Source organism: Lathyrus oleraceus, chromosome 3 (assembly GCF_024323335.1).
Source record: "Lathyrus oleraceus cultivar Zhongwan6 chromosome 3, CAAS_Psat_ZW6_1.0, whole genome shotgun sequence".
In the NCBI taxonomy this organism is placed as follows: Eukaryota; Viridiplantae; Streptophyta; class Magnoliopsida; order Fabales; family Fabaceae; genus Lathyrus; species Lathyrus oleraceus.
The window spans coordinates 328069836-328141924 of NC_066581.1; the positions used below are offsets into that span (position 1 = coordinate 328069836).

Sequence of the window (72089 nt, forward strand, 5' to 3'; positions counted from 1 at the left end):
AGAAATTTATTCGTCCGAGTGTGTCGCCGTGGGGTGCACCAGTGTTGTTGGTTAAGAAGAAAGAAGGTACTATGAGGTTGTGTGTGGACTACAGGCAACTGAATAAAGTGACGATCAAGAATCGGTATCCTTTGCCAAGGATTGATGATTTGATGGATCAGTTGGTTGGTGCGAGTGTGTTCAGTAAAATAGATTTGAGATCGGGGTATCATCAGATACGTGTGAAAACTGAGGATATTCAGAAGACTGCTTTCAGAACAAGGTATGGACATTATGAGTATTCTGTAATGCCTTTTGGTGTGACTAATGCGCCTGGGGTATTTATGGAGTATATGAACAGGATTTTCCATCCGTACCTAGACAAGTTTGTTGTGGTGTTTATTGACGATATTTTGGTGTATTCGAAATCTGAAGAAGAGCATGCTGAACATTTGAGAGTGGTTTTAGGAGTTCTACGAGATAAGAAGTTATTTGCTAAACTGTCCAAGTGTGAATTTTGGTTAGAAGAGGTTAGTTTTATTGGTCATGTGATTTCAAGAGGTGGTGTTGCTGTTGATCCTTCTAAGATAGAAGCGGTATCTAAGTGGGAAGCTCCGAAGTCAGTTTCTGAGATAAGGAGTTTTCTTGGACTTGCAGGTTATTATAGGAAATTCATTGAGGGATTTTCTAAGTTGGCATTTGTTAGGGACCAATTAGTACTATTTTTATACCATTTTATTGGTCCCTTTTACCAAGTTTTGATTTAATTACACACTTTTATCTTCACTAATTTGTATAAATGCAATTAGGTTTAATTTATTTTGTTTTGAATAGTTATTTCACATTTTTTGTTAGTTGTGTAGAATTATGGATAAGCAAGACCTTGGTTTCAACATGGCATTTTGGAGGAAGCTTGCCAAACAAGGAAGCTGGGGAAGCAACAGTTCGCGCCGCGAAGGCTGCGAATCCAGCAAGCTGACCAAGGGTCAAAAGTGCTGTTGTGCAGAAAAAGTAATTGCCATTTTGATGTCTGCCTGCGAAGTTCTTTTCTGCTGCAGATGACAATGTCCAATTAGGGAAATGTCAACCTTTTTGGTAGAGACAAAATAGTTTAACCTAGGTATTGAAACATTATTCCATTCATTCACACATTGTGCTGTAGAGCTTTTGTAATAGAGAAAAACAGAGTTTTTCTTCTAAAACCTTCTGCTTTGTAACAATGGTGATGAGGAGCTAAACTCCCTTTTGTCAAGATTGGAGGTAGTAGCTATTCTCATCTGTTTATGTATTCACTTTGATTTATATATGAGATAAAGATTGTTGATGTATTGAACACTGTTTTTGCTTTAAGTTGAAAACCAGATTTGAGTAGTTGTCGAGAGAGATTACTCGAGTTTAGACATAAAACAGATTTTCAAGTAGTGAATAAGTTGTAGAGATAGATTTATTCATTACTATTCTTTGATATTGAACATTAAAGATTGCTATATTGATAGTTAGGTGGAGAGATCGTCTAAGGATCAATATAGTGATTATCACGATATCATTTAGACATAAATGACTTTGAGAGGATATTTGAACATCATCAATAATCTTGAATCTATTTATTTATCATAAGGAATCATAAACATTTGAAATAGTGAACTCCAATCTTGCCAAGCCTTTATATTTGACTAAAACCATTTCATAGTTTTTGTTAACATTTATTAACAAGATATGTTTCCAAACAAAACAACCCTGTTACTTTCTAAACTTATAACATTTGAATTATAGAACGGCGGTAATATTACCCAATCTCTGTGGATACGATACAAAAATCTTTGCCGAAGATATACTCTTTCAACAAATTGGCGCCGTTGCCGGGGATTGGTGTCGATATTACAAGCATTGCAATAATTCTCTGTTTTAAGTTGTGTTACATTTATTACTATCCCTCTTTTGTTTCACTTGGTTTGTTAGTTTTGTAGATTCTAGTGTATGCGAGGAAAAGTAACCGAGGAGCAACTTCAATTCGATCCTGAAATTGAAAGAACACTTCGGAAGCTCAATAGCAAAACACGAAGGAGAAGGAAACTAGCCGAAGAGAGGAACCGGAGAGAAGAAGCATCTACTTCCGCACTTGTCTCAATCGAAGAAGTGGTTGTAGAGGCTTGTAACGGAAACATGGTGGATGACAATCGTACCGAAATGTCCGCTAATAGTCCAAGAAGAAATGCTCAATTTGCCCGTGGAGGAAGAAATACGGAGATGAAGACCGGAATCCTCCAACTTCTCTATGCAACTCCATTCACCGGAATGGATCACGAAGATCCGTATACCCATCTCATCAAATTCTATGAGATTGCGGGTTCTACGGGAATAGACGAAGCGGGTGAAGAAACGTTATTCAAGAGGATGTTCCCACACTCCTTAGTGGGAAAGGCAAAAGAGTGGTACCTTGATCAAGAATCAAGAGTGATGACGGATTGGAATTTGTTAGAAGAAAAGTTCTTAGAAAGATACTTCCCTCAATCCCGATTCATGGAAGCCAAAACGGCTATAGCGGTATTCACTCAAGGAGTCAACGAATCTCTAAATGAAGCTTGGGAGAGATTCAAATCAATGTTGAGGAAGTGTAAGGGACATGGTTTTGATGAGCTTACTCAAATCCATATTTTTTTGAATGGTCTCCAATCAACTCATAAGACACTTCTGGACGCCACCGCGGGTGGATCGCTTATATCAAAAACTGCGGAAGAAGCTAAAGTCATTATTGAACGGATGGCCCGTAATGATCATCAAGGTCAACATGATCGTAGCCCTTCACAACGTAAGCCTGGAGTTCTAGAGTTGAATACAAATGATGCCATCCTTGCTCAAAACAAGCTACTCTCTCAACAAGTGGAGCTTCTTACTCAACAAATGGCCAAGCTTCCCCAGCAAATAAAAGAGATTCAAGGGTTTCAAGTTCAGCATCAAGTAGCATGTTGCAAGTTGTGTCAAGGGGATCATCCTACTGGTTTTTGTCCTCCACCCCAAGAAGAAGTGAGTTATGTGAACAACCAAAATCAGGGATATCAAAGACAACAGCCTAACAATCAAGGCTATCAACCAAGAAACAATCAAGGCTACCAACCGTCAAGGTTCAACAATCAGAATTATCAACAGCAAAGTCCTTATCAACACCCCAATTCTCAAGGCCAACAATCGCAAGGAGGAAGTTCCAAGCTAGAGGACACTCTTCAACAATTCATGCAAGCTTCCATGGCAAATCAGAAGAGTAATGAAGCAGCAATCAAGAATTTGGAAAATCAAATAGGTCAACTTGCGAAACAGCTGTCGGAACAAACTGCAGGATCTTCTTTCTCCGCTAATACTCAAACTAATCCAAAGGAGTATTGCAAAGCAATTTTTACTAGAAGCGGTAGAGAGTTGACAAGTAAAAAAGGTGAGGAAATTACAGTTGAGAATGATATGGATGCTGTGCTGGAAAATAAGGATGTGGCTTGTGGGAAGAAGAAAGTGGTAGAAACTGCTCAGTTCGCGCCGCGATCTCCCTTCGCGCCGCGAAAACAGCAGAACCAACAACTGATGGAAGAGCAGCGGTGTGAAGCGGAAATGAATAAGGAAATCGAACCAAGAAATACGAAAAAAGGAGACAAAGGAGTGAATGTCATTCCAGTTCAACATCTACCATATCCGCACGCACCATCAAAGAAGGATAACGCTAGACACTATGCACGGTTTATGGACATCTTCAAGCAGCTTCAAATCAACATTCCATTTGCTGATGCATTAGAACAAATGCCACGGTATGCCAAGTTCATGAAGGACATTCTTACAAAGAAAAGGAGACACGTGGAAGACGAGACCATACTGCTTGATGCACGGTGTAGTGCTATCATCCAAAAGACTCTCCCAAGGAAGGAGTCCGATCCGGGCCGGGTTGTTCTACCGGTGACCATTGGAAGCACATACACTGGAAATGGTTTGATTGACTTGGGCTCTAGTATAAATTTAATCCCTCTCTCCATTGTTAAAAGATTAGGGAATGTTGAGATTAAATCGACGAGAATGACTTTACAACTAGCCGACAAGTCTACCACTTTACCATACGGAATTGCTAAAGACATGTTAGTGAAGGTGGACAAATTCTTGTTTCCGGTAGATTTCGTAATAGTGGAGATGAATGAGGACCGTGATGTGCCCCTAATTCTTGGAAGACCTTTTATGAAAACAGCTCGGATGATGATTGACGTAGATGGTGGACTAATGAAGGTGAGAGTGCAAGACGAAGAGGTGACCTTTAATCTTTTTAAAGCTATGAAGCATCCACATGACAAACATGATTCATTCTAAAATGATGCAATTGAAGAAAAATACCATGATGTAAAGGCCCGTCGCAAGGAGTTTCATGTCGGACAAATGGTACTGCTTTTCAAATCAAGGTTCAAGTTATTACCGGGTAAGCTGAAGCCAAAAGGGTCAGGACCGTTCGTTGTCAAGGAAGTACGGAATTGTGGAGCCATTGTAATCGAGGATCCAAAGTCACAAGAGAGTTGGACCGTAAATGGTCAAAGACTCAAAGTTTACCATGGTGGCGACATAAATCGTGATGTGGATGTCGTGTCTCTATTTAAACCGGGCTAATCAGTGGACCGTCAAGCTCAAACGACGTTAAACAAAGCGCTGGTTGGGAGGCAACCCAACGTTGTTAGTGTGCATTTTAAATTTCTCTGTTTTGTGATTTTTAGCTCTGTTGAAGTTTTAAAATTTTGAAGTTCTGTTTTTGGCAGTTCGCGCCGCGACCCCCTGTTCGCGCCGCGAACTGAATGAATAAATTTGAGTGGGTTCTGTTTTTTGCAGTTCGCGCCGCGACCTCCTGTTCGCGCCGCGAACTAAATGAAAAATTTTTAATTGGTTCTGTTTTATTCAGTTCGCGCCGCGACCCCCTGTTCGCGCCGCGAACTTTGCGTGACAGAAATCATTTAAATACTGTTTAGGTCAATTCCTTTTCATTTCAAACCTTCTTCATTTCAAATCCCTTTGCCGCGCTTTCACCCCAATCTCAAAATCCCACCATTTCTCAACATTTTTCAGTTTTCCACTCTTCCAATCTTCTTCTTTTAGCAAGTGTAGAGATTCAAAAGGTATGTAATCTTCATTTTCTCTTTTCCAATCCCTTTTTGGGTTTTTCAAGTTAGGGTTGGTTAGAAATCGAATTTCTCTGTGAATACTGTTTGGAATCGCTATGCATGTGTGAATTAGAATAGGATTAGGTTAGGGTTGAGCATTTTGGCTGGTTGGGTGTGTTTAATCCCTCAATGGTGAAACCCTAGGAGGCTTTGGGGATTTCCTGAATTCGCAGGGTTCGCGCCGCGAAATACCCTTCGCGCCGCGAACTGTGAATTCCAGCAGCCATTTTCTTTTTGTTAATTGTTGACTAATGCTGTCATATGTGTTCTGTGGTTGTGCTGGTTTTGATTGCAGTTGTCTAAGAGAACTAAGACCATGGCACCTCCTCAGGCCCGTGCTATCCGAAGGTTCATCAGTGAGGAACATGAAGCCCGATTTGAAAGCCTTGTCAAGAGAACCATTCTACCTGAAAGGTTTATCCGCCTGGCTCCAACTGGGGTGTATCACAGAGTGGTTGAGGCTTTTGAGCAAAGAAAATGGATGAAGTTATGCGAGCCGGAAGCCGCAATCAACTACGACCTTGTCCGAGAATTCTATGCGAATGCGATGCATCGCAAGGAGGGTACGACCTTCATTTACCGGTCCAGGGTAAGGGGAAAGATTGTGTCATTTGGAAGGGATGACATTAATTCTTATCTAGGTCATCCCTTAACTCTTGGAGAGGGTGAGAGTTGTGAGTACAGTGTCATGGAGGTAGCCAACAGGTGGAATCTGGAAGCGGTCAATGCCACCCTTTGTCTCAGAGGAAAATCTTTTGAAGTGAATGACCAAGGGCATCCAAAATTGTGGAAGAGGGAAAATTTCAATTTGGAAGCTAGGGCTTTTTTGGTGCTACTGTTAACCAATATCAGACCAAGAAGCCACACCACCACAATTCCTATGGATGTCGGTTGTCTTTTGTACTGCATCATGATCGGGAAGACAGTGGATGTTGCAGCCCTCATTTCAGGAGAATTGAGGAAGATAGTGTTAAGCGGAACTAATTTCGGGGGCAAAGCTGGTGTGCTAGCCTATCCAGGACTCATCATGGGACTGTGCCGTAGGGCCAATGTTCACATCCCTGAGGAAGTACACTTCTCAATCACTAGTGTGATCAGTGACGCTTATTTGAACAGGTTTCTGCAAAACCCGAATGAAAAGACTGATGCATCTGGTACTTCTTCCTCTCGAGCCCGATCCAGATCCCGATCTCAACCTCAACCTCAAAGTACCCCAGGTTTTGATCAGATGGCTTTTGCCAACTACTGTTGTGAGAACTTTGAGGCCTCCAGGAGGTCTCAATCATTTCTTTTTGATGCCATGCAGCAGCAGTTCCAGAACACGTTTCTGGCACCGGAGGCCCGAACTTTTCCATCGCAAGCTGATTATGCAGCTTATGCTAATTGGCCTGTGGGCAGGCCAAATTTTATGGGGGGTGCAGGAGGTAGTGCTGACCCAAATGAGGAGATGGAAGATGTTCTCGGAAGTGTAGGTGGTGATGAAGAGGAGGAGGATTGAATTTGTGGAGTTTTGAGAGTATTGTTTGTTTGAATTTCTTTTTACTAATTCTGTTTTTGTTTTTGGGAATTTTGTAATGTACTTTTTGGTGGCTCTAGTTCACCATGACTTTATCTTAGCACTTTAATTTTTCTTTAGTATTTTTATAATTGCATGAGTACTTTTTGAAATTTAAGTGTGTTTTTAATCAAATTGGTTTACCAACAGTTCTATTTAATCGTTCTTACGCTTAAGTCAAGCCTAAAGCAACCAAGAATTTGTCGCAAAGAAAGAAGCATAGGATACTTCGAGTGGTGATGATAAGAATTAGTGTCGGCATTTCAAGGTACACTTTATCGCTTTCTAGACTTAACATGAGTAGTTTAATGGTGTGTGCAAATTTCAGTTCATAATTTCATTGAGGTATATGTCATTTTTGAATCAAAATAGGACTTAACCAATTGTGAGGAGGCTTTCCATTGTACACTAAAAAAGCGGGAAACCGAGCATTATTTTGACTCATTCTTATCATGCTAAATCATGCATCAATCTAATGTTGTGTGAAATTTTTGAATATGATAGAGGCATTGTTTGTGAGAAAAACCACTTGACCAAAAAGCTTAAATCAACTAACCTTGTGAGGAGTAATCCTTAGTTAACCCCTTTGAGCTTATTTTTGGATTCATTTGATTGATCATTGTAAAATCAATTGAAAATTGTGGAATAAATGAATCCTAATTTCTTTCGTGTCAGTTGAAACCTCAAACCGAGTTGTTTGCATAATTTTGCCTTTTGCTTATGTCTAAGTAGGGAGCATTATTGAATAAATTTGGTTTTGGAATCTAAAGTTGGGGAGAGTAAAGTGAAAAGTTGATTAGAACTTGGAAAAGTGAGTTTCTTTGAAAGGGTAAAAATATGAAAAGAAACAAGAAAAAGAAATCACCCTTGGAACTATAGAGCATAGAAAAAAAATTAGAAAAAGAAAAGCAAAGGAAATGCTCATGGTTGTGTGGATTTGAAAAGAAAAAGAAAAAGAAAAAGATAGGGATCAAAGAAAAGGAATTTGTGTAGAGTGAATCTTTGGGAATGCTCCCTTAGGATAGACAACTTTGTTGAATTCTCTTAATCATATCCTTTCTTGTAACCTAAGCCACATTACAACCCTTGAAAGACCTCTTGATTCTCATTTTTCACATAACTTGGTAGTTGTTGTGATAACCGCATGATTTGAGTTGTTGTTGACTTAACTGCTTGGATGAGTGAAAGTAACCCTTCATGTTATTCATCAATATTGATGTGTGTGTAAGTTTGATTCAATTTTGACATGTATGACTTTGAAATCCTTGAAATGATGTTTGCACTTTACCATTTCCCTTATTTATGTTTTGTCTAGAGTTGAGATAAGTGAATTGAGAAAACGCCAAACACTTTTGAACCATTTGAATGTCCTTGATGAATTCTTGTTTAAATCTTTTGTGTCATGACTTTGGTTGTAAAGGTGGAAACTTTTGTTTAGGGACAAACAAAATGCCAAGTTGGGGAGAGTTATTAGGGACCAATTAGTACTATTTTTATACCATTTTATTGGTCCCTTTTACCAAGTTTTGATTTAATTACACACTTTTATCTTCACTAATTTGTATAAATGCAATTAGGTTTAATTTATTTTGTTTTGAATAGTTATTTCACATTTTTTGTTAGTTGTGTAGAATTATGGATAAGCAAGACCTTGGTTTCAACATGGCATTTTGGAGGAAGCTTGCCAAACAAGGAAGCTGGGGAAGCAACAGTTCGCGCCGCGAACTTCCTTCGCGCCGCGAAGGCTGCGAATCCAGCAAGCTGACCAAGGGTCAAAAGTGCTGTTGTGCAGAAAAAGTAATTGCCATTTTGATGTCTGCCTGCGAAGTTCTTTTCTGCTGCAGATGACAATGTCCAATTAGGGAAATGTCAACCTTTTTGGTAGAGACAAAATAGTTTAACCTAGGTATTGAAACATTATTCCATTCATTCACACATTGTGCTGTAGAGCTTTTGTAATAGAGAAAAACAGAGTTTTTCTTCTAAAACCTTCTGCTTTGTAACAATGGTGATGAGGAGCTAAACTCCCTTTTGTCAAGATTGGAGGTAGTAGCTATTCTCATCTGTTTATGTATTCACTTTGATTTATATATGAGATAAAGATTGTTGATGTATTGAACACTGTTTTTGCTTTAAGTTGAAAACCAGATTTGAGTAGTTGTCGAGAGAGATTACTCGAGTTTAGACATAAAACAGATTTTCAAGTAGTGAATAAGTTGTAGAGATAGATTTATTCATTACTATTCTTTGATATTGAACATTAAAGATTGCTATATTGATAGTTAGGTGGAGAGATCGTCTAAGGATCAATATAGTGATTATCACGATATCATTTAGACATAAATGACTTTGAGAGGATATTTGAACATCATCAATAATCTTGAATCTATTTATTTATCATAAGGAATCATAAACATTTGAAATAGTGAACTCCAATCTTGCCAAGCCTTTATATTTGACTAAAACCATTTCATAGTTTTTGTTAACATTTATTAACAAGATATTTTTCCAAACAAAACAACCCTGTTACTTTCTAAACTTATAACATTTGAATTATAGAACGGCGGTAATATTACCCAATCTCTGTGGATACGATACAAAAATATTTGCCGAAGATATACTCTTTCAACAGCATTACCGTTGACGATGTTGACTAGAAAGGGGCAAGCGTTTGTTTGGGACTCAAAATGTGAAGAAGGTTTCCAAGAGTTAAAGAGAAGGTTAACTACTGCTCCTATTCTGATGTTACTGAGTCCGTCGGAACCATTTGAGGTTTACTGTGATGCTTCATTGTTGGGTTTGGGTGGTGTTTTGATGCAGAATAAGCAGGTTGTAGCTTATGCTTCGAGACAACTGAAGGTTCATGAGAGGAACTATCCGACACACGATTTAGAGTTGGCAGCTGTGGTATTTATTCTGAAGTTATGGAGGCACTACTTGTACGGGTCAAGATTTGAGGTTTTCAGTGACCATAAAAGTTTAAAGTATTTGTTTGATCAGAAAGAGCTGAATATGAGACAGAGGAGATGGTTAGAGTTTCTGAAGGATTATGACTTTGGTTTGAATTACCATCCGGGTAAAGCAAACGTAGTGGCTGATGCATTGAGTCGGAAATCATTGCATAAGTCTATGTTAATGGTTAAGGAATTGGATTTAATTGAGCAGTTTAGAGACTTGAGTTTGGTGTGTGAGAGTACTCACAATAGTGTTAAATTGGGAATGTTGAAGTTAACGAGTGGTATTCTGGATGAGATTAGAGAGGGTCAGAAATCCGATGTGCTTTTGGTTGATAAGTTGACTCTAGTGAATCAAGGTCAAGGTGGTGAATTCAGAGTTGATGAGAATGGTGTTTTGAAATTTGGTAATCGGGTGTGTATTCCGGATGTTACCGAACTTAAGAAGAGTATTCTTGAGGAAGGACATCGTAGTGGCCTGAGTATTCATCCTGGGGCTACGAAGATGTATCATGATTTGAAAAAGTTATTTTGGTGGCCGGGAATGAAAAGAGAAATTGCGAGTTTTGTTTATTCTTGTTTGACTTGTCAGAAGTCGAAGATTGAGCATCAGAAGCCGTCTGGGCTAATGCAACCGTTGGCTATTCCAGAGTGGAAGTGGGATAGTATCAGTATGGATTTTGTTTCTGGTTTACCGAGGACAATTAAGAATTTTGAAGCTATTTGGGTGATTGTTGACAGATTGACAAAATCGGCTCATTTCATTCCGATCAGAATGGATTATCCGTTAGAGAGATTAGCTGAGTTGTATATTGAGAAAATTGTAAGTTTGCATGGTATTCCGTCGAGTATTGTTTCGGACAGAGATCCTAGATTTACATCGCAGTTCTGGGAAGGTTTGCAGAGGGCTTTGGGAACTAAGCTGAGATTGAGTTCTGCATATCATCCGCAGACTGATGGTCAGACTGAGAGGACGATTCAGTCACTGGAGGATCTTTTGAGGGCTTGTGTTTTGGAAAAGGGAGGTGCTTGGGATTGTTATTTACCTTTGATTGAGTTTACCTACAACAATAGTTTTCATTCGAGCATTGGTATGGCACTGTTTGAAGCTTTGTATGGTAGGAGATGTCGGACACCTTTATGTTGGTATGAGTTCGGTGAGAGTGTTGTGGTTGGACCGGAGATTGTTCAACAAACTACGGAAAAGATTAAGATGATTCAGGAGAAGATGAGGATTGCTCAGAGTCGTCAGAAGAGTTATCACGACAAGAGGAGGAAGTCACTTGAGTTTCAAGAGGGAGATCATGTGTTTCTTCGTGTTACTCCGATAACTGGGGTTGGTCGAGCTTTGAAGTCGAAGAAGTTGACACCTCGATTTATTGGTCCTTATCAGATTTTGGAGAGGATAGGGGAGGTAGCCTATCGTGTCGCTTTACCGCCGTCACTTGCGAATTTGCATGAGGTTTTTCATGTGTCTCAGTTGAGGAGGTACATTCCTGATCCGTCGCATGTGGTCCAAGTAGATGATGTACAGGTGAGAGATAACCTGACTGTTGAAACATCACCTATGAGGATCGAGGATCGAGAGTTGAAGCAGTTGCGGGGTAAAGAGATTGCTTTGGTAAAGGTAGCTTGGGGAGGACCAGCAGGTGGCAATGTGACTTGGGAACTTGAGAGTCAGATGAAGGAGTCTTATCCTGAGTTATTCGCTTGAGGTATGTTTTCGAGGACGAAAACTCTTTTAGTGGGGGAGAGTTGTAACACCCCGATAAAATATGATAATTATTTAAATTAAGTTAATAGTATATTTATTAATTTAATTAAATAATTGGATTATTATTGGAATTATTATTATTATTGGAATAATATAAATTGGAATAATAAAGTTGGAATATATATATAAAGAGTTCCATTTGGTAAAAAGGGTTTTTTCACGTGAAAACCAGAGAAGCGACAGAAAGTGGAAAAGGGCAAAGAGGAAGAGCAAGAGAGCAAGGGTTGAAGAAAGGAAAAGCTTGAAGCTAAAGGATTTGCCGGATTAACTCAGGTAAGGGGGGTTTATCGTCGTTTAATGGGTATTATGGATTAACATGTAATGGGTAGTGATAAGCCATTGATTTGACCCTAATTGGGATGTTGAATGCTGAAAAATTGAGATGAATAAGTTATGTTAAAGCTGTAATTGAATCTGTAATTGGATGAGTCTTGATTTTCCGAAAGTGTAGCTTTTTACGGAATTGGAATCGGAGGTCCGGAAGTCCTCCAACGGCGGAAAATGCGGAGAATTCTGCATTCTGCTTCGTGTTAGCGCAGGAACAGCTTTCTGTCTTGCGTTAACCGGTTAACCCAGGGTGTTAACCGGTTAACACTGTTATGAATTGTGAAATATTGTTGTCTGTCTTGCGTTAACCGGTTAACCCAGGGTGTTAACCGGTTAACACTGTTGTGAATTGCCAGGAAGCGTGTTCTGTGTTGCGTTAACCGGTTAACCCAGGGCGTTAACCGGTTAACACTGTGTGAAAAGTTAAAAAATTTATATTTAAATGTGGTGTGCATGTTTGATGTTTGGCCTATATTGGCGTATGATATAATAGGGATCATTTCCCGTTGTTTTGAGCGGTAGGGGTATTGGTAGAGCGTGCTAATACTGTGATTGATTATGTGGCATGATATGATTATGTGATAAATATGTGGATGATGTATGATTGTATGCATAATGCTGTGGATGTATCTATTATGTATGCAATTGTGAATGGACTGTTTATGGCTTAGAGTGTGAGCATATGTCCATTGTGGATGATTGTTGATGTTTGCATGACTAAGAGATTTAGCTTGCATATTGTGGCCTTTATGGTGGTAGCTAATTCCCATGGTGAGGAATTAGTGAGTGAGTTATTGTGGATTGTTGTTGATGTTTGCATGCTAGGTGATTAGCGTGCATAGCATAGCCCTTGGGGTGGTAGCTAATTCCCATGGTGAGGAATTAGTGAGTGAGTCACTAGGTCTCAAATGAGTGGGACTAGTGAGCCTGGTAGCCGTATCTGGATTTGATCGGTGAGGTTGAACTATATGTTCACGAATAGTCGGTACCGCATGCATGGAGTCTCATTGCATAATGTATGTATTGTGTATAATATGAATGGATGTGTTCCAATATTATACGTGTGTTTTGATGTTTATGTTGAGCATGATTATGAGTATGAGTTGATGTTGCCGTTACTGAATGTGTGATATGATTAGGGTGAGGAGATGTGTTCATTTACTTAGCATTACATGATATTTTATAATGCTTATTATATCGATTGAGGAACTCACCCTTACAACTATGTTTCAGGTAACGTGCAGTGATTGAGTAGAAGCTAGTCCTTGGAGTCTAGTGTAGTTCCTTAGTGAGTCATGCTCGGGTAGATGTAACATCGGGACGGGATGTTTTGCCTTGTTTTCGGTTTAGTTGTTGAATAACCTTACATGTAATGTGTTACATGTTTTGCATGTCGTTGTTAATTTCTATCCGCTGCGAATTATGCAATTGTTTATTTTGATGAATAAATGAGCATGACGAGTTAAATTGGAACATGGTGTGAAGTGTCAAGTGTGACACCCTTAAATTGCATATATACTCTGATTTATGTTTGGTTGTTTTAATTATTTATTGGGGTATTTTAGAAGTGTGTTACAGAGGTCACATCAACCATTAGTGTTAATTGCTCAATACCTGAAATACAAAACACAATTGGTGAGTACAAACCACTAGTACAAAGACTAGGGTCAAAGGCAAGTCAAATGACCAAAACAGAAGTCGATATTTAACATGAAGCACAATCAATCAAATAAGAAGAAAACCTCAAAAGGAACAAAGCCAAATCATTAAGCAAAGCCATCAATTAATCAAGATAAGGCAAAGGCAAACAATGTGATCAAAATTGGACATCAAGAATAGAAAATCCACATTAAAACAGAAATGAATCCAATGATCATGAAAAATTTTATGTGCACTTAACATGTTATGGACAAGCATCATGCCAAAATTTAAGTCCAGAAGAAAACAAATGGTGTGTGAATGAAAATGCACAAGAGCAAGGTCAAGAATGTGACACCAAATGTTACAACATATGTCCATGTGTCCAAAACAGTGGTATTAAATGGTAAAAATGCCAAACAAAAGCCAAAACATCATGTCACATGTTATGAACAAGCATGTCAAATTTTAAGGCAATTGGATAAACCATAAGCATTTTACAATCAAATGAATGCAACATATCCATATGGAATCATGTTCAAACAATCAAGCACAATCAAAAATCCAGAAATGCAAAAATCAGGAAATAAATGCTAAAAAAAACTAGACATTAAAATGAACATGTGGAAAAAAAATTGGATAAAATTGGACATGTATACCATTTTTTATGATTTTTAGAAATTGATGAACAAAAATGAAATAAAATGAAAATCATGTAAAAAATGAAATGTGAATGAAAAGTGGAAATGCATATGGCAAGGATTAAACTCAGGTTATCAAGGTTACAAAAGCGCTGGAATGAAAATCAATTGGAAATGAAGAAAAGCAATGTGCCAGGTATCGAACCAGCGACTTGAAGGTCACAGGCGCTTCATGGAAAACAAATGGAAATTAAAAATGCCAGCGCAAGGAATCGAACCAAGGCGCATCAGGTCCATGAGCGCTAACCAAACGCTGCGTTTCAATATGGAAAATGAAAAGGAATTGAAAATAAGATGCTCGCGCCAAGGATCGAGCTGAGGACTCAAAGGTTGCAGGCGCGGCAAAACAAACCCTAGGCATTTGAACCAGACGGCCGAAATAGTGATTCCGGTCGTCTTCTCCGGTGGTACGCCGGTGACGTTCATCCAAAAATTTCCAGATTTCGACATGCTATACATCAATGGAAAGGTCTTGTTACCAGGAGTAAGAATATCATAATTATTTCACCTAATTCCTGACGAATCAACCGGATCGATCAAAAACATATTGAACATCAAAAATTCAAATCATCATATCTGACTCATTTCTTGACCAAATCATGAACTAATTATATCAACATCATCAGCGTCAAAAGGTCTAACTAATCATGTACATAAAATGGAGAAAATAGGTGATCGAATTCCAACCTTCTTGAAGTGCAGTGAGTTGAAATCGTGGCTTCAGGTGCTCAAATCCTCCAGATCTTCTCCTCTAACCTCAACTTGAAGCCTTATGCACGAAATAGCACTTGAATCGGCTTGGATCTTGCTTAATTTCAGAAAACCATCTTCATGAACTTGCACTTGTGGAGCTCGAATATGCACTCTATTCTTCAAACCATATGATGAATCTTGCTCAAAACTCTTCCATGATCATGAATGTACAAAGAAAATCAAGGTTTGTGTGAAGAAATTTGAAAAATCAAGAGAGAGAAAATTGAGAGGGAAATATGAATTCTAGATCTGAAATTGTGATTAGGATTTAGCTTTTATATGGTCCCTTAATCATGCTGTAATTGAGATTAGGCATTGGCTAATTGAAAATTAAGGAGAAATGAGGTGTGATGCCAAAAATGCAAATGTGAGGTGGCATGAGCAATGTGCACGTGAACAGTGCCATGCAAGGTGCAAATTCACTTAAATTCATCCAACAAACATGATGGGATTGGAATTAGGCTTGTATGATTCACCAATTTTGAATTCTCCATTTTCCCTCCAAATTGCACTTGAATGGACATGTGATCATGTGATCTCTTTTCATGCAATGCAATGGTTGATTTGGAATCTCTTGGTCACAAGGAGCATTTTGCAAAAAGAGTGGTTCAATTTGGAGTTTTGTAGCCAAAGTTATGCCATGTTGAACTTCCATGTACACATTGTGATCCTTTGCTCATAACTTCTCAACCATTTATCAGATGATCATGATATAGGACATTTTGAAAAGAGGAGAGAAAGATCTTCAACTTTCATGTTGACCAAAGATTCATTTGAAGCTTCTTTGATGTTGGAAAGTTAAGTTGAATATGAACCAAAAACTTTCCATTTTTGGAAACTTTGAATTACAGGTCACTTTCCATTTTTGGAAACTTTTGATTTGACTTCAAAATCTTCAAGATAGATTCTTGGCATGAGGAATAGGCTTTGTATGAACATGAATGAGATGCTTCCACTCACCTCCCCAACTCATAGCCCTCAGTTGACTGCACAGTTGACTTTTATGGTCCTCAGATGACCTGAAAATGTACTGATGAACTTGGGCCTCTCCACTTGGTAAAGTTGCTTCAAAATGAACCCTAGCTCATATAAGCTCTTTAGAATAATCATGTGGCCTTCATCTCAAGGAAATACTTGCTCTTTTGCACTGAGGATTCTCTTGATGCCAATTCTGACTGATATGATGCAACGCAACATGGAATGATAAATGTCCTAAAAAATGAAATGAATGCATGAGTGGGGGAGGGCAAATTTGAGGTGCTACAATATGGAAACCCTAAAACGAAACCATAACATCAAATCTTAACCAATGGGTATTTACAGGTTAGTTTTCTCTACAGTTTTTTTCTTCAAAATCTGTTTCAATAGCTTGTTTCATGATGTATGAACTTCCTTCTTGTTTTGACTTGTAGGTAGGGATGCTTATTTCAATAAAGAGGACGGAGCTAAAGTTAGCGTTGCAAACTTGTAGGTAGGGATGTTAAGTTTATTGCTCTAACTTTAGCTTCATCCTTATTTCATTCTGGACACGCTATTATAGGACATGTATGGTACATTTCTGAAGCATTCTATGCTTTGATATGTTATATTTGTTGTTTATGGTTTATTGTTAATGAATGTTGTTGTTAATGTTTGTTTAAAATATGAGTTTATTATATATTATGTGGTTTGAGTATTTTTCTAACCCCTTACCGAATATATAAATTTCCAAACTACATTAGCAAATTATGATATGATAGATAACGTTATATTAGAAAACAAGTGCACGTTTAATTCTTGACAAGAATTCTTCACACCCTTAACTGCATGTTGTTCTTTGGCCATTAGAACTTGGTTTAATGATTGTAGATCTTCAATAACCTTTCTCTCTCTCTCTCTCTCTCTCTCTCTCTCTCTCCACCTCTAATATTATTTGCAAAGTAGATAACATTTTGCAAAAAGAACTAGAGGTGAAGGCATAAACGGTTGAAGAACTAGGATCATTAAACCAGGATCATTAAACCAAGTTCTTACTGTTAAAGAGCAAAATACAAATAAGGTGTTAAAAACCTCTTGTCAAGCATTGAACGTGAATTTGTTCTTCTAATATAACTTAATTTGTCATATTATAATATTCTAGTGCATGTTATATGTTTAGTGAGCATCGGAGAAATAAACGTTCCACATAATTTATAATAAACTCAGGTCTATATATCACATCGGTTGTTTAGCACAATCGTTGTTAAATATATATCATTAAATAATATAAAACAGTTGTTTAAAGTAACCGTTGTGGTAAGTAGCGCGCTACATAGATATAATCACGGTCGTACGACCGTGGTGGAAAGCATCATACATACAACCACAACTTACCTCACAATGGTTGATTCATCGTGGTGTTATCCATTTTCCAACCGTTATGATAGGTGTTTTCCGTAGTAGTGGATTATCTTGATACTTTATCCTGAAAATAACAAATTTACTTTCTTTTATGTCATAAAAATCTTTTTCACAATAAAAATGGAAGAAGAAGGATTTGACACTGCTGTAGAGCTCCATGTTCAAAATTTCATCTTCCATAATATAACATGTTAATCAATTGAATTAAGTCGATTCTAATTGACTTAATGCGCCACACATCTTTCACAAAAATTTAGAAGAAAAAGAAGGAGATTGTAAATCGGCTCCCCGAATGTTTATACACTGTTGTAGAGTTCCCTGTCTGGATATTCGTCTTCAGACTAAAAACAATCTCCACACATCAAACTCTTTTCTCGCCTTAGGGCAAACATCGAAAACTTTTCATAAACGAACACGTTATATCCGTTTTATCGCAAAACAAACAAACGCTTAAGCCTCTCATGCGCGAGCAAACAAGCAACGTTTAACTGCTAGAACGTGACCTTAACATGGTTCAATAAAATCAACCAACAAACACTTATTTCTACCACGAACTACGAATCTCTGATTTTCTCATTATACCATGAGAATACGTAGGCACAAGGTTTCAAAATCTTGGCGAACACATTAATTAAAAATTTATTTTTCCCCTTAATTAAAATCTTTATAAAATCAAGTAATAAATCAGTAATCACAAGTAATCTTATTTAACATCCATATAAGCAAAACGGTCAAAACAGTTCTCGTTGAGTACAACAGATGTGAGAGGTGCTAATACATTTCCTTTGCATAACCGACTTCCAAATCCGCTCTTGGTGCGACAACCACTCATTTTTTCTTTTTTATCATGGGTTTTATCGATATTTTTCTTATCTTTTAAAATAAATAAAATTCGATAACGACTCTATTTTATTTCGAGGAGCGTTTCTCACACTCATATATTTTTCACGGCGCAACAGAGCGTAGGCGTACTACCCTAAAGAAGATCATGAGATTTAAGGTTATGTTTAGATTTATGGAACATGATGGAGCGAAGAGGATGATATAAACTCATATTCCATTGTTTGGTTTTATTAAAAATGGATGGAATGAAGCGGAAAATGATGGAATGCATTCCATCATTTTCCTTCACTTTTTATACCTTCTGATTTGGGCGGAATCAGGAAATTACTCTATTCCGTTATGAAATACTCAAACAATGGAATGACGTATTTATTTCATTCTATTCCGTTACATTCCACTTCGTCTCACTCCATTCCACTCCGTTCGATTTAACATATCTAAACATATACATAGAAGATCTCTCATATTTCATGCCTTAAAAATAATGGTGATTACAACTTATTCTCTTATTCTTTTGTATAAATCAAAAAGCACACCATTCTCGAGTGCTGTTCTATATAAATGGATAGCGGGTGGTTAAAAATCGGACATTTTAACTACGTTTGTCAAAAAAAAAAGGTAGAAGTTTTGTTTTTGGACAGGAGGAAGGAAAACTATCACTTCTTCTGAAACTAAACCTTGAAACCCTAATTCATACTAACCAATCACCATGGTGTTCATCGTTCCACCCACCGGAAAAATCTTATCCCTAGACGTAAACCCTAACACCACCACTCTCCATACTCTTAAACACCAAATCGAAAATTTTCACGGCATACCAATTTCACACCAACGTCTATTCCTTTCCCAGAGTCTCCGATTACTCGGAGATAACGATTCTATCTTCATCTCTAACCTAGGCGTTGGAAATTACTCAACCCTAACCCTACACGTCCCCTTTTACGGCGGCACTCAACCTCCCGCCGTTCCCAAACCGCCTCGATTCGATTTTCTCAATTCCAAACCGCCTGCAAATTACGTAGCTGGACTTGGTCGTGGGGCTACTGGATTCACCACTCGGTCTGATATTGGTCCTGCGCGTGCAGCGCCTGATCTTCCGGATAGATCCGCTGCTGCTGCAGGTGCGGCTCCAGGTGTTGGAAGGGGGAGAGGGAAAGGCGGTGAGGATGCGGAGGAAGATGATGAAGGAGAAGATAAAGGTTATGATGAGAATCAGAAATTTGATGAGTTTGAAGGGAATGATGTTGGTTTGTTTGCTTCTGCTGAGTATGATGAAGATGATAGAGAAGCTGATGCGGTTTGGGAGGATATTGATAAGAGGATGGATTCGAGAAGGAAGGATCGGAGAGAGGCTAGGTTGAAGGAGGAGATTGAGAAGTATAGAGCTTCTAACCCTAAAATTACTGAACAATTTGCTGATTTGAAAAGGAAGTTGTATACTTTATCGCCGGATGATTGGCAGAGTCTTGAGAAGTTTGAGAGTGGTGGTTATTCTTCGAAGAATAAGAAGAAGAGGTTTGAAAGTTTTGTTCCTGTACCTGATACTCTTCTTGAGAAAGCTAGGCAGGAACAAGAGCATGTTACTGCTTTGGATCCTAAGAGTAGGGCTGCTTCGGCAAATGGAACTGAGACTCCGTGGTCACAAACACCTGTTACTGATTTGACTGCTGTTGGTGAGGGTAGAGGTACTGTTTTGTCGTTGAAATTGGATAGGTTGTCTGATTCGGTTTCTGGTATGACTAATGTTGATCCGAAGGGGTATCTAACTGTTCTTAATAGTATGAAGATTACTAGTGATGCTGAGATTTCGGATTTTAAGAAAGCTAGGTTGTTGCTCAAGAGTGTTATTCAAACGAATCCGAAACATCCTCCTGGTTGGATTGCTGCTGCGAGGTTGGAGGAGTTGGCAGGAAAGCTTCAGGCAGCTAGACAGTTGATTCAGAAAGGGTGTGAAGAATGTCCCAAGAATGAAGATGTTTGGATGGAGGCTTGTAGGCTGGCAAATCCAGATGATGCGAAAGCTGTGATAGCTCGGGGTGTGAAGTCCATCCCTACTTCTGTCAAATTGTGGATGCAGGCTTCGAAATTGGAAAGCGATGACATGAACAGGAGTAGGGTGTTGAGGAAAGGGCTTGAACATATTCCTGATTCAGTTAGGCTGTGGAAGGCTGTTGTGGAGCTTGCAAATGAAGAAGATGCGAGACTTTTGCTTCATAGAGCTGTGGAATGTTGTCCATTGCATGTGGAGTTGTGGCTTGCGCTTGCTAGGTTGGAAACTTATGACAATGCTAAGAAGGTTCTCAATAGGGCAAGAGAAAGGCTGACCAAGGAGCCTGCGATATGGATAACAGCCGCCAAATTGGAAGAAGCTAATGGAAATACATCCATGGTTGGCAAGATTATTGAGAGGGGTATTAGGGCTTTGCAGAGAGAAGGTGTGGTGATTGATAGAGAAGCTTGGATGAAGGAAGCAGAGGCAGCAGAACGAGCTGGTTCGGTTGCAACTTGCCAAGCAATAATCCATAATACAATTGGAGTTGGAGTTGAAGAAGAAGATAGGAAGAGAACATGGGTAGCGGATGCCGAGGAATGCAAGAAAAGAGGTTCTATTGAGACTGCCAGAGCTATATATGCTCATGCCTTGACTGTCTTCTTAACTAAGAAGAGCATATGGGTAAAAGCAGCACAACTTGAAAGGAGTCATGGTACCAGGGAATCTCTTGATGCATTACTTCGTAAAGCAGTTACTTATAGACCACAGGCTGAAGTTCTATGGCTTATGGGTGCCAAGGAGAAGTGGCTTGCTGGAGATGTCCCTGCAGCTCGTGCAATTCTCCAAGAAGCGTATGCCGCCATTCCCAATTCAGAAGAAATATGGCTTGCAGCATTTAAGCTAGAATTTGAAAACCACGAACCCGAAAGAGCTAGAATGTTGTTGGCTAAAGCGCGAGAAAGAGGAGGTACAGAGAGAGTCTGGATGAAATCAGCTATCGTAGAGAGAGAACTGGGAAACCTTGAAGAGGAAAGAAAACTGTTAAACGAAGGACTGAAGCAATTCCCTTCATTTTATAAATTGTGGTTGATGCTTGGCCAACTTGAGGAACGACTTGCCGATACTGCAAAGCAGCAGGATCAGCCTGAAAAGCAGCATGCTCACAAGATGGAAGCTAAGAAGGTCTATGATTCTGGACTGAAAAGTTGTCCTAACTCTGTACCGCTCTGGCTCTCTCTTGCTAATCTTGAAGAGGAGATGAGTGGACTCAGTAAAGCTCGTGCAGTTCTTACAATGGCTCGAAAGAAGAATCCTCAAAATCCTGAACTCTGGCTAGCAGCAGTTAGAGCAGAACTAAAGCATGGGCATAAGAAGGAAGCTGATATTTTGATGGCAAAAGCATTGCAGGAGTGTCCCAATAGTGGCATTCTATGGGCATCATCAATTGAAATGGCTCCTCGTCCTCAGCGAAAAATCAAGAGTACGGATGCCCTAAAGAAATGTGACCATGATCCCCATGTTATAGCTGCTGTGGGCAGATTATTCTGGATTGATAGAAAGGTGGACAAAGCCAGGAATTGGCTGAATAGGGCTGTGACACTTGCTCCTGACATCGGTGATTTTTGGGCTTTGTGCTACAAATTTGAATTACAGCATGGGACTGAGGAGAACCAGAAGGATGTATTGAAGAGATGTGTTGCTGCTGAACCAAAACACGGGGAGAAATGGCAAGCGATCTCAAAGGCAGTAGAGAACTCTCACCAACCAACGGAATCCATCTTGAAGAAAGTGGTGATTGCACTTGGGAAGGAGGAGAAGGCAGCCGAGGATAGTAAACATTGACTTACCAGAACCATAGCTTCTTTCTGTCCAAAAAAAAAGGATTGTAGCATCTTTACCATTGGTTAGTTTTGAAATTTCATAATATGTGAATTATGAATAATTGAATTGTTATATCTCATGTAGACTACTCTATAGTGTAGAGTTATGAAGGAACTTGTATGCTAGTTTGATCCATATTCTCTTTTCCTTTGACTCTTTTCTTTAGTTTGCAACTTACGTATTTTGAGAATTAGACTTTTGCCATCTAACCGTTGTGATTTCCACTTTATTGCACATGTTTGCTCCCAATTAAAAATGATTGGATTGGTATGTTATTTGGATTCTTTAGTTTGGATTGGTATGTTACTTTCTTGAATTTGGTTTGTAGATTTTTCATTTGGCATTATGGAACCCGGATAGAGTAGTGACATCCCTAATTGCTCTCGTTTTTATCTTCATATATAAAAGTAGGAGAATACTAGTATTATCTGCATCAGCATTTTCCTGCTCCTGCCCAAAATAAAGGCAAAATTGTAAAAAACATGCACAGGAACTTAAGCTTATTTAACCTCTTCATTCCACTCGGCCAATTCGTTCTTCAGAATGATTTTTATGTTTGAATAGATATTCCTTGAGGATTAAAATGTGTGGTTTTTGGATTATTTAACAGTTTTCCAAGTTGCATTCGTAAGAATTTGTAACTGCTCAGGATTGATTTTTTTTTTGCACGCTTCAGGTTAGTACTAATTTTGCATTCTTCAGGTTAGTACTAATTTTGCGTTCTTAATGCCGAGTTTTGCTATTTTGCGTATATCTTTAAGCATGGATTTATTTAAAATCAATTGCCCTTTTTAAAAAGAGAAGTGATTTCTTTATGACGGTATCACTGAAGTTCAGTGTATTCTCTAGACATTATTTAACCTTTCCTTTTTTGTGGGACGAGGATTTTGTTTCCAGTAGCTGTTGAAATCTGAGCTGACTCCAACTCTGAGGCTGTTCTGTTGGTAAGCATGTGGTTGCAGGGGGATTTAAATTTGGGGACAATGATTCATTTGGATTTGAGCTATACTTTACAGTTTAAAATGGTTATCATTACGATGCTGATTCTGGCCAACAATATTCTGAAATCGGGATAACTTTGTTCCATGCAATCAACTCTGTACCAAATTATGCATATATGATGTGTGATTCTGTTGAACCTTTTATTTTCATCCAACAATATATACAAAACATTGTTCATTTCTTGATCCTCCAACTTATAAATGTCTATATCAAAATACTTTGAAGGACCAAAAATGATCAAACAAACATTGTATATAAGATGTGGACATCATCAACTGTTTTATTAGGCAAACATTTATTCTAATTATACAAAACCTATAATAAGAAACTGGACACCAAAGGTGATTGGCATGTTGCTTCAGCCAGCTGGCTCCAAGAAAGATTCCAAGTTTGGTTGCAGAATTCTGAGATTGTGGATGATGATCCTAGTTCAAAATCTGCAGGAGAAACACTGTCATCATCATCATCGGTTATCGTTTTCTTTTTGGCTGTTTGATGTTCTTCCTCGGATTGTGTTTTTAAGGATTCAGATTCCTCAGAAAGAGAGGGTAGAGGTATAGCTCTACCCACAAAAGACTTGCATGCTTTTCTTGTAATTGTTTTGATCTGACTACTCTGTCCAATTCTATCTAGGTACTTTCCTTGTGCTTCAATTTTCAGCTTCAAGCTTTTCTGAACCTTCAAACCACATAACAAGAGATCACTTAAGAGATTCTCTCTATTTTTGTTTTTCCCTCTAAGAAATTATATACATGTTCTCTATTTTTCATTGGTCAAAATAGAATACCTTGTGTGAATAATAAATGCTATAGGTTTTAATTTCCTATTAGATATTTTGGTCAAACACTAAAATACCTCAACTCTGGCATTCATTCGTTTGTGCACCTCTGCTTGCATTTGAAGGACTTCCTTTAGTTGAAGAGCACTGTTCATTTACAAAATTATAATTATTAACATGATTGAAAAGAAGAAATGAAAATTGTTGTTGAATGAGTTGTTGACTTACGATATAGAACAGAAATTTGGAAGTATATGTGATACACCTCTCTTCTCAATCTTTCCTCCTTCATAGGTGATCAAGGTGAGTTATGATTTTAACAATTGAATTTGGTATTATCATATTTAATCAATACCTTATTTGGTTAAGTCAAAAACTTACTTGTGGTGGATTCTGGAATCAACTTGGAGATCCTGTATTTCTGACCACATCCAAGAATTTAGTATATAGTTTTCAAATTGAAAAATAATCAAATAAATGCATAAAGTGGACAAGAACCTGCAAGTGGCTTTTGACATGATAAATGTTCAAATTTGAGATGTCCATAGCCGTCATTACCTTTAATATACCCTTTGGTGTTGCCCCTGACAAACAAACCACATCATTTTGGTCCTAATAATTCATACATGACTAGAAGTTAACATGACTAAACAAAAAAGTTAAGATCAAATTTTATGTAATTATTTAGAAAATAGCTATTTGATTGGATTAAGTGGAAAATTGCAACAACAACAAAATATGAAAGGTAAAATTGATTAAAAAAAGGCTACATCAAAACTTGATATCAACTTTATAAATAGGTATAGGAATAAATATATCTTTTGAAATAAGTATATTTGATTCAATAAAGAAGTATGAAGTTACAAATAATGATAAATTAGAAGTAAAAAAAAGGATACACTTAAAGTTGGTATCTCCTTTTTATATAAGTAATATGCACAGAAGTAAAATGAAGAAAAACAATCAAAATCAAGTTATATTAACAACAAACATAATCATTTTGTAAATAAAAAGTAAAATTAATTTTCTGAGTAAGTTTTAAATATTTAATTGCAAGTAAAGTTCAAGATAGAGTAATCTCAAAAGAAAAAATATTGAGAAAATATATTCTCTAAATTCACTCGTTTAAACAGTCATGAATTTTAATTTTTAGTTGAAGATTAGACAACTTATTTTATATTATATTTTAAAATACATTTTACAAGATTAAAATGTGAGGCAACAAATTTTATTCGACAACTGAAATCTCTTCACGGATCAATTGAAACAAATCATATTTAACAATCGATTTTTTTCTCTAATCAATTTAAAAAATAAAGTTTATTCAAAATCGAAATCTCTTCAATAATCGGTTGAAAAAGATTGAAAAAGTTAAGTAAAGTCTGATCAAATAGTCCATATTCAAACTCAATTTTTAGGAATATTGTGTTTAACTAATGTTCATTAACCAAAATTTCCTTCCCATTACAAAAGGGTCTAGAACAATAGGGAAAAGTCGTACTATATATTTCAAACACTAATCAACAAGAACAATAGATATTTTTACAAACATCTCTACCATTAAACATGTTTTAGTAAGTAGCCTTTGTTAATATGTTAATCATTTGACATAATTCCTATGAATTAAATAAATCTTACACCTTAAAAGTATTAGTAAGTAAAAAAAACTACAAAATTGCATTATACATGTGACATGTTATAATGCATCCTGTTGTTAGAATTTAGTGACACAGTGTCATTAAATCAGTTCAGTTGATAGTTATGCAAAAATATCAGATGCAAAGACGCGAATTCGAACTCGCAACATTTCACTTTGTTTATCTTTAAAAGATGAATTCGAATCACTAGACTGGTTGACAAAAAAACACAAAGACTTACTATCAGGGCCACCAAGCCTATTTACAGCCTCCACAAAGAGATCATGGAGTTGTTGTGTCCAGCGTAAGCGTTCTTTGTGTGTGGCAGAGCCATCATCTGAGCGAGTGGAACCCATAACTGAACTCTTGGGGAGAGGCCCAACACATTCGGTTACAAAAGTGAAGGATTATAGTAAAAGGGAGAATGAAAACAAGACAAAAACAGTTGTCAAAAACATAGAATTAACCAACGTGGCGATGTTCACCAAGGTATATTTGTTTCATTAGATTCTACATTTTGTCTTTAGTTGTCGGAACAAACCAGGTAGTATAGTTTGCTTGGCGAGAATGCCTATGATTTTGTCAATGTCATTGATCAGTCAATCTAATATGATTCTATATAAAACATAAACTTCATAACAAGTTTTGATGCATCTTGTGTTGCTCTTCGATTTCCATACAAACAAATAATAATACACCAGTATTGTTCGATCGAGTTAGGACCATTCACAAATTGACACGAGTTTTTCACGTAAATTCAAATTCATCATAGGAGGATTTGGCTATATAAATGGATTATAATTTGCAATGGTGAGAGAACTAAAAATAAACATGAATAAAATCTTGAGAAAAATTGTTGATTTCTCTCACTAAAGTCAAACATGAAAGAGTTTACATGAACTTCTCTAAGTAATGTAATAACAGTGTCAAATCATCTTTCTCAGCCAGGAAACATCATTCATTTGTGACATATATGTATTCCCAACTGCTTTTGAAACTAGGGTCTGGACCTTCTCAAGCTGCAAGAAGGGCACTTGTATTGCTTTATGCTCTCAGCTTTTGCAGGAGTGATCTTCACGCATTTCCCATGGTACCACCTCTCACATATATCGCAGCCAATCCAAAACTCGTCGGCATTGTAATTTCCGCCGCAGGTCCCGCAGAGTGTTTCGCTGTGCTCGTCTTCCTCCTCCTCGTAACCGTCGTCTGCAGGAAACTTTGGGTTGCTTTTGACTTGCCCGTCGCTTGATCTCTGCAAATAAAGGTAAAAAACCTATATGCTGAACCAGCCAAAAGAACCAAAGAAACAAGTATATCTATCGCACTAGAAAATAAAAACACTAACCTTGGTGCTTCCTCTTGATTTGCTTCCACTGTCCGCTGCCGGCTTGTTGTCCTTAATCGGCTTCCTGTCGGTCACAACTTCAAAAACGGTGGGAAGTTCGTTGATTAAACTAAACAAACGTTTCCTGCAATAAAGAATCATTCATGGAAACCATCAATATAAGAAACCATATGCCAAGTTGTAGCAGACGTCAGAACAAAAACACTAAAACACTACAATGAACAGATTTAATCTATAGGTATATAGCATCTTAATTGCTATGTTAAAGATAGAAAATACAGTATCTACTAATCAAATTTTAGATATATTAATCATTAATAATCAAAATTTGAAAAGTAAACATAAAAGAATATAGAATGAAATCCTAAGTAAGCATGATCAAATTGCAAAAATTATTTAAAAACTAAAATTAGTAATAGCATATAACATAAAAAGAGATTAAACGGTTCAACATAACAACCAAAAATCTCATAATAAGAAGTCATAACACATAAGCTGTTCAAATAATCAATCAACATCATAAAACCTAAGCCAGACTTTGAATATCACACTTTAACAATCGAGGAACACGTTAGAGGGTGACTGTTTGGCAGTGCAGGAACACCTCTAAGAGTCACTGTCATATGGGCGGATAACCAAGGTGGTGAATTCGATCCACATTACCAATAGATACTAAGTTGTATGGTTGCTCTAAGCTTAGAATTAGTGATTAAGGTCAGTGATCATTGTCCAATAGGGTTGAACAAGGGATCTCCCAAGAATAAAAATTCATATTGCTTTTGATTTATCAAAACAAATGTACCAACTTCCAAAAAAATGATACATCAAGTAATCACATACCAAGAATGTATCAAAAATTGATCAATCAAGTATCACATACCACCCTGCCATTAACTCAAATCATAAACCATAGTTTTTCAACAATAACAAGGTGCACAAGAATGTGATAGATAGAGAGACACAATGAACTTCAATTACAGCCATATATATACATCTCCACCAAAGCTAAATAGTTCTTACCTTTCATTGCGGTTAAGACGGGCTCCAAGGTAGAAAGCAACAGAAAGCAACCAAGAATCACTGTGTACAGCAACAAGCGAAAGCCAGTCCCTACGGTTCATCCCATCTCTAGCAAAATTAATCCCAAGAGCCGGCTCAGGAAGCTCCGGGGGAACTTCCTCTGCTGGCAGAGTCACTTCCCAGCTTTCATTCCCATGTCCATAGAGACACAAATTATCCTTATCTAATCAAACACACCACAAATCCAAACTCAATTGAAGCACAAATAAATCCAATATCACAAAAACCACGTAACCCTAAATTGAACGTAACCCTCTAATCAAATTCCTTAACATTCCAACAACAACAAAAATTTAACCATGCAAAATTCACACATAATACAGAATCAAAATAATTTAAAATATTAAAACAAAATTCGAAACAAAATTCAAAACAAAATTAAAACAAAAATTGAGTAAATAATAAATTCAGATCCGGTATAGACTTTTTTACCTGGATCACAAAGTCCGTAAAATTCATCAACATCTGCGAAAAAGGGAACAAAAACAAAAAAGGTAAGAACTTTGACATTAAAAGCTTGAAAAAAAAAGAAAACCCAAATTTAGAGAGATAAAACTAAAGGTACCAAGAGTGAGAGCACGAAGAACAGCGGTTCTACGAGCGTTGAAATCTTTGAAGATCTCTTCAACGGAACGAGGGCTAGAAGCCATTTCCATAACCCGAGATCTGAGAAAAAGGGAATTGAATTTGGGGAAACTAGACGGAATTGAAAGGATAAAGAGACGAAACCATGAGAATGGATCAAAAGGAACGTGGAGTAGAGAGAAGAGAAGAGGGTGTGTTTGTTTGTGTGTACTGGTGTAGTAGTGTGTGTTTGTTGATGAGGTGATGATTCTCTGTGGTTATGTAATGATGTAGGTACTATGATCGAAAGGTGTAAAGTGATGTATTGTTGTTGTATGATCTGAATCTAATGGTTGATGTTTTTGAGCACATAGTTGATTTGTTTTGGTGAAATGAATTTGTTCATTTGCTAAGTTACTTTATTTGTGATCTATGGTTTTAATCATCTTTTTACATATTTATATTTTTTTAGCTTAATTTATCTTTTAATCCTTTAACTTAATTTTTTTTTATTTAGTTCTTTATTTCAAAAACGTTATCATCTAATCTCATAAAACATTTATGTTAATATGTTAAATTGTATTGAAAAAACGTTAGTAAAGTCTACGTGACAAATTGGAAACATTAACATGACATAATATTTTAGTATTTGAAATTATTAATAAACATATTCAAGTATGTGACATCATTTCCAAAGATAGAAACAGAAGTATGAATTCTTCATCTATCAATAAAAGCATATTTCTCTATCTAAAATGTTCAGTTTCGAACCCTAGGTCATCGTTCTACTCTCTCATTGTCTGAAACCCTAGCTGCAAAGGAGAAGATTTAGAGCGACGAAGACGACGATATTTGGAGATTTGGAGCGACAAAGACGAAGATTTGTTCATTCATTTGCAGTCTAAGGTAAGGTTACGCGTTTACTATATTAAAAAGTAAACCCTTAGTTTTCTCCTTCTTCAAAGACTCATTTCTATATTATTTGGTGTGATTAGGTCATGAGTGATCGATTTGAGTGTGTTATCCATCATGGGGGTGTGTTTGTTGAGTTTAACAGATTATGTTATAAGGGGTTAGAGGAGGTTTGACAAGTTGACCCTGATTTCTGTAGTTATTTTGAGGTTATGGGTGGTTTAAAGGATTTAGGGTATCCAAAAGTGGAGAGATTGTGGTATTATGACGTAATGGATATTAATGAGTTAGTTCTGTTGAAAGATGATACAGGAACAAATAGAATGAAATTGATAGCACTGATTAATGAGAATGTGCATTTATATGTCATGTATCCAATTAATGGGGAAAAGCCAATATTATCTATAGAAAATAATGTAGGATCCAATGGTGTAGAAGAAGACAATTTGGAAGATGACACCATGGATGATTTGAATAATGGTGTAAAAGCAAGTTTTGATGATTTGGGTACTTTTGAAGATTTGAATAACCTAGGTGACAAGTTTGATGAATGAGGTACCACTGGTGTAGAAGATAGAGATGTAGTTGACCAAGAATCTTCATGTGAGGAAGTTAATTTGGATGAGACCACTGAAGGCATTAACCAAAAAGATTCATGTCAGTGTGTTAATTTAAGGGGGGCCCTTTGTCTAAGGATGCAATAATGGATATTACATTGGAGGGGACCACTGATTATATGGTATGTGATCAAGAAGCTGATATACTGGATGACACACCTTATCTGGTACGTGTTCAAAAAGATTTTGTAGCTGAGGGACTTATTTGTAACGAAGATGAAGATGATGGGCTGAAATGTAACCAAAAAGATGGTGGTGGTAATGAAGATGACAATGCTTTGAATGTGAACTTTGAGGATTATGATGAGGATGCTATAGGAATTGGTGAAGAAATTGTTGTTGGTAAAAAGGATGGCAAAGGAAAAGGGAAGGACAAAGGGGATGGGCAAAGGCAAAGGAAAAGGGAAGGGCAAAGCCAAGGTTGGTAGACCAAGGAAAGAAAGGGATGTGGAGGAAGCAGTTGAAGGTATCAGTTCAATGGATGATTGAATGAAGGTGAGGTTCCAAAGAAAAGCTTTAGAGGTTTGAGTGACATTAAGGAATATGATAGTGATGAGTTACCTCAAAATTATAATAGTGAAGATGAAGAGGTTGTAAAATATTATTTTCAAACATTTAAGCTTCCAAAAAGAATGGAGGATTACAAGTGGAAATTAGGGACTTATTTTGCTATCGAGGAAGACTTATTTTGCTACAAGTCAACCATTTCAAGGTGGAGAGGAAGGTAGTGAGAATCCAGAGAGATCTTTGAATCCACATTTCCAAAGGATTTATATATGCTTCAAAGCTTGCAAAGATAGTTTCTTCAAGTGCAGACCTATCATAGGATCTGAGGGGTGTTTTTTAAAGGGATATTATGGTGGACAAATACTTGCAGCCATTGGAAGGGATCCAAATGACCAAATGCTACCAATAGCATTTGTTGTAGTTAAGGAAGAAACCAAAGATTCATGGAGTTGGTTTTTGGAGTTATTTACATCTGATTTGGGAGGTGTTAGATTATGCAAGACTTATACATTTATAAGTGATCAACAAAAGGTGTGTATGACTGGTCTGTTTTAATTATTGTTTACATATGAAGTACTTTTAGACTTACATATATCATGACTGTAATGCAGGTTTTATTGCCTGCACTTGATGAGTTACTACCAGAGGTTGACCAAAGATTTTGTGTTAGGTACTCATTCTTGTTAAGTGATATTTGATATGTGATATTTGACTACTTGTGATATGTGATATTTGGCTACTTGTGATATGTGATATTTGGATATTTGATATGTATTAGGCACTTATACAACAATTTCAAAAAGAAGTTTCCAGGTGTTAAACTAAAGTCACTGATGTGGAAGGCTGCTACTGCTATGCATTCAAATGTTTGGGAAAAAATAATGCGTGAAATGAAAAGTGTTAATGAAGAGGAATTCAAGCACCTTTGGAAGATTCCACCAAGGTTCTGGAGCAAATCAAGGTTTAAAACTAGTCCAAGATGTGATACTTTGGTGAAAACATGTCATAGGCATTCAACTCAATATTTGTAGTTGCAAAAGCCAAGCCTATTGTGACTATTATTGAAGAAATAAGAGTATACCTAATGCAAATGTGGGAGTCCAACAGACAGAATATTGCCAAATATGATGGTAACATTCTACCAAATATAAAAAAAAAGCTGGAAAAGGAATCACAAAGAACAAACAATTGGATTGTTAGGTAATGAAGATTCATCATTATTTGAGGCATTAACATATAAATTGAATTAGCATTGGTCCATACTGGTTGATAATTGTTTTCTACTTTTGTAACAGGCGTGCAGGTGAATTTGACTATGAGGTTAGGCATATGTCATTTAATGGAGAAAAGTTTGTTGTTAACCTTTCAAAGCATGGATGTTCATGTAGAAGGTGGATGCTGACAGGATTGCCATGTTGTCATGCAATTTCATGCATAAAAGATCAGCAGTTAGAAGTTGATGAGTTTGTGCCTGATTGTTACAAAATGGAGTGTTATGAGGCTTGCTATGCACCTGTGATTTATCCAGTTAATGGGGAATCTCTTTGGACAAAAACAAATGTTGTTGATCTACAACCACCACCCATAAAAGGCAACCTAGTAGACTCGAGAAGAAAGGGAACAAGAAGGCTAGAGAACAAGTGAGAAATGAGTCACAACTCAAACGAGCAAAATTTGGTATCAAATGCAGTCGGTGCCATAAGGATGGTCACAACAAGGCCACTTATAATTTACATACAACTTCAACTCAGCCAACCCCAACTGATGCTTTAACTCAGCCAACCCCAACTACTGCTTCAACTCATTCATCACTTTTTGACGCTTCAAGTCAGCCAACTGCTGCTTCAACTCATTCATTAATGCCTTCTACTTCAAGTCAGCCAACCTCAACTGCTGCTTCAACTCATCCATCACTTCCTGCTACTTCAAGTCAACCAACTACTGCATCAACTCATTCATCATTTCCTACTGCTTCAAATCAATCAACACTAACTGAAGCTTCAGCTCAGCAACCACCCAAAAAGAAAAGGAGACTTCAAAAAGGCCTAAAACATGTTCTGAGCCAACCCTAATAGTTTATGATCTTTGATGTGTAGTAGTTATGCCACTTTTGGCCTATTTTATAGTTTATGACTTATGGCTTATAATGCCCCATTTTGTTAGTTTTCTGCTGCTGTAACATATGACTTACAATGCCTATTTTGTATTTTATGACTTATGACTTATAATGCCACTTTTGTTGGATTTCTGCTGCTGTAACATATGGCTTACGATGTCTATTTTGTAGTTTATGAATTATGACTTATAATGCAACTATTGTTATGACTTATAATGTAACTTTTGTTATCACTTAAGATGCAACTTTTGTTATGGTTATGGCTTATTATTGGAATGATAAGGAATGTTATGGTTATGTTACACAATTCCAAATTATGACAACTACATTTCACTCTTCCAAATTAAAAATGCATTTGTTCTGATATGTTCATGGGAAACAAAAGTAATATTTCACTAATATCATGATGACAAATACATTTCATTGATAAATATTGACAGATACATAACAATAGACATACACATTTCACTGATACATTTCACTGATATATAACAATATTGACATATACATGTCAGCCTCCTTGTTGACAAATACATTTCATTGATAAATGTTGGCAGATATACATCTCAATAGACAGACAAAAACCCAACCTAAAAATACATTGTTATAAATACAACATTAAACATTAAGCTCAATATTCCAACAACAATGGACACTTTCAACCATCCTCTAGTATGAATGATCTCATTCTTCAATTTGTAAATTTTCTTCTTTTGCCTCTGAATCTTCAAATCCCTTTCATCAACAATTTTGTCATCTAACCATTTGAAGAAATTATAACCCTTATTTACATGATTTCTGTAATTTCTACAACCCTAAAACCTTTTCCCAAAATTAACACTATTCATGTCTCCCACAGTACAAAGGACACATTCATCTTGACAAAAACACTCCCTCCTCTTGTTTCTGTGAATAACTGACCAATTGTTCCAATGGAAGCACTACTTGACAACTTAGACATTGGAGAAGATTAAAACCATAGGAATGAAGACAATATGAAATGAAGGAAAATCGATGAAACCTTCTCTGCAATCCCAAACAATAAAAACGAAGAGATTGAGAAAGAAAGAAGACACACCAACACAGTGAATATCACGAACACTTTTCTGGAAAAGGCGAAGACCTTTGATACAATTGAAACCCTTAAATAATGGTTTATTTATCCTTTTACTGAGTCATTACACAGTTAGCACACCATGTTGGCAAATACTAACGTTTTCTCAGTTGAACTAACGGAAGAGAGCAATAATGCTAACAAAACTAATATTACGGGACCAAAATGTAACTATTTTTTATGAAGGAACTAAATCGGAACTCAAAATTAACTTAAAGGACTTGGGGTTAATTAAACATTTTTCTTTTAATAGCAACTACTAACAAAATCCGTGTGTACGCATGAAATATGTCTTTGGGCGGAATATGGATTTGTACGCATATTTATTCGCAGACTAATATAAAAATAGGAAATTAAAAAAAGAAAAAACTGAAGAATAATAGTAAAGTTAAGTTGAAATGATAATACATGTATACGATGAAATGTAAATAACAATATTATGAATAATTAATAATATGATTAAAAATAAAAATTATTGAAACTGATATTGGATAAACAAGTCATTTTATTTTTTTTCCAAGTAAGACAATTATTTTATAAGAGAGAATATAATTTAAAAATATCTACTCAATATTTTTTAACAAACTCCCTTAAATTTTTTCACATACTTGATAAAAATGATTGATAAATTTTCATTAATCAATATTTAGATCAGTAATTTTATTTTTCTCATTTCATATAATTTCAACAATATGAAAAAATAAATTTTATTAAAATTTTATTAACTCCCTACATATTTGGATCAATAGTTTCATTTTTTTGTGTTATATTATTTTGTATGACATAGTTGTACTCAAATACACATTGACTGCAATATATATGAATGTTTTTTTGTCTAGATCTATTTGGTTATGTTCGGTGTCAGTTTAAAAATAAAATAAAACCAAATTTATTAAGAATAAAATTTAAAATCAATTATATTTTACACTTTATTCATATACATTTAAATTCAAGGGAAGGAGATGATCCATCAACTAATTTTGTTTTCAAAGTAATCAAAAATCTATATATTATAAATTTTATGATAGTATATATAATTTTATAAATAAACTCGTGTCTACACGAGCTACGTTTTGGATGGCGTGGTATGATTTTGAACACGCGTTTGTTTGCAAACTATAATAAAAATATGAAGTTGAAAAAAAAGAAAAACATAAGAATAATAGTAAATTTAAATTAAAATAATAATATATGTAGAAGATGAAATGTAAACAATAATATGCAATATATTTTTCTGTACATCAATGACACACGTTTATTCAATCATTATTTAATTATATAATTTTCAATAAATACATATTTGGATCAGTGATATATTTTTTCTCTGTACATAAATATTATTTTTGTTTAGGTATCATTTATAACAATATTTGGATCAACAATATACTTATTTGACCTATATAAAAATATATTTATTTTGACACAATTTATAAAAATAATTAAATATTCGTGCAAGGATAAATTTGTTTAGATGAACATGTAAGTAAAAGAAGTGATTTACTTTTGTAATGGACAATGGAAATATAAATTCTATTGTATTAAAATAATTATACAAATAGTTTAATTAGACCAACTCAGTTGATAACCGTGCAAGAAAAGGTGAAATTATAAGAGTTAGAAACACATTCGTTGTCTTTATAATCATGTTATTCTTATCTTCCATCTCCATCTCTTTATTAAAAGTTAGTTGTATGGTTAAGAGATTTCTTATATAACCATACAATGCTTTAGTAAATAAAATAGTAAATAATGGTTAAAAAATTATTGCAAACACCTTGAAATGGTATAACTGTATTGTTTAAGACTTATGGATTAGTTATATAGTTTTGTGTTTGAAAAATCTAAAACAGACATTATATGAGTTGAAAGGAGGAAAAAGTAATGAGAAGTTATTGTAAGGTACACTATATGAGTTGGTAGGATGAGATATGGCTTAGATTCATTAAATGATAAGCAAAACACTGTACCTTATGAAAAAAAGCCCTAAAACTCGTGTATATAGTATTTGTAGCATGTATATTTGTTAGTTAATATGAATCAGAATGATAAATGGCAACTAACAAATATGGTGTAGTCATCAAGAGCCATTTTATGTTGCTATGTTGAAAAATTAATGAATGATGTTAGTTATGTAGCATTAACAATTTCAACTATATCAAATAAGAGATTCTAACCATGTGAACAAAATAATTTCTATTGACATGTATATCAATTTAGTCATGTTACATATAGAAAACAATGTGGACAAGGTCTAATAGATTTGAAGAATTTGTAGGAGCATTACTAGTAACTTCTTTAATTTTTCAATTTTTTTAGGCTTCACTAATGCTTCACTACAACTATATTTTTGAATAATACTCCCTTAGTTCTTTTTTAATTGTCTTTCTTTGACTTTTTATGCATACCAATAAAACTAATGAAGTTTACTATTTTTCAAGTAATAATTATCATTTTACCTATAATACCCTTATCTATTTATTTATACATTTAACTTTTCTCTCTCTTTAATAAGTAATTAGGGGCAATTTTGACAAAATGACAATTGATATTATCTTGAACTTTGAAAATGATACTTAAAATGAAACAAAAAATTTATACAAAAGAGACACTTAAAAAGGAACAGAGGGAGTATATGCCTTGACACATCTTATCAGCATCTACATAACAAGTGTCCTTCACCAGAAACCTAGGGTATTAACCGGTGAAATTATTGATCAAAAGAAATCCTAAAAAACCATGTTTATGACTTGAGACACTAAAGCAATTAATAGCATCAAGTGAAGGATACAAAACATGACAATTGCAATATAACCGCAACATGTAAGACTATTTTAAGGAAGACATATATCTTTGACAAATTAGAAGAAACTTTTGTAAAAGCATGACCATAGATAAAGTCATAACATTACAAACATCAAATGTGTTTTTCATAAAAGTGAACATTCTATGTAGGTTGACTTTCCATGCAAGAAATGTTAAAAGTCAAAGGAAAAAACTTTATGTATTTTTCCTAAAAAAATTGTAAAATCAGAATAATATTTATTTATTAAATTAATAAAAAGATTCTTTAAAGTAAGTGTAATCGAGAGACAAAAAGGAAAGTTTTATTTGAACTTGAAAGTTGGGTTCATGGCCATTCCCGATTTTCTGTATTAATATGAAATGCAAAAGTCAACTCAATGTTCGTGGGCAAAAACTGTTCCACTTATGATTGTGACTATTACTTTATGCAGGGATGGTAAAGTAGGACATGTACTTCACAATAGGTTACTTATTTAACATATCAAAATTCGTAGTCTCCCTAATTCTTGAATAAAGACACTGACATATTTGAGATTTGTACCAAGGTTGGCCAAAATTTTGTCTATAACTTTTATATGTAGTCCATAGGATATAGACATCATATGACTATTGGATAGGGAGACTACAAATGTTTTGGGATATTACATGTCTAATCAAGGCTCGATAGGGAGACTGTGATAGGTACTAATAAAGTAAAATATGCATAAACTTTCTTGAAAAAAGATTGCACTGACAATGTAGTCACCTCTCAAAATTATGTATTGGTCACACAAGATTCCAATAAGTCTTTCAAAATTATGTACTGGTCACAAAATATTGGATTGATAATGTAGTCACCTCCTTCATTTTGAATCTTCACACGACATCAATAAGATAAGATAGATCAATAAGATATGACAAGCAATATGAAATAACACCAAAGTTACTATATTGGAAAATATAACTTACATTCTTATATGGATCTCCTGATATTTTTGGATTATTTTATGGATCATCTACATTAAAGGATGCGGAAAGACAACATTCAGAGAACATAAATCCATGAAAATCAACAAATTTATAATATAAATGAGTTATCACATTTCTCAAGCTCCTCGGTAGCTTTCATAGATTCTTTCTCAAGTATTAACTTGTGCACTCTTATTGTTTCACAGTTTTGAAAAGTAGCGACAGAAAAAATTACTGGGTCGAGTCGCGTACTAGGTCACTCTCTTTATGACATTTCGCGGCACTACCCAAAGTTATGCAAAGCAGTTGAACTATCGCGCCGCCTCCAGGATAAAATAACCCAGTTCTATACTGTACGATTACTACTTGCATGGTAGATAGTCGATCTAGAAATACACCATATGATGGTACAAAGACCATTCGAATATGGTATAAATACCACTCGTAGTATCTGGTATAACAATCAGCCATAATAATCTCTCAGATAAATTCTAAATATTCTCCAAAAAGAATTCAATAATGGTCATTTGACCACTCAAAATGATTTCTCAAACAAAGAGAAATTCAAATAATTCTCTAAAGAGAATCCAAAAATTATACTTGATAATTTCTCTACTCAAACGAGGAGAAATCAACATAGTTCTCTAAAGAGAATTCAAGAAAATACTCGGAAAATTTAACGATTTGAAAGAAAGGGGGAGAAGTTGGCGCTTTGACAATTCGAAAGACGCAGAGTTATGAGAGTGGGGAAGAAAAAACTTAAAATAAGTTTTTGGTGTGTTTTAGAATGAAATAAGGAATTCCCTTATATAATGAAGTGAGGAATAAAATATATCTCACCTAAGCAATGTGAGACTAAGAAATTTTTTCAACTAACACACAATGTGGAATTTGACTTAAGAAACTTTTTCAAATTCCTGCTCCTATATTTGAATATTGACATAATGTTCCATATTTCATAACTCATTTCTCAAGTCTTAACTTGAAAGTTGGATTTATGGCTATTCCCGATTTTCTGTATTAGTATGAAATGTAAAAGTCAGCTTAATGTTCGTGGACAAAAACTGTTCCATTTATGCACTCTAGCCCTTCTTTCTTCTGCCAATCCCCAAATTGCCGAATTGACTTTATACAAAGAAATAAATACTCGGTATATAACAATTATGTCAGTCAACTATACATTGTAATAACAACTTATTTAAGTAAATTCAAGAAAAAATGGAACCTTTTCATGTTTGAAGTATCAATAGTAATTATATTCTTCAACTAATATATTGAGTACCCAAACTAAGCTAATAGTTATTCATAACCATAAATATTTATTTAGATAGTTTTATAGTGCATTATAAGCACTTAATAAATCAGAATAAATATTAGATGGTAACTGTAGCGGTAAATTCATGACCATCAAACTATGGATAAGCTTAACGTCAATAAAACCAGAGTCGCCACCGCGCTTTTATTATTTTCAAAGAAAAAGGGAAAAGTACGAACAAAATCCAAAGATAAGAAGTTTTCAAATCAAAACTAATAAAATGACATAGATTACAGGTAAGGGGGTTGGTTACACAGAGGGAAGTTGTTAGCACCCAAAGTGTCCTAGGTACTCCTAGGGAGCCTTTTTTTGTGTGCATATGTTTTTGGTGTAAATGATGTTTGATAAAATATAGAGTGGGGAGATGAGAAAAGAATTCATTATTTATATTTAGTTTTTGACAAGACCTTTGGTCTTATGCCTACGTACCAACATAAAAATGAGGGATCAAAACCCCTTAGTTTGTGGTAAAAATTTCAAAGAAGTTAGTGAGTTGATTTTAACAAAAGTTTAAGAGAAGGCACAAAAGGCCAAAGATTTGAATGGAGTTGTTAGTTCTTTTTGTCTTTTTGAATTTTAAGTCAATATGGTTAAGTTGATTCACAAGTTTGATTTAAGAAAAAGTTTAAATATTCAATGGCATAAGGCCAAAGTTTCTAATCATTAGAACACATCTAAGTTTGAAATCACAAACAAAGAAAGTTTTTGAAAAGAGGGAGAGATTTTGATTTTAAATAAAGTGGGAGGAGACGAAGAGACTACCCTAGGCAAAAATTAAAAGTTAAGAGTTGAAAAGATCTGACCAATGTGATGTAATCCAATAGACAAGAATGTCACATAGAAACCCATTTTCCTTTGGACTTTGACAATTAACAAGCAATAAGCAATGAGAAATATCCAAGCACCATATGAAGACCAAGGCATTGAATAAAGATAGCCATAATATCCAAACAAGCACTCAAATAGCTAGCAGCCTTCAATATCTTCCAATGTAGCAGATGAAATGTTCCTTGATCAACTCAGAACAATCATCAGACATGAACAATAATAATAAAATAACATTTAAGCACATAGACAAAGTATCATATGAATCAAAGATATCCAAGGTCTTGCATCATATGAAGGCATGGGCAGAGATAGCTCAGTCTTAGATGTTGGCATTGGCCAAGTCCTTTAGCAAAGGGAATGTTGCCTAGTTCTAAGTCCAGAGGTTCATATCAAATCTCAACAGTCCAACCAAATGTTTTTTTAGGGTTTTTGTTGTTATTAGGTGTTTTAGGGTCTTAATACCACAAACAAAATCAAAACAATCAAACAATATATATAATCACAAGACATGACTCAAATGAGCAAAGTGAAAAGGACTTGAAACATAAACAAGTTGCATGAAATGGCAATGAATGATAAAGGTACTGAAATCTAAATTTGCATAAAGTAAATGACTTGAAAGTAAAGCAACATTAATAAAAGTTAGTCAATCATTAATCAAATGTTAGTCAAGAGTTAATGATGAGTTTTAATTGATTAAGTCATTCTTTGGAGAACACTCAACCATTCATTTACAAGTATGAATCCTTGAACCAAAACATCATCCATAAGAAGGGCTCCAACTTGGATAATTCAACAAGTATGCCACTAACTCTCATGAATGGAAAAAAGGTCAAGTTTCCACACAATGCCATGAAGAATGAGAGATTTACAATCTCACTTACTAGAATGTTATGCCTTAAGGGACAAATTTAGCTCTATGTTAAGCAATCGTAATTGGACTTATGTAGAAGTCACAACTATTTGAGGTCGAACAATAAAAATATATGTGTTAATGCGTGTTAGAGATTTGGTACAAAGAACCAAACTCCTAAACATATCACACACTAAAAGAAATGGGAAGGACCTATCTCAGTCAGACTTGTGTTGATTCATCTGACACAAGGTCATTGATGAATCAACTAGCATTTAGACATTAGAGAAATCATTGGTCAAATGAAGGATTCGGAAAGAATAGGGCTGAAGATGAATAGGGAAAGGGAAATAGAAACACAAATTGATCATGAGAGTAATTTCATCTGATCAATACCATCCATTGATTTTAGGAGATGAAATGTACATTTCATCAATCCCCTAAATCCAATGGTATTGACCAAACAAAAGTCAAATCAACCATGACCAAGGCCCAAACAGAAAGTCAAACATCACAAGACCATAAAAATGGCTCAACATAATTTTTAAACATTTAATAAATTAAAAATCAAATTAAAAGTGAATTAAAATGTATTTTAAATTGGACAAAATCTTAAATCCCTTCAAAACACCAAATAAATGGCCAAGGGATTTATCCTAGGTCTAACAAGGTCAAAGGACCTTAGACAAAAAATTTCATGATTTTTGGAAAGTCATAAGTATTTTAAAATAATTAAAAATAAGCCAAAAAACATTTAATTTATGAAAAATATCAAAATTAATCCAAAAAATGATTTTAGTTCAAAATATGAAAGAGGAAAATATTTAAATATTTTTTATGAAAGTCCCATATTTTTTGGATAAAAAGTGAAATTAATATGAATTAAACAAAATAAAGGAATAAAATGGAAAATCATAATTAAAAAAGAAATTAGAAAAAACGAGGGCCATCAGATCTCCTTCATTAATTGAGGTGGAAGATCTGATGGCCACAACGCGTGCTCCATCATGCACCACAATCAACGTGTGCACACGCGTGGTAATCAGAAGCGAAGGCCAGGATTAAAACGTTTGAACATGATCAAGTGGTTGGGAAGATGCCAACACACCACCGGAGCCCTAGCTCCGGTCTTCTTCTCCGGTGGACCTCACCAGACTGGTCACCACCAACCACCATTAAAATAAAAAAGTGAGTACACTATTTTAAAGAAAAAATGCTCAGGAGCTCGAATATGGCCTTAATTTCACCCAATTCCAAGTATATTGAAGGATACGTGGACTTGAAGTTTGAGGTGCATGATCTGAGTTGCTTCGATTTGGCCTAAAAGCAACTCAATCTTGTTGCCTACATTCGTAGGTCTTCAGACAACCAATAATCAATCAAAATAGTTGAGAAATGAGGGAGAATCGACGAAGAGAAGTTTGAGAAAATTCACCTTCGGGTAGCAGTGATTTGGCTTGATCTTGATCTAAATTCACTTGGTTCTTTCTCCTCTTGCTTGCAGTGACCAATTAAGATAAAAATGGCAATGAATCCTTGGAGTTTGAATCTCAAAATGGAAGGTGAAATTCCAACTCGATTTCAAAGAAATCCTCAAGGTATTCTATGGTGTAGGATTCTGGGATGGCTTGGCAAGGCTTGGGCAATGTGTCTTGATTCTGAAGCAAAGCGCTCCTATTTATAAGCACATGAATTGATTTCCACACCCTTTTGAATTTTGGCCAAAAATAACAAGTCGTGCATGGGTGCATGAGCATTGAATTAGGCACAAAAAATGATGTAATCCACTTCCAATTCGTGCATACTTGGTACTGAAATCATCATATGTAAGCATGCAAAAAGAAATGATCATTTGAGTTCAAGAATTGCCAAAACGAACCCAACAAAGGAACCATGCGGAAGTCCCTAAATTCTTGTCCAAATGAAGTGATCTTGGATGATTTGGAAATGTGACATCAAGGGGAACAACTTTGATGTTGAAAACTTTTCCATTTGGATCTTGGATCATGATGAATTTTGAGGTGGAAGTTGGAGAAATCAAACATACTTGAAAATTTTCAAAGTACAACGTCAAATGACCACTTCTTCCACCTTGAATAACTTTTGCTATGAGCTCCAAATGAAAATGGTTTCTTCATCAAAGTTGTAGTGCTTTCACTCCTATTTAATTTAGTCACAAATTTGACATTATTTGGATTTTTCATGAGGGAGTAATGCATTTTAGAAGTTGAGGAAAATTGCTTGTTCAATGGTAATGATCCAAAATGACCTATAATGTTTCCTCTTGGCACATGCCCTTGCAAGTAGAATTTGCCATTTCTCAAAGAATAAAATCTGGAGAATGTTAGTTGAGTAGCGCCTAAGAGGGGGGGGGGGGGGGGTGAATTAGGATCTTTGAAAACTATTTCCGGTTTATGAAAAACTTTGTTCTTTCTTTTCTGGTTATGTTAAGCGATGAACGGTAAAGTGGAGAAAGATAAAGAACACAAAGAGATATCCTAGTTCCCCTTACAGATCGAGAGTACTCAAGTCCCCTTTCAACATGAAAGAGATTTAACTATCTGTTATGACTTGTACACGACAGACACAATCACCAAGAACAACCTCTTGTGATTCACCAAGTTGATATGAGAACAATCCTCTCAAAACCAACTCTCTTGCTTCAAACAACCCTGGACAACAAGGTGTTTACAAAACACACAATCTTATTTTTGAACAACTCTAAAAATAAGATAAGGATTACAGCAATGGTTTGAATGTAAAGTTTGTAGTATAATGATCACTCAAAGTGATATATCAATTTGCTTGATCTTCTCTTCCAATGAAAATAATTCAAAACACAAAGATATTAAATTGCTCACGAATTTTCTGTTTTAAATGATATGAAAATATGCAGAAAATATCTTGAATGAAGGTTTATAACAATAAGTGTGAATTTTGAAAATTAAAGAGAATGATTGGAAGAGGTGAAATTTGAATCTGAAAGATCATGAATTTATATGCACATAACACCTCAAATGAAACATGGTAATGTTCTGAAAGAATCATGAACAATTGTCAAAGATGAATTGAAAAGATTCCATGAAATGGTGCATGAAGAGGTGTATGAACAACCACTGATTTTTCAGAAACGCACAGTGGTAAATCGATTTACATAATGGGTAAATCGATTTCCCTGTTGCAACGTTTAAAATTTTTCAAAATCTTTCAGTGGTAAATCGATTTCCCTAAGAGGTAAATCGATTTACCTAGTTAAAAAACTTGAAATTTCGCTTATGGAAAAGTAATGCTCCAATGGTAAATCGATTTCCCTAAGTGGTAAGTCGATTTACCTAAGTGAAAAAAAAATTATTTTTAAAAAAATATGTAAGCTTCAGTGGTAAATCGATTTCCCTTAAAGGTAAATCGATTTACCCAGTTTGGAAATGAGAAATATGATTCTAGGACATTTTCCATGCACTACGAAAAGTTATGCAATAACCATATGAATACTTGAGCATCTAAGACTTTAGTGAAGGTAAGTATTCTCATTATACCTTCTTGAAATGAAAAGCTTAACTTCTTGAATCAAGATGCTTTATCATTGAATAAAATCTTTGCCTTCTTGTTGCTTTGAGTTTTGTCCTCATAAAAAACATTCATCATAGAGAGGCTTGACTTCACATTCTCCCCCTTTTTGATGATGACAAATAATCCTCTTTGATGCGTGCAATTTCCGGAAATGAAAATTTCTCCCCCTGAGATGTATAACTCCCCCTAAATTTGAGAAGCTTATGATCATGTTAACTAGATCATCTTGAAGGAGATTTGTATCATTTGTACCTTAGGAAATTCACAAGCATACAAGCATAATTTATAACACCTTTCTCCCCCTTTGAAATTATCAAAAAGAAGGGAAATATGGGTGAAAGATAATCTCATGACAAATATAAAATAGAACAGACATCATAACTAATAAAAAAACAGCCTCATGCATTCCAAAATTGAAATCATAAATAATGCAAACAAACAAAGTTGTGATACCAAGTACCTTACACCAAAATAGGTCAAATATTAGACATAATTAAAACATAATAAGACCAAATGTGAAATTAGAAACCTATAACAAGAATAATACACATAAACAGAAAAACACTAAGGTTGGTTCATGTCATTGTTGGTGTTGTTGTAGTTGTTGCCTTGGTATGGAAATTGTTGTTGAATGGGCGTAAATATAAGAGCGGGAGCAGCCGGGTTATTTGGATCATATGGAAGGATATCGAGATGCGAGTAGAGATAAGAGAAATGTTGATTCATGTTGGTTTGAAGAAGGTTTATGCGGTTGGTGGTGGCTTCATGATTTATCGCAATTTGATTATTTGCCAAAATCCATTGGTAATTGATGGATGTGTTAAGGTTGAATTGAGATGACATGAAGTTAAAGAGGGCTTGATTACTTAAACCACTTGGAGGAGGAACATTTGGAGGAGGTACATCTTCACCACCATTTCCTTCTCGAGGAATCTCTTCATTTTCTTCATTATTTCCACCAATAAACATAACCGACTTAGTTTCCGGATTATACCGATAGCCCATCCGCTTGTCCACATTCTTGATAGAGATTTTGTGACTTCTTGTATCCATAAGACAATATTCAACATCACTAAAATCAATATTAAAATACTCCATAATACGAGTGATGAACCAAGCATAAGGAAGAGACTTAAGCTTGTTGGTGTGAGTCATCAAATGGTGAAGAATGAGACGTGACCAATTAAGCGAAATATCATTCTTAATAGCATACAATACTTGCATCTCCATATCGGTAACAGTATAATGATTTGAATTTCTAGGAAGTATAACATAAGCCAAGAAATAATGAAGCAATCTATCATTGATGAAAAAATTTCCAGCACTCCAAAAATCTTTTGGTGGTTCTTCCCCACCATGAGATTCAACCCTTTTTACATGATATTCGCCTTCCGATATCCTACTTGAGCCAAAATAAAATTCTCTTTTATTATAATCATTCCAAACTTCATCCTCTGGATCATATAACATGTGACCACCCGAGGGAATGTCCAAAATTTGACCAAGTCTCTTAGGGGTCAAGGTAATCTTTTTCCCTCTTACATGTGAAACAAATTTTCCGTTCTCAATGCACATGTTGCAATAAAACATTCTCACTAAATCTGGATAATAGGGTCCAAAAGAAGTTATGAGAGCCCCTAAACCCAGAGAAATTAATTTATCTTGAAAATTAAAGCATTCTTCAGAAAAGGAAGAGAGATCACCGAAATTTGGAGTTTGAACAATCTTCTTTTGATAAAACTTTTGATACCTCTCCAATTCCTCCGGGGTGTGATCTTTGAAGAAATGTTGAACATCCATGGATGATGACGAAGCTTTTTCTTTCCCTTTTCCAACAGTTTCAGCTTTCCTCTTAAGTTTTGATGCCATGAGTAAAGGTTAGGAGATGATGGAGATAAGCTTTAATGAAGGTTTTGGGTGACTTGGAGAAGATGAATTTTTTTGAGGTGATAGCACCAAGGAGACAGATTCTGGCTGCTAGGTTAAAGTGAGGTTTTGTGAGAAAAAAATGCTTTTAAATGGTAGAGAGAAGGGATGTGATTGGACCAACCAAAGTAAAAGAAAAGAAAAAAATCTGAACATGCATGGGTAAATCGATTTACCCCATAGGTAAATCGATTACCATACGGCCAGAAAGCACAAAAAGAGAAAAGTTTCAGGGGTAAATCGATTTACATCATGGGTAAATCGATTTACCTAGTTCAAAATATGCCAAACACGAAAAAACAATGCTACTGTTTTATGGGTAAATCGATTTACATCACGGGTAAATCGATTTGCTCAGTGCCAAATATGCTAAATACAAAGACCAGTGCTACTGTTTTATGGGGAAATCGATCAACAGCATGGGTAAATCGATTTACCCAGTGAAAAAAAGCTAAAAACACACATATTTTTAACAAAGATTCATGCAAGAGACACCCAATGAATCATGTAAAAGAAAGGAATAGAAGTAGAGAGCCATGAAATAAATTTCAAAAGTAAATAGATGAGTTGGAAACGTATGTGCACCTTTGATTATTGATGTGTTTTTGACGAATTATATGTCACACTCATCTAGAATCCCAAGTTCCCTTCGAATTTTGTAAAATGATTCTCGTGCCAAAGGTTTTGTGAAGATGTCGGCAAGTTGATTATGAGTATGCACAAATGTGACTTCAACATCTCCTTGAAGCACGTGGTCACGAAGAAAGTGATGTCGTATGTCAATATGCTTGGTTCTTGAGTGCATGACCGGATTCTTTGTAATGTTTATCGCACTTGTGTTGCCACAACGAAGAGGAATGCATCCAAGGTCGAGTCCGTAGTCACGAAGTTGTTGCTTAAGCCAAAGTATTTGAGCGCAAAAACTACCTGCTGCTATGTATTTTGCTTCGGTAGTGCTAAGAGCAACACACACTTGTTTCTTCCAAGCCCATGATACTAATGCATTTCCAAGGATGTGACATATACCACTAGTACTTTTTTGATCAGTTTTACTTCCTGCATAATCAGCATTAAAATAACCAACTAAATTGCAAATACTATCTTTAGGATACCATAAGCCGACATTTGTTGTTCCCTTGAGATACTTCATGATCCTTTTGACAGCGGTGATATGTGATTCTTTTGGATTTGCTTGAAAACGAGCACAAAGACACACACTGAACATAATATCAGGATGACTTGCCATCAAATAAAGTAAGGAACTAATCATACCTCGATATTTTGTTATATCAATCGAAACACCTGGTTCATCTTGATCAACATAAGATCCGGATCCCATTGGAGTAGACATTGCCTTGCAAACATCCATATCGAATCTTTTTAACAACTCTTTGCAGTACTTTGATTGGTTGATGAAGATGCCATCCTTCAGTTGCTTAATTTGAAGTCCAAGAAAATAATTCATTTTACCCATCATGGACATCTCGAATTCTCCTTGCATCATTGATGAAAATTCTTCACACATGTCTTTGTTTGTTGAGCCGAATATGATGTCGTTAACATAGACTTGAACCAATAAAGTGTTACCTTTAATTTTCTTAATAAATAGGGTTTTGTCGATTTTACCTTTTTCAAATCCCTTTTCACAAAGAAAGTTGTTGAGACGATCATACCATGCTCTAGGTGCTTGCTTTAGGCCATAAAGAGCTTTCCTCAATTTGAAAACATGTGAAGGATTTTTGAAGTCTTTAAAGCCCGGGGGTTGTTTGACATAGACTTCTTCATTGATGTAGCCATTCAAGAATGCGCTCTTGATATCCATTTGAAATAATTGAAAATTTAATGAACATGCATAAGCAAGTAATAAACGAATAGCTTCTAACCTTGAAACTGGAGCGAATGTTTCTTCAAAATCAATGCCTTCCTCTTGATTGTATCCTTGGGCCACCAATCTTGCTTTGTTTCGAACAATTATACCATTCTCATCAAGCTTGTTCTTAAACACCCATCTGGTACCTATGATGTGTTTATCACTTGGCCTAGGGACAAGTTCCCAAACTTGATTCCTTTCGAATTGGTTTAACTCTTCTTGCATAGCAATTATCCATTGGTCGTCACCTAAGGCTTCATCAACTTTGGAAGGTTCAGTTTGTAAGACAAAAGCCATATTTAAGCATGCATCTTTGAGATTTAATCTTGTTGCAACGCCTTGACTAATATCACCAATGACTTTATCAATTGGATGATCCCGACGAGTTCTCAATTCCTTAGGTATATCATTATCATTTGTTTTTTACTCATCTTGATGTTTTGGTTGATCACCATTGTTTCCACTTGAAGTATCTACTTGAGGAGCTTCTACAATATCATCATCATCATCACACAAAACAATATCCTCCTTGGAGGGGTTAGATTCATCGAAAGTAACATGCATAGATTCTTCAATTTTTAAAGTTATTTTATTATATATTCTATAGGCTTTACTAGTAAGAGAGTATCCAAGGAATATACCTTTGTCGGACTTCTCGTCGAAGTTACCTAAATTGTCTTTATCATTGTTGAGGACAAAGCATTTGTATCCAAAAATGTGAAAGTAAGATATGTTTGGTTTCCTTCCTTTGAAGAGTTCATAAGGAGTCTTTTTCAAGATAGGTCTAATGATAATTCTATTACTTACATAGCATGTCGTGCTTACCGTATCCGCCCAAAAGTACTTTGGAAGATTTGAGTCGCTTAGCATCGTTCATACAAGTTCCACAAGTGACCTATTCTTTCTTTCCACCATTCCATTTTGTTGAGGAGTCCTTGGTGCCGAGAAATTATGGAAGATTCCATGTTCTTCACAAAACTCTTCGAAGGAGGCATTTTGGAATTCTCAACCATGGTTGCTTCTTATGGAGGCAATAGTTAGCGATTTCTCATTTTGGATTTTCTTCGCATATTTCTTGAACGCCTTGAATGCATCATTTTTATGCACTAAGAAGAAAGTCCAAGTGTATCTAGAGAAATCATCAATAATAACTAAATCATATACATTACCTCCGAAGCTTCTTGTTCTTGATGGACCAAATAAGCCCATATGCAACAATTGTAGTGGCCTTGTAGTGGACACCATATTCTTTGATGTGAAATTTGATTTGATTTGTTTCCCTTTTTGATATGCATCACAAATCCTATCTTTGACGAATTTTATCTTGGGTAAACCAATAACAAGATCATGCTTTATAAGCTTATTCAAATGTTCCATGTGAATATGTGCAAATCTTTTATGCCACAACCATGAATCATTATTGTTTATCATAAGACATTTTACCTTCAAAGATAAATCATCAAGGGAAATCATAAAAATATTATTAAAATTCTTGTGCCTTTGAGTTTTACCTCATGAGATACTTCATCTTCAATCAAGCATTCATCTTTGGTGAACTTGATTTTGAAGCCCTTGTCACAAAGTTGGCTAATGCTTAGAAGATTATGCCTTAGTCCTTCGGCATAAAGAACATCTTCAATGGATGTGAAAGGTGGTGCTCCAACTTTGCCTATGCCAAGAATTCTCCCTTTGTTGTTATCATCATATGTGACATAGCCCTTGGCCTTCAATTCTAGATTTGAAAATTTGTTTATCTCTCCCGTCATATGCTTGGAACACCCACTATCAAGATACCAAATATTTGATGTGGTTTCCAAGCATACCTACAAAACAAATTTACGTTTTGTTAGGTACCCAAATTGCTTTGGGTCCTTCATAATTAGTGCCTTTCTTTACCCATACGTAATGCCCACTTGCTACGCTAAAGTTTCTAACATAGCATGCATTAGGTGTATGGCCAATTATTCCGCAATAAAAACAAGTAGGTTCAAAATTGCTTCTATATCTAGGCACATAAGATTTCTTTTTAGAAAATATTTTTCTTTTAGGATAGTGATGAACATTTTTTGCCTTGTTCACTTTCTCTTTAGTTGGTTGGTCATTAGCTTTAACAAAGACAGTTTTGCTTGAACTTGGCTTGAAAATTTTTGAATAACCAAGTCCACTTTTGTCATTGGAATTTCTTTGTTGGCTAAGGACACCTTCCAACCCAATTTGTCCTTTTTCATACCTTTCAAGAAATCTTTTTAATTGGACAATTTGGAAAGAAAGTGATTCACAATTTTTACATACAAAATTATGTTTTTCACTAATCATCTTTTGCTTTTCATCGTTGACATCTTTTTCAATTGTCACGATTTTTTCTTCTAAAGATAAAATGGTTTTCTTTTGAGATGATATAGTTTTATACAAAAAATTTCATTCGTCAAGAAGTTCATTTATAGCACCTTGTGCATCACTATCAAAAAGATAAAAATCATTACTAACCTCATCTTCTTCATCGTTGGAATGGTGCGAGGCCATTAATGCTAGATTTTCACATTCGTCGCTTTCTGATTCGGATGAGGAACTTATCTCATTATCTTCCCATGCAACATATGCCTTTTTATTCTTGAAATCCTTCTTGCCTTTAAAGCCACCTTTCTTTGAGAGTTTCAGACAATCCGATTTTATATGACCTTGCTTTCCACATTCATAACATGTGACTTCTTGCGTAGATGTGGAAGCCTCCCTTTCCTGAAATGTTTATTTCTTTTTGCATTAAAGGGTTTTTCATTTTTACTAAAAAACTTACCAAGCCTTTTAACAAGGAGCATGAAATTTTCATCTTCCTCCGACACGCCATCATTTCTATCTTCCTTTGAATATACTTTTAAAGCAATTCCTTTGGATTTCTTCTCTTGACTTTCATGCTTTTCGAGTCTTCCAAGTTCAAGTTCATGTTCTTGGAGTTTTCCGAATAATGATGCGGACGTCATAGTGGAAAGAATTTTCTTCTCCGATATGGCCGTTACGTTTGGTTGCCATTCTCTAGTCAAAGATCTTAGCACTTTAAGGTTGATCATCATTTATGAATGTTTTTCCGAGAGCAATTAAATGGTTCGTCAACTGAACAAATCTTTTATGTAATGCAACAATGGATTCTCCGGGTTGCATTCTGAACATTTCATATTCTTGACTCAATGTGTTTAATCTGGATCTTTTAACTTCAGCGGTTCCTTCGTGAGTCTCCATCAAAGTGTCCCAAATTTCTTTTGCCGATTTACATTGAGATATGTGGAAGAACTCATCCATACTTAATGCACTATGAAGAATATTTATCGCTTTCTTTTCATTAAGTATTCTTTTCTTATCGTCTTCATCATACGAACTTTTAACCTTCGGAGTGCCAACACCATTGACCACACTCATAGGATTATGCGGACCATTTTCAACGGTTTCCCATACACCATCTCCTTGTGCTTCTAAGTGTGCTTTCATGCGGATTTTCCAAAAGTAAAAAAATTCTCCAGAAAATAGAGGTGGTTTGTTGCTACTACCTCCATCTTTAAAAACTGGGTTTGCGCTTGCGGAAACCATCGTCTGGATCTGTGGAGCAAGTTACCGAAACCTGCTCTGATACCAATTGTTAGTTGAGTAGCGCCTAAGAGGGGGGGGGGGGGGGTGAATTAGGATCTTTGAAAACTATTTCTGGTTTATGAAAAACTTTGTTCTTTCTTTTCTGGTTATGTTAAGCGATGAACGGTAAAGTGCAGAAAGATAAAGAACACGAAGAGATATCCTGGTTCCCCTCACAGATCGAGAGCACTCCAGTCCCCTTTCAACATGAAAGAGATTTCACTATCTGTTATGACTTGTACATGACAGACACAATCACCAAGAACAACCTCTTGTGATTCACCAAGTTGATATGAGAACAATCCTCTCAAAACCAACTATTTTGCTTCCAACAATCTTCGACAACAAGGTGTTTACAAAACATACAATCTTATTTTTCAACAACTCTAAAAATAAGATAAGGATTACAACAATGGTTTGAGTGTAAAGTTTGTAGTATAATGATCACTCAAAGTGATATATCAATTTGCTTGATCTTCTCTTCCAATGAAAATAATTCATAACACAAAGATATTATATTTCTCAAGAATTTTCTGTTTTAAATGATATGAAAATATGCAGAAAATATCTTGAATGAAGGTTTATAACAATAAGTGCGAATTTTGAAAATTAAAGAGAATGATTGGAAGAGGTGAAATTTGAATCTGAAAGATCATGAATTTATATGCACATAACACCTCAAATGAAATATGGTAATGTTCTGAAAGAATCATGAACAATTGTCAAAGATGAATTGAAAAGATTCCATGAAATGGTGCATGAAGAGGTGTATGAACAACCACTGATTTTTCAGAAACGCACAGTGGTAAATCAATTTACATAATGGGTAAATCGATTTCCCTGTTGCAACGTTTAAAAGTTTTCAAAATCTTTCAGTGGTAAATCGATTTCCCTAAGAGGTAAATCGATTTACCTATTTAAAAAACTTAAAATTTCGCTTCTGGAAAAATAATGCTCCAATGGTAAATCGATTTCCCTAAGTGGTAAATCGATTTACCTAAGTGGATTTTTTTTTTGCTTTTTAAAATCTATGTAAGCTTCAGTGGTAAATCGATTTTCCTTAAAGGTAAATTGATTTACCCAGTTTGAAAATGAGAAATATGATTCAAAGACATTTTCCATGCAATATGAAAAGTTATGCAATAACCATATGAATACTTGAGCATCTAAGACTTTAGTGAAGGTAAGTATTCTCATTATACCTTCTTGAAATGAAAAGCTTAACTTCTTGAATCAAGATGATTTATCATTGAATAAAATCTTTGATCATAAAACTTGGATGGCCTTCATATGATAAAAATTGAATAAGTTATGTTCCTTGGAAGTTGACCTTCTAACTAGGGCACAAACAAAATGACCTATAATCTTTCACCATAAAAAATGACTTTCCAAGCAAAACTAGCTCTTAATGTAAACATGAAAGTTGTTTTTAATGTCATAAATAGTAAATTTACTATTGGAATAATTTTCATATGACAAAAATTGTAGGAGATAGGGTCTAGGGGAACCCTAGTTTTGACTAGTTGACTTTCTCTGGTCAACCTCTTTGAACCAACTTGAAAACTTGAAGTTATCTTGATCTTTGGGACTCATGGAGGGTCATATATGAATAAATTATGTATAATGAAGTATCCTTTGATATATTTGACCAATTGTTGAAGAAGCTTACCGAGGAAGTGTTAGATGCCCAAAAGTGCTTATTTGAGCTATCAAATGTGGGCATCTTTCACTCCTTTTTGTTGCTAAAGTGTTCGAAACCGCCTTTGTTTTAGATGAATTGCAATACAATGTTAAACGATCTTGGTACATTTAATTTGTGCGTTATTGTGCAGGAATTAGGCATGAAATAATAGAAAATGAAGGCACAAGAAAGTTGGCAAAGGGACCAAGAGAAGAAAGCATTCATCAGCATGCTTGTTAGGCGAGTGGTGTAACGAAGTGCTCGCTAGGCGAGCACCCAGCGAGCTGCTAGCGAGCATTGCCAGAATTTTACAGTAGCAAAAGTCAGAAAACTCGCTAGGCGAGCAGCCAGCGAAGGTGGTAGCGAACACGCCCAGACTTGGTCAAAAGCACAACCAGCACTTGCTTGCTAGGCGAGCCACTAGCGAGCTCCCAGCGAGCAATTCCAGTAGCAAAACCACCAAAACTCGCTGGAGCGAAGGTTGAAGCGTAGGCTTCGCCTAGCGAAGGTTTTGTTCGCCTAGCGAACATACTTTTTGGAACTTAGATATTTCTCTGGGCGCAGGTGCCTCTGGTGCCTATTTTGGGGCTCACTAGGCGAACCATTCTGCTCGCCTAGCGAGCATGACAGCTCAGACAGCAGTAGTATAAGTAGCAGGGGCTACTTTTTGGAACTACACCTATATACTTTGTACTTTCACACTTAGCATTTTTTAAATATTTTTCCAGCATTGCTCTAGAGATATTTTGTAACCTAGAAACCCATTTTTCATCTTTGATCTTCTCTTAGCAATATTTTACAAAAAGAAGGTGGATTCCCATCCAATCTCGATTCTTCGACTCGGATGTTGATCAACCTTCTTCCGAAACTTATTGACCAAGCCACCATGAAAATGAGTGGCTAAGTTCTTCATTTTGTCAAGGTTAGATGTAGATGATCATAAGCTTTGTGTGTAAATGGGATGATCTTCATTTTAAACTCTTTAATGATGAATATATGGTGAAAACTTTGTTTTATCGATAACTCTTTGTGTTGGTTTATGATCGAGAGATGTTTGCCAACTTTTTACCTAGGTTTTCATCCAATCTTGTTTGTTAGCTAGAGATAGTAATGAATGATTTTGTTCACCATAAAGTTGAACCAAAAAGTTGTCATTTTGATAGATTGTGTTAGAGATAAACAATGGATCAAAATAGGAAAACCCATAATGTGTGTTAGAGATAAACACATTGGGAGGACTTTGTGAAATAATTTATCATCTAAAGGAGTTTATGAGTTTGTTGATCAAACATATACATGCAAAGTGATCGTCGAACCCTAACTTTGACAATCTTTCTCAAATAGAAAAACCAAAACTTTTACCGCATTTTCTTACACTTTTATGCAAGCTACCGTGACTAAAACCAAAACCCCCTTGTTACTACGAGTTAAGAATTAAAACAACTGTCGAACGGCGGAGATATCTCACAATCCCTGTGGAGACGATAACAAAAACCCGACATACCAAACCATTTTCCAACAAAATGGCGCCGTTGCCGGGGATTGTGAATTGATATTGCGAGCATCGCAATAGTTGCTTAAATTTTTAAATTTTGAATTTTTGACTTGTGCTTGTAATTTGTTTGGTTTTGTGTGCAGCTTTCGTTTTATGCGAGGGCAGGTTCCTGAGGACGAACTTCTTTTTGATTCTGAGATCGAAAGAACCGCTAGGAGACTGAATAGCAGAACGAGACGAAGGAGGCAACAAGCTAGACAACGACAAGAACAAGGAGAAAGTTCTTCTACAACACATCCACCACCTTTCATACCTATCATGGATCCACCACCACAACCACCGCCCATGTCCACACCTTGTGTCAACAGTCCAAGGAATACTGCTCAGTTTACCAACCACACGGGAAGGCAAGCCGAGATGAAAACGGGAACTCTTAACCTACTATATGGAAGTCCATTCACCGGAATGGACCATGAAGACCCCTTTTCTTTTCTTACCAAAATTTATGAGATAGAATTGGCGGCCGGAGTTGATCAAGCTCAAGAGCTACCGTTGTTCAAAAGATTATTTCCCCACGCTTTGCTCGGCAAAGCAAAAGATTGGTACTTGGATCAAACACCTGCAGTCATGACGGATTGGAACGTGTTGGAAGAGAAGTTCATTGAAAGATTTTTCTCCCACAACCGTTTCATGGAATCCAAAACGACAATCTCCGTGTTTTCACAAGGGACCAACGAATCATTGAATGAGGCGTGGGAAAGATTTAAATCCATGCTTCGGAAGTGCAAAGGGCATGGATTTGACGAATTGACTCAAATCCACATTTTCAAAAATGGCCTTAAACCGAATTGCAAGAATTTGTTTGATGCTACCTCGGGTGGTTCTTTATTGTCTAAAAGTGCCAAAGAAGCTACAGATATCATTAACCGGATGGCTCTAAATGACCTCCAAAGTCAAAGTAGAGGCAACTCTTTGAAGAAACCGGGAGTGCTTGAACTTGGGACGAACGATGCTATTCTTGCCCAAAACAAACTCATTTCACAACAAGTGGAACTCTTAACTCAACAAATAAAAGAGTTGAGAGAACCTTCAAAAGCTAAACGAATAGCTTGCTGTGAGCTTTGCAAAGGTGAGCATGACACCGGATTTTGTCCACCTCCCGGGTTCGAAGAAGTGAATTACATGGCGAACCAACGAGACTACCAACCGAGGCAACAACAACAACAACAACCGTATCAACCACATCCTCAAAATCAACAACAACACTTTCAAGGGAATCAAGGGTTCCAACCAAGGACTAACTACTACCATAACCAAGGTTATGGGGGTGGTTCTTCTAACCGTCAAAACCCTCCCCAAAGTCCTTACCAACCTCAACAACCGCCGGTCGTGACTTCAAAGTTGGAAGAGACATTAACACAATTTATGCAAATGTCGATGGCTAATCAAAAGAGCAACGATGCGGCAATAAAAAATCTCGAGACTCAAGTCGGACAACTTGCTAAACAACTAGCGGAACAACAACCCGGTCCATCTTTCTCGGCGAACACGCAAACGAATCTTAAAGAGCATTGTAAAGCGATAACGACGAGAAGTGGAAGGGAGTTGATTAGTGAGAATAAAAAAAGAGATGAGAGTGAAAAAAGAGAGGAAGAAAAAAATGATGAGGAGAAAATAATAGAGGATAGTATTGATGGTGAAATTGGGGAGTGGAGCGAGGAAGAAGTTGAAAAGGACGAAAAAAATGGTGAAGTTGAAAATAAGGAAAGTGTGGAAGTCGAAAAGAATAAGAATGATGAAGTGATGGTGGAGGGAGTGAAAAAGAAAAGAGCGAGGAGTTCTAGAGTTGCTAAAGGAAAGGAGGTAGTGAGCACTACTCCATCCAAAACCTTCCGTATCCACATGCTCCATCTAAGAGGGAGAATGAACGGCATTACGTCCGGTTCATGGATATTTTCAAACAACTGCAAGTGAACATTCCGTTTGCCGAAGCATTGGAGCAAATGCCTAAGTATGCAACATTCATGAAAGACATACTTACAAAAAAACGGAGGTACACGGAACCGGAGACCATTGTCCTAGATGCGAGTTGTAGTGCAATCATTCAAAGGACGCTTCCAAAAAAAGAGGTTGACTCGGGCCGAGTCACTTTGCCGGTGAAAATTGGTGATGTCTATGTCGGAAAAGGACTAATTGATTTGGGGTCAAGCATTAATCTTATACCATTGTCTATTGTGAAGAGGCTTGGCAACATTGAAATTAAGTCCATCCGGATGACTTTGCAATTGGCTGATAAGTCGACTACCCATCCTCACGGCGTAGCCCAAGATATTTTGGTTAAAGTCGACAAATTCTTTTTCCCGGTCGATTTCATTGTGATTGATATGGAAGAGGACGACGATGCTCCGCTCATTCTTGGCCGACCGTTCATGAAAACCGCACGCATGATGATAGACGTTGACGACGGTTTGATGAAGGTAAGGGTCCAAAATGAAGAAGTTACATTTGACCTATTCGAAGCCATGAAGCATTCAAATGATAGACGTGATAGTTTTTGCATTGATGCGATTGAAGAGGCAACCTTTGAAGTTTCTAAGCATATTCATGAGATATCTCCTATGGAGTTAACTCTTGATGACTCCTTTGAAGTTTTCACAGTTGAAGAAGAGCAAGCTCTTGATGAATGCTTAAGGGAACTCGATAGTTTAAACGAACTACAACCGTGGGAAGTTGAGGAGGAAGACTTGAAGAAGGAGGTTAATGAGGAAAAATTGCCTATTGAATTGAAAATGTTACCTTCTACTTTGAAGTATGCATTCCTCGACGAGACCGAAGCAAAGCCGGTCATCATAAGCAATCTTTTGACAAAGAATGAAGAAGCCCGTTTGATCGATGTGTTGAAAAAGAATCAAGAAGCCATGGGTTGGACTCTTTCCGATCTCAAGGGAATTAGTCCTTCCTATTGCATGCACAAGATCTTAATGGAAGAGGATTTTAAGCCGGTAGCTCAACCACAACGCCAATTAAATCCTACTATGAAGGAAGTTGTTAGGAAGGAAGTTGTTAAGTTGTTGGATGCGGGAATGATCTACCCGATTTTGGATAGCCCATGGGTTAGTCCTGTGTATGTGGTTCCGAAGAAAGGTGGCATTACCGTGATTCGAAATGAAAAGGATAAATTGATCCCGACCAAAGTTGCAACGGGGTGACGTATGTGCATTGATTATAGGCGGTTGAATACCGCAACTCGAAAAGACCATTTTCCACTCCCGTTCATGGATCCAATGCTAGAAAGACTCTCGGGGCAACAATACTATTGTTTCTTAGATGGCTATTCCGGGTATAACCAAATTGCGGTTGACCCGGCCGATCATGAAAAGACGGCTTTCACATGTCCCTTTGGAATTTTTGCATACTGTAAAATACCCTTTGGGTTATGCAATGCACCGACGACTTTCCAAAGATGCGTGCAAGCTATTTTTGCCGACCTTATCGAGAAAACAATGGAAGTCTTTATGGATGACTTCTCAGTATTTGGTGGTTCCTTTAGTCTATGCTTGGAAAACTTGGAAACGGTTCTTGAAAGATGTGTGAAGACCAATCTTGTGCTTAATTGGGAGAAGTGCCACTTCATGGTGACCGAGGGGATCGTGCTTGGGCATAAAGTCTCTTTAAGAGGGCTTGAAGTTGATCGTGCTAAAGTTGAAGTGATTGAAAAGTTACCTCCTCTGATGAATGTGAAGGGAATCCGAAGCTTTTTGGGGCACGCCGGTTTCTATCGGCGCTTTATCAAAGACTTCTCAAAGGTAGCTAAGCCTTTGAGTAACTTGCTAGCTAAGGATCAGGTATTTCTTTTAACTGATGAATGTTTGCAAGGTTTTGAGATTTTAAAGGAAAAATTGGTTACCGCTCCAATTATAGTCGCTCCAAATTGGAATTTAAATTTTGAGCTCATGTGTGATGCGAGCGACTATGCAATCGGAGCGGTATTAGGCCAAAGGAAAGAGAAAAGTTTTCATGCCATACATTACGCAAGTAAAGTTCTTAATGAGGCTCAAATTAACTATGCCACCACTGAAAAAGAATTACTTGCGATAGTGTATGCGCTTGAAAAGTTTAGGTCTTATCTTATAGGGTCCAAAGTCGTAGTGTATACCGACCACTCGGTGATTAAATATTTGCTCACCAAACCGGACTCGAAGCAAAGGCTCATCCGTTGGATCCTCTTGTTGCAAGAATTTGATGTTGAAATCAAAGACAAGAAATGATCGGAAAATTTGGTGGCGGATCATTTATCTCGCTTAGTTAATGTAGAGGTTACCGCTTCAGAGAAGGAAATCCGGGAAGAGTTTCCTGATGAAAAACTTTTCAAAATTCAAGTTAGGCCGTGGTTTGCAGACTTTGCAAACCACAAGGCTAGTGGTTTGGTGCCTCCCGACCTAACTTCGAACCAAAAGAGGAAATTTCTCTCGGATGCCAAGTACTACGTATGGGATGACCCATATCTGTTTAAGTTGGGTGGTGACAACCTTTTGAGAAGGTGTGTTACCGGCAATGAGGCGCAAAGCATCCTTTGGCATTGTCACAACTCGCCTTACGGCGGACACTATAATGGGGTAAGAACGGCCACTAAAGTCCTTCAGTCGGGATTTTATTGGCCCACTATTTTCAAAGACGCACATGCCCATGCGCAAGGTTGTGATAGTTGCCAAAGAAGCGGTGGGATTGGTAAGAGAGGCGAGATGCCTCTCCAAAACATCCAAGAGGTTGAAGTATTTGATTGTTGGGGTATCGATTTTGTAGGACCATTCCCACCCTCTTATGGTAACGAGTATATGCTTGTAGCTGTTGATTACGTTTCAAAGTGGGTTGAGGCGATTGCCTCACCTCGGGCGGATGCGAAAACGGTAATAATTTTTTTGAAGAAAAACATCTTTTCCCGTTTCGGAACCCCCTGAGTGTTGATTAGTGACGGAGGGTCACACTTTTGTAATGCACCGTTGGAAAATGTTTTAAAACATTACGGTGTATCACATAGAGTGACGACTCCGTATCACCCGCAAGCTAATGGTCAAGCCGAAGTCTCTAATCGTGAGATTAAGAGAATTCTTGAGAAAACTGTGTCAAATTCGAAAAAATAGTGGTCACAAAAATTGGATGAAGCGTTATGGGCATACCGTACCGCTTTCAAAGCTCCAATTGGGCTAACTCCTTTTCAATTGGTGTTTGGTAAAACTTGCCATTTGCCGGTTGAATTGGAGCACAAAGCATTGTGGGCCCTGAAATTATTAAACTTTGATAAGGATTTGGCCGGTGAGAAAAGGAAAGTGCAACTGCTTGAGTTGGAAGAGATGCGCAATGCCGCATATCACTCAAGTTGGTTGTATAAAGAAAAGGTAAAAAAATATCATGACAAAAAGCTTCGAAAGAAGGAATTTGTGCCTGGACAGTTGGTCCTATTGTTCAATTCCAGGTTGAAGCTATTCCCCGGAAAATTGAAATCAAAATGGTTCGGGCCATTTCGGGTCAAAGAAGTCAAGGAATATGGAGCTATTGTCATTGAGGACATGGAAAAGAAAGAGAGTTGGACGGTAAATGGCCAACATTTGAAGGTTTATCTCGGCGGTCATGTGGATCGCGGGAGTTGTGCTATCTCCTTGGATGCTCCTTAGTGACCATCGAACCGTCGAGCTTATCCGATGTTAAACAAGCGCTTGTTGGGAGGCACCCCAACATTGTAAGTATTTACAGTTTTCTGTTATGTTGTATTGGTGTCCATTTTGAAAAACCTTGCTGAATGTGCTTTTCCTGCTGTTATGAAAAAAAAACAAATTGTTGTCATGCTCGCTAGCTGCTCGCTAGGCGAAGTAGCAGCGAGCGCTGCGTGGCAGCACTTTATTTCTGTTTCACAGGGCCACTCATTTGGGCCCAAACACTTGTTATTTCATTTTATTTTTAGTCTGATAAAGTATCAACCTTATTCTCACAAGAACTCACACTCACTCTCACATTCCATTTCACTCAAACCCTAGCATTGCATTTCAAACCCCACCGTTGCATTTCGAATTCAATCAATCTCTCAAACCAGGTTTGCCCTTTCGCATTACTTTATGCTTTCACATTGTAAATTTCTGAAGTATATGTCATTTAGGGTGAATCTGGGAAAATGGGTACATTAGGTTTTGCATGTGGGTGTAGATTTGTATGTACCTTAGAACGATGCCTTTCATGATAAATCATTTTGTTCTGAAATAGATACCATGAGACCTTGGGTTTTTCTGAAATTTCAGTGTTAACAAGGAAGAACCCAAAAACCCGTAAGATTCGCTAGCATCTCGCTAGGAGAATCAGTGGCGAGCATTCGCTGCCACTTCGCTAGGCGAACCTGTAGCGAAGCTTCGCTAGGCGAAGCAGCAGCGACCATGACAGTAGTTGGATTTTCTGTTTTGCTTTCTAATCTGTTCTGTAGTTTTGTGTGTTTCTTCTCTATGTCTTTGCAGATGGAATCCAGGTCCGACACTTCTAAAAAGAGAAAGGGCGGGAGCACTTCCCGTCCCGTGCCCATACAGTTCGACACCGACAAATTTGTCGGGCCAAAGCAAGTGGCTAGATATGTGGCTTTGGAGAAGAGAAAATTTTTGCCGGAAAAGAGGTTTATAATCAACCCAGAAGGCACCTATCGTACATTTGCCGGGTTGATTCATAGCAAAAAGTGGGACCGGTTAATTTCTCCCCTTGAGCATTATGACATTGAAACATTGCGTGAGTTCTACGCGAACGCACTACCGAACGACGACGAGCCATTCACATGGATGACTAGAGTGTCTGGCCGTACTGTTGCTTTCGATCGGGATACAATTAACCGGGTGCTGGGTGAACCGCTCCATCTGGGAGCGAATGAGAGGGACACTTACCACCGTGATTTGAGGCTACATAGAGATACCGATTCAATTTCTGCTGCCATGCTTTTTGAAGGGAAATCAGTTGAGCTGAACCCATCTGGGGTTCCGATGAGATACCATAGGGAAGACATGATTCCCATGGCTCAACTGATCCTTATGTTGGTTCTGACAAATATCAAACCCAAGTCTCACACTTCAACTGTGTCGATCCCAGTGGCACACTTGGTTCACTGCATCCTCACGAATATCCAGATTGATGTGGCGAGGATAATCGCTTTAGAGTTGAAGTCCGTGATTGAGAGCAGACTAAAGTCGGGGGCACGAGTTAACTGTCCCCTTGCTTTCCCCTGTCTCATCATGGCTTTGTGCCAACATGCGAGGGTGAAGCTACCCTCTCGAAGTCAATTAAGGATCCCACCGGCCATCGATGACAGATATGTGGCCAAATACTGCAAACCGAAGAACTTAAGGAGTAGTTCAGCTGCTGATGTTACCGGGGCTTCTGATGGTCCTGGTACTTTTGCTCAGGGATCCGATCCTTTCCAGCAGGCTATCTGCAACTATAACTGGGATTGGATTGCGGCAACTTAGCGCGCCATGCTAGACATGCATGATTCTATGCAGCTGTTGCAGTTGCAGGCACGTGACCCTATCGGAGAACATACGATGATGACGCGGGAGCAGTTCCTGCAGAACGCTAGCTGACCTGTGGACAGGCCTGTGTTCGGAGAGGGGGCGGGTGCCGGTGCATCTGGTGCTGGTGCTTCTGGTGCTGTTGAGGATGTTGGTGATGATGATGATGATGATAGTGATGATGCTACCGGTTCTGAAGCCGGTAGTGATGAGGGTTTTGAGTCCTTTGAGAGCTAAGTTTGTTTTAGTTTTATTGTATTTTCAGATTTGTTGTATTTTGGTTATGTACTTTTGGGGTGTTTTGTCCCCCATGCACATTTTAAAATTTTTAAGTAATAGTATTGTTTATGTTTTTAATTTGTGTGTTTGGTTTAAATTTCTTTTGTTTTAATAAATTTTTGGTTGATTGAGTGTCAAACCTTCTAGATTGGTTGCTCCTCAAAAGAAGTATCCAATGAAGGTGCATCCGAGCTTGGATGACAATGATAAAAATAAACAAGTGAATAATGCTAAGGTACATGATTACCTCCGGTTAGAATTTTAGAATGCATTAAGAACTTTACTCTTTTTGTAATTGAATATTGTTCTTTTTGCAACATATTGGAATGAATGTTTCATCTAGGACTTAGAACCACAAATTGTGAGGAAACCTCCATTGTACACTTAAATGCTGGATTCTAATAAACTTTGTTGATTCATTTGATTCATGTTTGGTCTTTTATTATTGTGAATTTGTGGAAGCAATTAGAAATGATCAAGGCGCTTGTTTTCTATCGAGCACAACCAGTTCCAAATACAACTTACCCGTGAGCAGAGAGAGTATTCGTTAACCCCTTTGAGCTTAAACAGTTGAATCTCTGTTTGAAATAAGCGAGGTGTCAAAAATCTTTTTTCTTGAAACCCGGAAAATTTTGATAATTGTTCTTTTGCCGTAAAAAGTCAAGAGCATTCACTTAGGGTGAGTAAGAAATAAGTTGGGGAGAACAAAAATGAGAATCGGTAAGTGCCACAACTCTTGAAAAACCGAGCAAGCATTGAAAAAAAAATGAGAAAAGAGAAACATTTGTTTTATGAATACAATGTGAAAAGAAAAGAAAAAAAATAGAGAAAATGAAAATGAATGCTTGCTTGGAAGAAATATAGTGAAAAACAAAAATTGTGTTGTGAAATAAGAGTTGTGAAGGTTTCAAATGAGAAACAAAGGGAACGCAATTGAGATGTGTAAATAGTGTATAGTGAATGTCTCTTTTGCATCGGCAATCTCGTTTTCAATGGCCTTAGAAATGACCCTTGTTTGTAAACCTAACCAAGCTACAACCGAAAAGTCCTTACTGATCTTCGTGCTTCCGCATTTTTATTTATAATTGTTAGACATTGTATGAATTGAATTGATTTCTTCATTGTTTGTTGGAGAGAGAGATTGTCCCCGCGGTTGCAAACACGTAATTTCTTCAATCCTTATTCGAAGAGGAGAGATACAGTGATTCATTCAAGATAATATTGTTGTGGATTGTTACATGTTTTACATTGCTATTAAGTTTTAGTTCTTGTGTATTATGTTATTCTAACCATTGGGAATTTGTATCTGGTTGATTCGCTTGTGTTTGAGTCGTTTTATCCAACTTCGGAGAAACCTTTTTCTTAAAGCAAATCCTCTTGTCCTTCAAGAGGAATACTTTGCTTGAGGACAAGCAAAAATCTAGTTGGGGAGAGTTGTTAGATGCCCAAAAGTGCTTATTTGAGCTATCAAATGTGGGCATCTTTCACTCCTTTTTGTTGCTAAAGTGTTCGAAACCGCCTTTGTTTTAGATGAATTGCAATACAATGTTAAACGATCTTGGTACCTTTAATTTGTGCGTTATTGTGCAGGAATTAGGCATGAAATAATAGAAAATGAAGGCACAAGAAAGTTGGCAAAGGGACCAAGAGAAGAAAGCATTCATCAACATGCTCGCTAGGCGAGTGGTGTAGCGAAGTGCTCGCTAGGCGAGCACCCAGCGAGCTGCTAGCGAGCATTGCCAGAATTTTACAGTAGCAAAAGTCAGCAAACTCGCTAGGCGAGCAGCCAGACTTGGTCAAAAGCACAGCCAGCACTTGCTCGCTAGGCGAGCCACTAGCGAGCTCCCAGCGAGCAATTCTAGTAGCAAAACCACCAAAACTCGCTGGAGCGAAGGTTGAAGCGTAGGCTTCGCCTAGCGAAGGTTTTGTTCGCCTAGCGAACATACTTTTTGGAACTTAGATATTTCTCTGGGCGCAGGTGCCTCTGGTGCCTATTTTGGGGCTCGCTAGGCGAACCATTCTGCTCGCCTAGCGAGCATGACATCTCAGACAGCAGTAGTATAAGTAACAGGGGCTACTTTTTGAAACTACACCTATATACTTTGTACTTTCACACTTAGCATTTTTTAGATATTTTTCCAGCATTGCTCTAGAGATATTTTGTAACCTAGAAACCCATTTTTCATCTTTGATCTTCTCTTAGCAATATTTTACAAAAAGAAGGTGGATTCCCATCCAATCTCGATTCTTCGACTCGGATGTTGATCAACCTTCTTCCGAAACTTATTGACCAAGCCACCATGAAAATGAGTGGCTAAGTTCTTCATTTTGTCAAGGTTAGATGTAGATGATCATAAGCTTTGTGTGTAAATGGGATGATCTTCATTTGTAAACTCTTTAATGATGAATATATGGTGAAAACTTTATTTTATCGATAACTCTTTGTGTTGGTTTATGATCGAGAGATGTTTGCCAACTCTTTACCTAGGTTTTCATCCAATCTTGTTTGTTAGCTAGAGATAGTAATGAATGATTTTGTTCACCATAAAGTTGAACCAAAAAGTTGTCATTTTGATAGATTGTGTTAGAGATAAACAATGGATCAAAATGGGAAAACCCACAATGTGTGTTAGAGATAAACACATTGGGAGGACTTTGTGAAATAATTTATCATCTAAAGGAGTTTATGAGTTTGTTGATCGAAGATATACATGCAAAGTGATCGTCGAACCCTAACTTTGACAATCTTTCTCAAATAGAAAAACCAAAACTTTTACCGCATTTTCTTACACTTTTATGCAAGCTACCGTGACTAAAACCAAAACCCCCTTGTTACTACGAGTTAAGAATTAAAACAACTGTCGAACGACGGCGATATCTCACAATCCCTGTGGAGACGATAACAAAAACCCGACATACCAAACCACTTTCCAACAGGAAGTCGCACAAGATACCCAGATGAATTAGGGCTTCCAAGGCAAACAAGCTTCAAACCCTTGATGAATTCTTGATCAAAATGATAAATGAAGAACATGGGGATCCATATATGAAATTTAGAACCAATGGTGAACCATTCCCTGATTGATCTCTTGTTATGAGGGTCTCAAACCCTAGTTGTGAGCTTGATAGAGCATAGGTGGATGCACACACTACCTACAAAAGAAACAAAGTTATACATAGACATATTTTTGGTATTTTGGTTAGTAAACAAAAGAAAATAAAGTATGATAAAATCAAATAGTACTTGGTGATCTCTCCCAATGAAAACCCAATTAATGAGGGGTAAGGAGGATGCCAAGGTGTGATCCCAAAGTCAATGCAAATGATGAGATAGCATGAGGGATCTTATGGTCAAAATTGGGGTCTTATAGTAGTAACCTTCGTACATCAGATGATGCTCTTAATATATTAAATGCACAACCATAGTAATTATATGCCTTAGATGACATTATATATGATTCTTCACTTATTTGATCATTGCACAAACACAATGATAGAAATGCACTACGTATATTAATTCTTCGCTACCTCCCAAGGCTTTCAATATTATCATATATGTTTTTGTTTTTTTTCCTTTCCAAGTTATCATATGAAATTAATGTGTTTCTCTTTTGTTCAAAAAATAGCTCTACAACATTCTGCCCATGAGGCAACCACTCCATAGATGAAAAACTTGTTGCTTCAGAACACTTGAAAATAATAGCTCATGTTAGATAACTATGGAATAAAAGTTATTCTCCGATCATCAGGAAAATAAAAGTTGACATGGAACAAATGTGAGAAAATTCAATTTAAATAGACATTAAAAGCCTATACCTTGTCCTAAAAAAAGGTCATGGCATATTGATGTATCAGACCAGGTATAACAATATCGGCGTCCAAAAAAAGTACCTGATACATATGAATTTGTGTTCAGCTCCTACTACTTAAGAAAATGTTTTACTTTAAAAGAATAATCATAAATTACCTATGCTTTGAAGTCATTGGGATATTGATCCTAAGCATCAATATATTTGGCTGGACAAATGTAGTATGGAACATAATTCTAAAGATCGTTTTCTCACTAGTAGAATCTTCATTTCAATTTATGCACTCAAGAATTGGAGATGACAACGGAAACACGATAGCGTCTCACGAATCATAACAACAAAGCAGGAATATGAATCACGTAATGGTCATTTCTCAGTTTTCATATTGGCAGTCACATTAAATATGCAGTAGCTAGTTTGTTTCATCGTTTCGTAACATTTGTAGGATGGTAACAATATCTCAAGAAAATAACCAGCCAACAGAAACAAACAAAAAAACACTATGTAATTGACCAATAATAAAAATCAGAAAATGATTTTGCACTAAACCAGTATGACATATATTAAAAGTGAACCTGGCGAGGAGTTCCAATGAGATACATAAAAACATCTTCTTTAAGGGAAGATTTAGAAACTGAATTCACGATTTTGATATCATTGAATGATGACAGTGTTGTTGATACCATGGAATTCATCTTTGGTTTCTTCAATTCAAAAATCTTCATAGTTAGATATGCATATATCAACATGTATTTAATATTAACATTCTGCAATCGTTCATGAAACGAAGAGCCAAAAGTACATTGCTTTCATAAGTCATGAAGTTTTTCATGGCAATACCATCAAGTTGAATACCTTTATCAAGAATACCTGTCATGTTCTCAAATTTTAGCAAGAAAAAACATAAAGCAGGGAAAATTGCAGTTGAGAAATTCAATTGTCAAAACTAAACTCTAATATATCTGGATCACTTACGAGATACAAAATTCTCAAACTTAACACAATGTAGTGCATGTCATGATTATTCCCAGACATAATATTATATTAAAATACAACAAATGAAAACAACCTATGTAGCATAAATATTGATCAGGAAAAATGAGTTTGAATAAGATTAATAATATATCGGACATATAATTTCAGTTATAATATAAAAGTTTACCACGACAACCAGCAACCATCATTGGGAGTGTAATAACAATTTTAAGAAAGGGATGGGATTTAATTGTTGATAGTACATAATGCTCCTTCTCTACACCATTTCAACTCGACGAACAAATTTTCCTATATTATTGTTTCTATTGGCTTCTGCTGAGCACTATCATCAATTTTCAACCGATGTAGCTTTAATTTTCGACACATACTTATAAACATTTATGATCTACAAAGCTAACAATATGAACATACATTTCTTGAAAGTGAACATTGTATAAATCAAAGAAATTGAAAATATACAAAAATGAAAAACAGAGTTAAAAATTCATTCGAAATGAAACACACAATAAAAAATTTGTTCTTAACAAAAACTAAACTTTCATGAAAAGAATAAAGTAGAGAATAGAAAAAAAAACGATTACGATTCAATATAGAATTTTATCAAACACCTGGTAGGTATAAATTGAAAGAGGAGGGAAAAGTAAGGTACCCTTGGAGAAGAAATCCTAAAATCTGCACAAATAAAATAACAATTAATATAAACACAAAATGAGAACTAAGGTACATATCTGCCATCAAAAACCTTGCAAGGACGATGATTAAGTTTGTGAAGAGGAAGGCGAAAGTGAAGAAGAAAAAGACCACAAAATAAGATTGATAATAATGAATAAGAAAAATACCACAAACTTAATTTCATTCATAACTTTTCATGGACAAAGCAAGAAGATGTTTGAGAAATAAACCCTAAAAAATATATTGATGAAGCAGCAAAGATGAAGAAGGTGACGAACAATTACCTCGATCTTTAAGTGGGTTGGCGAAAAATTGAACTGGGATGGAGAAAGGAAGGAGATTATTTTTGAAAAAAAGGTTTGGATTTGAAAGTAGAGATAGGGTTTTCAGAAAATTTGCAATGGATGTAGGTATGGACATTGTGAAGAGAAGATCTTAAAAAGATTGGTGATAAAAACTTCAAAGTGATTGATTGGACGTTACATTTAGTTATTGTTTACATAAAAGGCGTGGTTGGAAGTTGAAACATAACAATATTTTGTGGAATAATTGGTGGTAGAGAGTGCAAAATATATAATTACTTGTTGGAAACAAACATGTTGCAGATTTTGGTCGAAAAAGTAAATTTTTGACACAAAATACCCTTAATTTGGTGATTTGTCTAAAACAGAGGTAAGGGCAATTATGAGTTTTCCATAATATTTAATTTTCTTATATTATAGAAGAGAGAATCATATATTATAATAAATTGAAAAAAGAGTTACAAATGTATAAAAGTAACAACAAATGTATAAAGATAATATCAACCCTGATTATATGGTAAGGCAAAAAATAGACCAAACAATAGAAAAATCCAAAACTACCAAAACCAACACCCAAAGGCCTGTTTGGTTGGGGTTTTTTGAAGGGGTGTGGACAGAAGGGGAGAGAATATTTTAAGTGAAAAGTGTTTGATTAAATATTTAATGAGGGGATGGGATTATAATCTCTTCTAGAGTGATTTTTTCGTTTTTCAGAATCGGGGTTTTTTAGAGGGGGTGAGAGGGAAGTGTAAGACCCCAATTTTGACCCTAAGACCCCTCATGCTATCTCATTATATGCATTAACTTTGGGATCACACTTTGACATTGTCCTTACACCTCATTCATTGGGTTTGCATTGGGAGAGATCACCAAGCACTTTTGATTGTATCATACTTTTTTTTTCATTATTTACTAACCAAAATACCAAAAATATGCCAATGTATAGTTTAACTCTTTTGTAGGTAGTGTGTGTGCTCACCTATGCTCCATCAAGTTCACATCTAGGGTTTCAGACCCTATATGCAAGGAGTTCAATCAAGAAATGGTTCACATTGGTTTTAGGCATCATATATGGATACCCATGATCTTCAAATATCATTTTGATCAAGAAATCACCAAGAGTTTGAAGCTTGTTTGCCTTGGAAGCCCTAATTCATCTGGGTATCTTGTGTGACTTACTCAGCAAGTTTCTTCAATATTTGATCAAATATTTCAAGGTATACTTCATGTTACATCATCTTATGCCTATATGATCCTCCATGAGTCCCAAAAGTCAAGATAATATTAAGCTAGTAAGTTGGTTCATGATGGTTAACCAGAGAAAGTCAACTGGTCAAAACTGAGGTTCCCTAGACCCTATCTTCTACAATTTTTGTCATATGAAAATAATTTCAAGATCAAAGTTACTCAAAATAACATTCCAAAGAACTTTCATTTTTAAGTGAAGATCTATTTTTTCTTGGAAAGTCACTTTTTATGGTGAAAGATTATAGGTCATTTTGTCTGAACCCTAGTTTGGAGGTCAACTTTCCAAGACCATAACTTGCTCAATTTTTATGAGATAAAGCCATTAAAATTCCATGATCAAATTCAATATGTCTAATTTAACTTTTATGTTTAAAGAAAGTTCAAATTCAACTTGTAAATACATGTGCCAAGAGGAAACATTATAGGTCATTTTGGACCATTACCATTGAACAAGTGATTTTCCTCAACTTCTAAAATGCATAACTCCTTCATGTCAAATCCAAATAAGGTCAAGTTTGTGACCAAATTGAATAGGTTTTAAAAATATACAACTTTGATGAAGGAACATGTTCCATTTGAAGTCCATATCAAAAGCTATTCAAGGTGGAAGAAGTGAACATTTGACTTGGGACTTAGAAAATTTTCAAATATGTTTGATTTCCCAAACTTCCTCCTCAAAACTAATCATTATCCAAGCTTCAAATGAAAAAGTGTTCAACATGAACTTTGTTCCCCTTGATCTCACCTTTCCAAAAAGTCCAAGATCATCCAATTTGGATCAAAATTGAGGGACTTACACATGGCTCCATTGAGAGGTTTGTTTTAGCAAGTTTTGGATTCAAGTGATAATTCTTCTTTGCATGCTTCATTGTAATGACTTCAGCATCAATTACACATGAATTAAAGATGGATTGCATCATTCCTTAGGCCCAAATGATTTCCCATGCATCCATGCAAGTTGGTTTCTTGAAATCGAGCTTGAACTTCATCTTCTGTTTGGAAGTTCAAACTCCATAAATTCACTTCCCTTTTCATCTCAATTGGTTTCTGCAAGCAAGAAGAAGAGAGAGCAAGCAAATCCAGATCAAGATCAAGTGAAATTGAATCAACTCGAAGGTGATTTTTTAGAAACTTCATCTCTTCGATTCTCTCTTAATTCTTCACCATTCTTTGTGATTTTTGGTTGGTTGAAGTCCTACCAATGTAGACAACAAGATTGAGTTGCTTTGAGGTCAAATCGAAGTAACTCAGTTCATCATCCTCAAAATTCAAATCCCTATATCTTTTTATATACTTGGAATTGGAGAAAATTGAGGCCAGATTCGTGCTCCTGAGCATTTTTCCTTCAAATTAGTGTATCCATTTTTCATTTTTCATGAAGTTGAGTTTGAACCAGACCGGTGGTGATCACCGGAGAAGATGACCGGAGCTAGGGCTCCGGTTGTGCGTTGGCAATGTCCAAGGCATCTGATCTGATTCAAATATTTTAATATCAAGCGTCTATTGTGATTACCACTCTTGCAGTGCGTTTGACTTGGTCTTTGGTGGATTGCACACGCGTGGCCATCAGATCTGCCACCTCAATTAATGAGGGAGATCTGATGGCCCCTGATTTTCCACATTTTCTGATTTTTCATTTAATTGTGTTATTTTGATTAATTTATATTAATTTCATTTTTAATCCAAAAAATATGGGACTTTCACAAAAAATCTTTAAATATTTTCCTCTTTCATTTTCTGAATTAAAATGATTTTTTGGATTTATTTTGATATATTTTATGAATTAATTGTTTTTGTGCATATTTTAAATTGTTTAAAAATACTTTTGACTTTTCAAAAATCATGAAATTTTTTGTCTAAGGTCCTTTGACCTTGTTTGACCTAGGATAAATCTCTTGGTCATTTATTTGGTGTTTTGAAGAGGTTTTAGATTTTCACCAAACTAAATTTAATTTAAATTCATTTTTAATTTGATTTTTAATTGATTAATTGTATAGAAAATTATGTTGAGCCATTTTTATTGACTTGTGATGTTTGACTATGTGTTCGGGCCTTGGTCAAGATTGATTTGACTTTTGTTAAGTTAAAATCATTGGATTTAGGGGATTGAAGAAATGTACATTTCATCTCCCAAAATGAATGAATGATTTAAATTTGATAAAATTCCTCCCATGACCAATTTATGTTTCTCTTATCTCCCATCCCTCTTCATCTTCAATCCCGTTCTTTCCCATCCTTTTGATTGACCAATGAAATCTCAATATCCTAAGGCTAATTGGTTCATCAATAACCTTGTGTTAGATGAACCAATACAAGTAAGGATGAGATATGTCCATCCCTTTTGATCTTTTCTTTTAGTGTGTGGTATGTTTTAGGAGTTTGGTTCATTATGCCAAATCTCTAACATGCATTAGCACCAAATTTTTTATTGCCCGGTCTTAGATAGTTGTGACTTCTACATAAGTCCAATTACGATTGCTTAACATAGAGCTAAATTTTGACCTTAAAGGCATAACATTCTAGTAAGAGAGATTGTAAGTCTCCCATCTTTCATGATATTGTATGGAAACTTGGCATTTTTTCCTTCCTTTGGAAGATGTCTTGGTTCAAGGATCCATGCTTGTGAATAGATGGTTGAGTGTTCTCCAAAGGATGACTTAATCAATTGAAAAGAAAAACACCACTAATATCTAATCAATTAACATTTAACTAACTTGTA

At 36.2% G+C, this 72089-nt stretch overlaps 4 protein-coding genes across 7 annotated transcripts; 1 reads left to right on the forward strand and 3 right to left on the reverse strand.

The window, feature by feature from the left end:
- Positions 1 to 18606: 18606 nt before the first annotated feature.
- Positions 18607 to 23138, forward strand: LOC127127458 (protein STABILIZED1). Of its 4 annotated transcripts, none has more exons than XM_051056644.1 (3): positions 18607 to 21973; positions 22628 to 22653; positions 22835 to 23138. In XM_051056644.1, exon 1 carries the CDS (start codon positions 18787 to 18789, stop codon positions 21910 to 21912), a length of 3126 nt encoding a protein of 1041 aa, XP_050912601.1. In that variant the 5' UTR covers positions 18607 to 18786; the 3' UTR covers positions 21913 to 21973; positions 22628 to 22653; positions 22835 to 23138. The 4 variants fall into 4 exon arrangements, with proteins under 4 accessions (XP_050912601.1, XP_050912604.1, XP_050912602.1 ...); XM_051056647.1 differs by having other exon boundaries at positions 22849 to 23138; XM_051056645.1 differs by lacking the exon at positions 22628 to 22653.
- LOC127127459 (myb family transcription factor PHL7) lies at positions 23075 to 25776 on the reverse strand. The gene is made up of 6 exons (XM_051056648.1): positions 25610 to 25776; positions 24230 to 24315; positions 24113 to 24152; positions 23960 to 24017; positions 23809 to 23878; positions 23075 to 23631 (listed from the first exon to the last, which is right to left on the reverse strand). Exons 1-6 carry the CDS (start codon positions 25722 to 25724, stop codon positions 23269 to 23271), a joined length of 732 nt encoding a protein of 243 aa, XP_050912605.1. The 5' UTR covers positions 25725 to 25776; the 3' UTR covers positions 23075 to 23268.
- Positions 25777 to 26184: 408 nt separating this feature from the next.
- On the reverse strand, positions 26185 to 28671 carry LOC127127460 (PHD finger protein ALFIN-LIKE 2). Its single transcript, XM_051056649.1, has 5 exons — positions 28359 to 28671; positions 28226 to 28258; positions 27734 to 27956; positions 26714 to 26837; positions 26185 to 26620 (listed from the first exon to the last, which is right to left on the reverse strand). The coding sequence occupies exons 1-5, from the start codon at positions 28447 to 28449 to the stop codon at positions 26366 to 26368; spliced, it is 726 nt and encodes a 241-aa protein (XP_050912606.1). The 5' UTR covers positions 28450 to 28671; the 3' UTR covers positions 26185 to 26365.
- A 17807-nt stretch (positions 28672 to 46478) lies between these two features.
- On the reverse strand, positions 46479 to 47234 carry LOC127131115 (secreted RxLR effector protein 161-like). The gene has a single exon (XM_051060049.1). It carries the CDS (start codon positions 47232 to 47234, stop codon positions 46479 to 46481), a length of 756 nt encoding a protein of 251 aa, XP_050916006.1.
- Positions 47235 to 72089: the final 24855 nt, after the last annotated feature.

Bases quoted from the DNA above. Each gene is read 5' to 3' on its own strand.
- LOC127127460 (XM_051056649.1), bottom strand. From the start codon at position 28,449: ATGGAAATGGCTTCTAGCCCTCGTTCCGTTGAAGAGATCTTCAAAGAT. The intron at 28,259-28,358 runs GTACCTTTAGTT...CCTTTTTCGCAG, and splicing joins TCTTCGTGCTCTCACTCTTG to ATGTTGATGAATTTTACGGA. The intron at 27,957-28,225 runs GTAAAAAAGTCT...GTGTTTGATTAG, and splicing joins TTACGGACTTTGTGATCCAG to ATAAGGATAATTTGTGTCTC.
- LOC127127459 (XM_051056648.1), bottom strand. From the start codon at position 25,724: ATGGGTTCCACTCGCTCAGATGATGGCTCTGCCACACACAAAGAACGC. The intron at 24,153-24,229 runs GTTCTTGTCCAC...GGATGTGGTCAG, and splicing joins ATGTCAAAAGCCACTTGCAG to AAATACAGGATCTCCAAGTT. The intron at 23,632-23,808 runs GTATTTTAGTGT...TGTGGTTTGAAG, and splicing joins GAATGAATGCCAGAGTTGAG to GTTCAGAAAAGCTTGAAGCT.
- LOC127127458 (XM_051056644.1), top strand. From the start codon at position 18,787: ATGGTGTTCATCGTTCCACCCACCGGAAAAATCTTATCCCTAGACGTA.
- LOC127131115 (XM_051060049.1), bottom strand. From the start codon at position 47,234: ATGGATGTTTGCAAGGCAATGTCTACTCCAATGGGATCCGGATCTTAT.